Source organism: Piliocolobus tephrosceles, chromosome 1 (assembly GCF_002776525.5).
Source record: "Piliocolobus tephrosceles isolate RC106 chromosome 1, ASM277652v3, whole genome shotgun sequence".
Taxonomy (NCBI): domain Eukaryota; kingdom Metazoa; phylum Chordata; class Mammalia; order Primates; family Cercopithecidae; genus Piliocolobus; species Piliocolobus tephrosceles.
In genome coordinates this window covers 202,139,880-202,210,766 of record NC_045434.1, presented here as the reverse complement: position 1 = coordinate 202,210,766, position 70,887 = coordinate 202,139,880, and the positions used below count along the sequence as shown (strand labels likewise).

The 70,887-nt window shown below is 48.7% G+C and overlaps 2 protein-coding genes and 1 pseudogene across 2 annotated transcripts; 1 reads left to right on the top strand and 2 right to left on the bottom strand.

Moving 5' to 3' along the window:
- Positions 1-17,168: 17,168 nt before the first annotated feature.
- On the bottom strand, positions 17,169-20,956 carry CAMK2N1 (calcium/calmodulin dependent protein kinase II inhibitor 1). Its single transcript, XM_023219776.3, has 2 exons — positions 19,962-20,956; positions 17,169-18,498 (listed from the first exon to the last, which is right to left on the bottom strand). Exons 1-2 carry the CDS (start codon positions 20,125-20,127, stop codon positions 18,428-18,430), a joined length of 237 nt encoding a protein of 78 aa, XP_023075544.1. The 5' UTR covers positions 20,128-20,956; the 3' UTR covers positions 17,169-18,427.
- A 12,916-nt stretch (positions 20,957-33,872) lies between these two features.
- Positions 33,873-42,847, bottom strand: MUL1 (mitochondrial E3 ubiquitin protein ligase 1). Its single transcript, XM_023219775.3, has 4 exons — positions 42,572-42,847; positions 37,608-37,695; positions 36,457-36,577; positions 33,873-35,827 (listed from the first exon to the last, which is right to left on the bottom strand). The coding sequence occupies exons 1-4, from the start codon at positions 42,689-42,691 to the stop codon at positions 35,098-35,100; spliced, it is 1,059 nt and encodes a 352-aa protein (XP_023075543.1). The 5' UTR covers positions 42,692-42,847; the 3' UTR covers positions 33,873-35,097.
- Positions 42,848-57,162: 14,315 nt separating this feature from the next.
- Positions 57,163-61,625, top strand: LOC116418909 (annotated as a pseudogene).
- The last annotated feature ends 9,262 nt before the right edge of the window (positions 61,626-70,887 follow it).

The window sequence follows — 70,887 nt, the reverse complement described above, 5'->3', positions numbered from 1 at the left end:
CTCTTCTCTCTGTCCTGCCCATCAAGAGGACACTTCAAAGTTCTTGGGGAGCTCCAGATCCCTCTGTCTTCCCACTTCCCTCCTCCCTCCTCTTGTCACCTCCTTTTCCCTCTTGCCTTGCCTCTCTGGCCGCCAAGCTCTGCAGGGGTGGCAAGCGTAGGAGGCTGGCACCAGGGAGGCTGCAGGTTGGAAATAAATTCTAATCAAACAGAATCATTCCATCTTCTCCCTCTGCTCTGAGGACAGCATTTTTGCCAGGTATTACTCATATGTGTGGAGAGAAATCTTCTGAGACTTCTCAGAGCCAGAGGGGAACTTGCAGGGTTGGGAGGATAAAAATCTCTTTTCCCCCCAGGCTGGTTCTTGCTTTTATTATCTTCTCTCTCTGCCTCTCATTACGGCAGGACTTTGAGGAAATAGATTCCATTTGGACCTTCTCTCCTCATCCTAGAGGCACAGGAGCTTGGGGTGCTGACTGCTGGCAGGATCCCAAAAGAAGGGGACAGCCAAGGGTCTAGAGAGTGGAGGAGGGGATGTCATGGGGGCCAGCCTTGAATGTCAGAGGGGAAGGGATGGATTCTCATAACCATTGAGCACAGGGGCCACTAGCAAGAAAGCCACTAGAGAAGGGATGGGTTTTCCCATAAGCAAGGATCAAAGGAGCTCAGGGTAACTCTGTTATTCTTAAGGACCTTAATACCTCTCTATCCTTCATCACACAAACCCGCCTCAATCCAATCTCTATCCCCAAAGTGAATCCAAAATCCAATCACCTCTCTCTCCTCATAGCTACCACATGCATTCTAGCGGCCACCATCTCTTTAGACCACTGTAATAGTGCCCCCCAAAATGTGGGCCCCCTCGATTCCAGCCTCTTCCACTCCCACAGTCCCTCATCCACCCCGCAGCACAAGTGAGCTTTCAAAAGCTTAGATCATGCCACGTCCCTGCCCTGCTTAGAACTCTTCCCACTGCAAGCAGAGTCAGATCCAATGCCGCCCCCCATGGCCAGTGAGGTGCAACCCCCTGTAGCTCCTGCTGCCTGGCCGGCTTCATCTCCTCTTCTCCCCCGCGTCTCCCACCTCTGTGCCCCAGCCACCTGCCCTTCTTCCTGTCCCTGGAACTTGCCCAACTATAGCTTCCAGGCTCTTGTTGCAAATGCCACATCCTCCAAGGGGCTTTCCCCACCCACCTGAGCTAAAGCAACACTCCAACCCTGTCACTCAGGACCACGTTGCCTACTGCGTCAGCACAGCTAACACAGTGCAACTAACTAAGCTGGTATGACGGCTCCCGAAATACCCTTCCCTGGATGGTGCTGGGGTGGTGTGGGGAGCAAGAGACATCTTGCATGCGACTCGGAAGGTGGGAGTGAAGCAGCAGCAGCTATGTGTTTGGAATATGCTCTGAAGGTCGGGGCAGGGTGCACCATTGTCACTGTCGTGGCCCATCTTTTGATGAGGGGCAGCTCCTGGGACTGCAGGAGCATCACTCCACAAGACCCCCCACTTCCACCTCTCCAAGTCCGGGGCCAAGTGTGTGTGCAGCTCCATGGTGAAGGGTGCCAGCCCCTGTGGCAGCTCACCCCAGCAGCATCGACGTTGGAGGTCACCAGAGACAGACACGGGTTCCAGTTTGCCCTCACGCTGACTCCATCCAGCTGTTCCTCCTGAAGTCCAGTTGGCTGACCTATAGTGACTCAGGCCTAATCCCAGATGCAGAGACAGCGGCCTGCACAGACCGCCCATATGTTCCCACTGCTGAACAAGGTCTAACCCCTATAATGAAGCCTTGGTTCTTCACCATCAGTAGCAGTGCAGCTTCTCCTGCTGAAGCCGGATGGATTAGTCTCAGGCTTAGCCCTCACTGGTACCCAGCCTTCTTAGTACTGGCTCATGCCATTTCTCACCACATGACATGGGAAGAGCCTCGATGGCAAGGACCCTGTCTGTCTTTTCTCAGCAGCATCCCCAGAACGCAAAGCAGAATCTGGTATTCCAGCAGGTGCCCAGAGCTGACTAGTATGATGAACTGGCAAGATTTGGTGACCAAGAAGTCACTGGAGATATGAAAAAGTGACCAATCAACGTATACTGTGTACATACCTAGTATATGGGCAGGACCAAAGGCCCTTTCCTTCTGCCTCCAACTGCATCCTTCCCATAGCTGTCTCCAGTCCCAAGAGCACCCTCTCCTTCCCATGTCCCACCTCCTCCAAAGAATGGCCAAGGCCCTCATCTCCTTCTAATCCCTACATTCTGGTTTCTGCTTCATGGTCACAGAGGAGGCCATGTTAAGGTCACCAATGCCCAGCCGGCCCCCAGCCCTGGGTCTCCTTGGACTCTGCTGACCCCTGCCTTTTCTGAAGCACTCTCCTCCCACCCAGTGTTCCTCCCATCTCTCAGAACGCACCTCCTCTGGCCTCCCCATCTTTAACTGGTTGTTCCCAGAGGTCCTCCCTCATCCCATCCTCTCTGCTTCTCTTCCTCTCACTTCTCCCTATATATTCCCCATTCCCCACCCTCAGTCCAGGCAATAACACACACCCCCATCATTTGACCCACTACCTACAAATTTAGAATCTCAGATCTATCTCCAGTCCCAACAACTCTCCTGATTCCCCCATTTCCAACAGTCTGAGAGAGTTGTGACGTTTTGACACTTTTTAGAAACAGAAGCATCAAGGTGGGTGTGCCCAATTGTAAGTTTAGGCTTTTTATTATCAAGGACCACTTTCAACCCCATCGCTCAGCCTGAGCCCGTTGCATCATGCGAGCAGACCCTTGGGAAGGGCAGGCGAGTGTCTGAGACCACTTGTCAGAGACTCTTCCAAAGCTCAGCACCAGTCACACACAATACCCTGTTTCACATGCAGGGCTCAGCACATGGTAAGACTTAACACGTGTTTGCTGAGTGCATGCGTGAGTGAATTTGTGTATGAGGGATGAGGTCTCTCCAGAGGAATCTCACAGGAGAACCATCCTTTTTGCCAATTCAAAATCGAAGGAAGGATGTGGGAGGCCAAAGCACTCTTGCTCTGCAGGCAAGGAACGCAGAGGTCCAGGCAGTGGAAGACAAGGATCCCCAGGGGAGCAGGTAAGGGAGAGCACCCAGCAATGGTGCCAGAGATCCCAGAGGACACTGGCATGGGAGAAATCTTGTAAGACTTCCGGCAAGGACCTGCAAAATCAGGCCCAGGAGAGGACAATCAGATGCCAATCACTTAGGCCACCCTGTGGTGATGCCACATCCCTGGAAACTGGTCACAGCCAGCCCAGTCTACATCCCTAGGGGACTCAACCTGCTCCAAAAGCCCCCTGCATCGCCAGCCACCTGGGTCTCTGCCTCTGTAGGAGGAGCATCTGTCCAGCACATAAAGCTCCTGGGATGACTCTCACACTAACATGGTGCTTGACGGTTTGCAAAGACCCTTTACACATTGTCCAGTAACCCTCCCCACCGCCCTGCCAGGTAGGTACAGTATTACTGTCTCAGAGGCTCAGAGATGGTAAGTGACTTGTCCGTGGACATAAAGCTAGCAAGAGGTTTGGTGAGATTTCAACCCAGGCCTGTCTGACTGGGATCTCACCTCTCCACTCCAGCATGCTGTCTTTTGAAGAAAGTTAAAGCCTAGACCCGACTGAAATTCATAGTTAAAGGTACACATTTTGTGTTCAATGATGCAGTCAATGCACACAGTCAATGCTCAAAATACTTAAAAATTGCACACAAACAGTGCTGGGTAATGCACAATGTTCAGAGTAGGCGGTTTCACTATGCACAGTAAATGCGCTTACTAGGTACGTGGCAGTGATAGTGCTGGGAGGAGGACGCACGCCAGGGACAAGGCTGAGGCTCTCAGGCCAGTTTTGCGAACGATTGCACTTGATCTTGGCCCCACCATGGGTCAAAGAAATCCCCCTGATGATAATAATGGTGACAATGGGTCCCCCTCCAGCAGCCTCCTCTGAGGTTCCAACTGGATGTCAGGCCCCTCTTCTCTGCACCCACTCACCCTGAACTTGCCCTGTGGCCTCATTGTCTGTTTATCTGTCTGCCTCTCACACCAGAAAAGATTTTAAACCGACAGTCTAGCTTTAGAGTCTAATTATTTATCCACCATTATACTATTTCACCATGGATGCACAGATAGAATGGACGGTTGCGTGGTGGCTCAGTTTGTTTTTGCTGCTGTAACAGAACACCTGAGACTGGGTAATTTATAAAGAACAGAGATTTATTTCTTACAGTTCTGGAGTCTGGGAAGTCCAAGGTTTGAGAGACTGGCATCTGGCAGGGGCCTTCTTGCTGCACCATTATCCCATGGCACAAGGTGGAAGGGCAAGAGGGCACAAGAGGAGGCCAAACTCACTTTTATAACAAACTCGCTCCCTTGATAATGGCATTAATCCATTCATGGGGGCAGAACCTTTGTGTCTTAATCACCTCTTAAAGGTCCCACCTCTCAATACTGTTGCATTTGGGCTTAAGTCTCCAACACATGAGCTTTAGGGGACATATTCAAACCATAACAGATGGAGCAAATGGATGGATAGATGGACAGATGGATGGATGGATGGATGGATGGATGGATGGATGGATGGAATGGATGGAAGGTTGGATGGATGGTTGGATGGATGGACAGACGGACGGACAGATGGATGGATAAGTGGGTGGATAAATGGATGGATGGATGGACGGACGGACGGATGGATGGATGGATGGATGGATGGATGGATGGATGAAAAATAGGGGAATGGAAAAATGAGAGACAGTAAGCTCTTGACAATGATAGTTGGTACGGTCATTTAAACCCATATCCCAAGAAGGTTCAGGAAAAAAATTAAGTCAAGATCTAACGTAGACCCCTAGCCCAGAAACCACCATTCCAAAAGCCTAGAACTCATGAAACTCTCAGTAAAAAGGTCTGAAAAGATCTATTGGTCTTTGCTCCTTAAAGGTGAAGACCATCCTCCAGCATCTTCCTGTCCTTGCCATGACATGCACACACTGCCCAGGATACAGTTGCACACATTGGCCAGAACTAACAAAATTCTCATCAGATGGGATAGGAGGTTACTGAACACCTACTATGTGCTTGGCACAGTCATTTGCTGAGCAGCTGGCTGGCCAGCTGGCTTTCTCTGGCAGGCTGCCAGCCTGGCCAGCTGACTGACAGGGCCCATATCAGCTCACACAGCAGCTGGCATTTCCTTCACTGTAAATGCCCTTATCTCACTGGATAGAGGGAGAATGTGATGATGACACGGCTGGTCAGAATGATTTAGTTTCATTTCTGATGTGCCCTGCCTAGGGAATTCTCATTGTCATCAGGTGGTGACAGTTTATGGCTATGGGTATTTAAACAGCTTGGTTATTCGTTTCAATGGCATCATATAAAATTATTAAACAGGCAGAGGAGATGGGAGGCATAGCCTGATGTGTTTGGAGAAAGGTTACCTGGGAGCAGACCTTCCAGGCAAAGAAATATTGACACGGATATGATCTCAGGGTGTCCCAGGTGTTAATTATGGAGGCGACTCCCTGCAGTCACCCCCTTATGTCCAAAAGGAAAGTGCTGCTGCATTTATCTCCAGTTGTCCGGGGGAAAATAAAGTTTATTCTTTCATGATCATAAAAGTAAAACATCCCCATTGTAAAATATTTAGAGAATTCAGGGAAGTAGAAAAAAAGAAAGCAAAAGCCATCTGTTAACCCACATCCCAAAGAAAACACTGAACATTCTCCTCCATCTTTTCAATTTTTCTTATACAGGTTTGACATAGCTGAGATGACAATAATGATTAATAATAGTAACTAAACCTTAACAGTATATGTGAGGCAATGTTTTAAGTGTTTTCTAAGTATTAATTCATTTAATTCTACCAATGGCTCTCTGAGGCAGGACTATTATTTTGTCTATTTTACAGGTGAGGAAACTGAGGCACAGAGAAGTTAGTTAGCTTTCCTGAGTTCACAGCCAGTAAGTGGCAGAGCTGGGATGCAAACCACTCCATGACACCGTCTCTCCTACCATCACACAATTTATATTTTCCTTTCTGCCTTAAGCTTCATGCAGACACATGTGCACTTTCCTTTGTCCTTGCATGAGCTGCAGAAATATTATTATTATTATTAAGATGGAGTTTCACTCTTGTTGGCCAAACTGGAGTACAATGGCATGACCTCGGCTCACTGCAACCTCCACCTCCTGGGTTCAAGTGATTCTCCTGCCTCAGCCTCCTGAGTAGCTGGGATTACAGGCACATGCCGCCATGCCTGGACAATTTTTCATATTTTTAGTAGAGATGGGGTTTCACCATGTTGCCCAGGCTGGTCTCGAACTCCTAACCTCAGGCGTTCCACCTGCCTCAGCCGCCCAAAGTGCTGGGATTACAGGCATGAGCCACCGTGCCTTGCAGAAACATTATTAATGGCCATCAAATATTGTAAGTTTCTGGACTACAATTTACTTAGTCATTCCTCTGTTTGGGATTTTTTTTCCCTGAATTTTCAGTATTCTGTACCATCAATAGCATAGTGGTGAACAAATCTTCACAGAAGAAAACCACTGCCTCCTATAGTTTCCTCTCCCAAGAATATAACCACCCTATCACCACCACACAAAGCTGGCCCCAGTTCTTCACTAGGCCTTAAAAGCAACAAACTCTGGCCCCCTACTCTTCACTGGCCCCCAGGCGGGATCAGAACTCTGAAGCGACTCCCACTGTGGACCAGATATCTCTCAAATGCATCCAGGCCTGCTCAGGCAAGACCATGTGGGCATCGCGCCTGTGCCACCAGCCACCTGGCACCGCACCTCATTTCTTCCAGCCTCAGGTTCTTCCCTTTAAAATGAAAACACCAATTCAAACCCTTCCTACCTTAAATGACGAGTTTTCTGTGAGACTCAGATGACACAGTTGTGTAAAAAAGGCTTTTGAAACTGGAAAAGAGCTCTGTTTATGCTAGACATTGTTATTATCATAACATTAATTCACTAACATTCCCTGAGGAGCTGCTGTGTGCCAGGCATTTGTGCAAAGCCCTGGGGATGTGGAGACCAAGGAGGGAGCTCCAGCGCCTGCCTAAGAGGGAGCATGGTCTGATGGAGGAGGCCCAATCAGCAATGGCACATGGGGCTTGGACAGAAGGAAGCATCGGTACTGCAGGAGCCTAAGTGAGGGAGCTCATCCCGTTCAGGTAGAAGGGTGTCAGGGAAGGCTTCCTGGAGAAGGTGACATCTCAGTTGAAACCTAGAGGATTTAGCTAAATGGAAAGGGTAAGAGGCTAAAAGAAGAGCATGTGCAAAAGTGCAGAGGCATAACAAGCATGGCACTCTGGAAACAACAGAGTGGCCAGGGCATTGAAGTGGGCTTATGGAGAAGTGGAGGAAGATGAGGCTTGCAGTGTATACCACACCCCATCTGCTCTTTTAACTGCCAGTGATCCCCAGAACTGTTTAGAGAATGGGAAAGGTGCTGCGCAATCCATCCCCAGAAAAACAGCCTCCCCGGGCTCACCTGTGGGTGACGGGGCAGCATGGCCCACTGTATAGCCTAAGGGCAGCACAGCATCATGGGAAGGGACCCACCCAGACAGTCAGGACCCTGCTTCATAGAGCGGGGCAGAGCAGTCATTAGAGAACTTCTCCTTCCTTCTGCCGCCCCTGGGCCCCCCTTTCTCTAATATCAACTCCACAGCAGCGCCTCCCCAAGGACTGCTCCAAAGCTCAGACCTGAGGATGGGGCCCCAGGAGGCTCAGGGAAAGAATCTGCTATTTATTGAGCACCTACTAGGTGCTGGGTAATAGATCATTTTATCACCTTTCCAGCAATCCTCTGAGGCCTTGATACGTGGCCCCATTTCACAGATGAGGGTCAGAGAAGTAAAGGAATCGTGTGCTGAGCATTCAGGTTAACGTAGCCATCAGAGAGACCAGGCTGAATCATTGGTCTGCAGCTTCCCCCTTGGTGCCGTTGGACAAAATTACCGCTTCTCCAGACCCCGATGGGATAACAACAGTGCTGTTGCTTCTGCGGGCAGCTGTGGGGCCTCGCCGAGATGGGTGCTCAGAGGATGACGCATGCGTATGCAGACCACACAGCAGCTTGCAAAGGCTGGCTTAGACTACGCCCACCTCTCCCATGTGCCCTGCAGAGTCCCCCTTTCCTGAGGTCAAGACCAGGATTGAGTTAAATCTGAAATCTCTCCGCATTCATCCAGGGAGTGGACCAGTCCAGTCCCAGGCACTAGTGACGTTGTTGTGCTCTCTTAACTCCTCAGTTTGGTCACTTCAAGATGCTAATGCTTTCCACCTCGGCTAGGACTGCGGGGAAATCCAGGGCCCACCCCCCACCCCCCACCCCCACCCTCTGGCCATCTCAGAAATGCCCACACACACATCAGCTTCTCTCTGCCAGTGATAGGAACACAGCCAGGCTCCAGTGGACCAAAGAAACCTCCCAGGAGCTTTCCCAAGACCTCCTCCCGAAAGCAAGGGGAGAAGACCCTGCTGTGCGACTCCAGTCAAGACCCTCAAGCTTTCTGTGCCCCAGTTTCTTCTCAGCTCCCCGAGATTGGTGGGCCCACTGAAGTCCATGGAGGGTTTATTTCCTTCTTGACAAATATTTATTTAGACACTGTTCTAGAGAGAGTAGCGAGCAAGGCATTGCCCTTAGGAAGCTTCTGGCCTTTTGTGCCTGTTTCCCCATCTGTTAAATGGAGATTATAATAGTGCCTACCTCATAGAGTTGTTGTGAAGATTAAATAAATTAATATGTATAAGAGCTTAGTGCAGTGCTGCATGTGGTGGCTCACACCTGTGACCCCAGCACTTGTGGGAGGTCGTGGCAAGAGGACTGATTGAGTCCAGGAGTTGGAGACCAGGCTGGGCAACATAGTGAGACCCCTTTCTACATAAATATTTTAAAAATTAACTAGGTGTGGTGGTGTGCACCTGTAGTCCCAGCTACTTGGGAGGCTGAAGTGGAAGGATTGCTTGAGCCTAGGAAGTTGAGGCTACAGTGAACTGTGATCATACCAATAAACTCCAGCCTGGGCAACACAGCGAGACCCTGACTCTCAAAAAAAAAGAGCTTAGTGCAGGGCCTGGCACTTCATAAGTGCCCACAGAGACTTGGTAGTGGTGGCAGTAGCAGCATTCCTCGGTGGACTGTAAGGACTGGATGAGATAATACACATAAAGCATTTCGGGTTGTAACTGGCACACAGTACACGTGAAATATATGACAGTGATTTCCTTAAATGTTAACTGTTACATCAGCCCATTTTAGAGAGGAGAGAACTGAGGTATGATAAGTTAAGTGACTTGCCCTAAATCTCACTTTAAAGGCTCTTAAACAGGCTCTAAACTAGTATTTGCTAATCTCAGCACATTGCTGTTTGAGGCTGGATCATTCTTTCTGGTGGGGCTGTGCTGTGCACTGTGGGATGTTTAGCAGCACCCCTGGCCTCCACTCGCCAGATGCCGGTAGCGCTAGCCCTCTCCCCAGCACCGTGACAACCAAAAATGTCTCCAGACGTTGCCAAAGCCCCCGGGGGGGCCGAATCGGCCCCAGCTGAGAAGCACTGCTGTAAACTGACCCTTGAGCTCCTTCGTCAAAAACCTCCTGATCTAGCCCTAACCTCCTTTCCCCCAATCCCAATACCACTACAAATGCCTTGTTCCAAGCAGACCCTAAAGGACTGCCCTTTCTCAAGCAAACCCCAGACTTACCAACATCTGTCCCTCCACTCAAGAGTGCCCTTGCCACCCCTACCCGCTTCTCCAAGGCCCCACTGAAATCCCGCCCACTCATTAAATGGTCTCCTCACCCCCTAGAACACATTATTTGTCTGTTCCCAGCCCTCATCATGATGGGCATTTCATTTTGTATCATATCTGATCGTGAACATGTCCGTGCTTCCCTGTTCCCTGTCCCTGACACCCACCCCCAACTCCAGGGGAGGGCAGTGCCTGACTCACCCCTGGTGTCCCTGGCACCCTGCATGGGGCCAGGCACACAGACTGAGTCATCACTCTGTGCAGATGGCTGTCATAGATAAGACTGGTGCCCAAGCAGCCTCTTGGGTGCTGGTGAAGGGTCCCCAGGTTCGAAGGCAACGTGGCATGAAATTTAGCAGTGGTTAAGAGTTCAGAGTGGGCCAGGCACGGTGGCTCATGCCTGCAATCCCAGCACTTTGGGAGGTCGAGGTGGGCGGATCACCTGAGGTCAGGAGTTCAAGACCACCCTGGCCAACATGGTGAAACCCCATCTCTACTAAAAATACAAAAATTAGCTGGGTGTGGTGGCAGTCGCCTGTAATCCCAGCTACTTGGGAGGCTGAGGCAGGAGAATTGCTTGAACTCGTGAGGCGGAAGTTCGTTTCATTGCACTCCAGCCTGGGGCACAAGAGCAAGACTTCATCTCAAAAGAAAAAAAACAAAAAACAAAAAAGAGTTCAGAACGGAAGCCAGACTCAGACTCAGTTTCCACTCCTGGCTCCTTCCTGACTGAGGACAGGTCACCCAAACCCTCTGGGCCTCAGTTTCTTTGTATGTGAAATGGGCATGATATATAGTTGTAACCGGCACACACAATAAACATGATTCCTATGGCTGCTGTAAGAATTAAATAAGAAAATGTACACGGAACACTTAGCACTGTGGCACATGATAAGAAGGCTATTAAGAAAATTAAAATGATGGAAAAAATTCAAATGCTGATACTGATAACTGTGCACTCATACAATGCCTTGGCTGCAGAGATCAGTCCCCCACATTACCTTGTGGGGTTTGATCAGCGGTTCTGGAAGCACCTAGGGCAGGAATCACCCCCCCAGGGTCACAGATGAGACTGCTGAGGTTCACAGGGGAACCCAGCAGAGCAGCAGGTACCCTGGCTCCCAACTCAGTCAGGGCTCTCTGGTTCGGGAAAAGAATTCTAGGTGAAGGCGGGAGGGGGTGGGAAGGTCCTTTCCCCTAGGTGCCCCTGAGGTCTAACTCTGGAACTCCTTGGATAATGAGAAAAGGGGGCCTTCGGAACCCTGGACGTCGGTTCCACATCCTGCGGGGGCAGGGAGGCCGCCTGGGAGTCCGCCAGACGCAGTAAATAATACACACAGATGAACTGGAGATAAGGGCGGCTTCGTGGAGGATCGAGTTCAGGTCGGAGGAGGCTCAGACGGCTGGGGGGACTTGTGGTCTCCCCTGTCTGAGAGGGGAAAATTCGTGGGACTCTGGCTGCCAGGAAAACACAGTCCCCAGGTGCCGGCTCGGTGCCACTCCCTGCCATTGGCGGGAGGGAGCTCCCCGGAACTGCCCCGCGGGGCAACATGCCTGGCCAGCCGCCTCCGCCCAGCCGTCCCCATGGCAACCGGCTGGCCTGGTCCAGGGTTCACGGCCAACCGGATCCTCGGTCTCCCCTCCCCCACGGGAGGCTGGGCGTCTTAGACTCCCAACTCTGTTCTCTGGGAGCTTCCAGCTGCAGGAGCCTACAGAATCATCCTGTCTGACCCCTTCGTTTTATGGGAGGTCCGTCGAGACCACGGACTCTGGGGGCCTGCCCGTCCTGGTTGCAAGCCTCACTCCACCATTTTCCAGCTGTGGGATTCTAGGAGGGGGACTTGGCCACCCTGCGCCTCGTGTTCATTATCTGTAAAATGGGGATGATAACAATAGTGGCTATCTTATAGGGTTGTGAAAATTGAATGGACTAAATGCAAAGAGGGCAGAGGGGTTACTGGTCTGTAGCCAGCACTGAGGAAGCTTTATTTTCCATGTTGGGAAACGGAGTCTCAAAGGAGCAAAATACTTGCCCAAGGTGACGGTCACACAGCATGCTACTGGCAGATTTGGAATTGGAATGCAGTTGTCATTCTTCCTAAAACACCCAGGGTGGACACACTGGGATTCCCCAAGGGTTACCTGTGCTTCCTGCAGGCCCACCCAAGCCCCCTCTCTAACCTCTTGACAGTCACAGTCATTGAATTGTCCTTGACCAGGCAGTCAGGCCCCTGAACCAGAAAAGGTCCTGCTTTAGCCAGCCCGTTCTCCCCACTGCCAAGCACAAACCCGCTTCCTGCACCTCTGCTTTCCACCCCGTGCCTGGCAGAGGAGCTATCGAATGAATATAGATTTAATTAATTAATTAGTTCATCTCTTCTACCCAAACACCCTCCCAGAGCAAGCTCCCAAAGCCCCTGGCCACCCAGCTCTCTGCCTTACAGGTCACCTCTTACCCTGACCACTTCCTGTCATCAACCCCCACTCCACCCCACTGCCATTACCATGCTGTTTGGATTTCCCATGGCACATTGCCTGGGTCCTCCTCCTCCCTTCAGCTTGCCCTCCCTGACTTCCCTCCCCGCTTAGTGACCCTTTGTCCTCAAAATGGCTGTTTTGGGGTCAAGGACCCTCCTCCAAGTCCAGAGGTGTTCCTTTCCCCTGTGTTAAGGACAAACCCTCCAATGTGAGAGGCAACAAAGTAAACCGTCCTCATCCCCGATCCTGGGGGAAATAGATGGGGACCTGGTACTGCCACGGCGTGGGTAGGGGCAATCCAGCGGCTTTCTGGGACTCTCACTCCCACCTCCCCACTAGGGAGGTGGCAGGGGCTTTGGGACGCAGAATCTCTGTCCTTAGGGGCCACCCCACAAGCTCCAGCCCAGCTGCCAGGTTTCCTCGGATACAGCCCAGTCGCCTCTGATTTATTTTTGCATATGGTTTGGGAGAATCTCTGTTGCTGGAATAACGACAACCTTTTTTTTTCTCTTTTCCTTCCCTCCAATAGGCAGACTTTATAAACCAGAGCAGCTGCCTGAAGGTTTCCAAGAAAAAATTCTGCACAGTTTCTAACCAGGGTGACAGTTCCCCTCCACAGGAAGTTCTTTTATTAATTTTTTTATCTCTTCTTTTGTAAGACTATCTCTCGGTCATCAGGGAGCACCTGTGGGCATTTTTTTGTTTCCCCCTACTGCTCCCATTTGCCTGGAATTCATTATTAAATCTAAACCACAGTGGCCTTGCCCAACACGGGCGAAGTTCGAACTACTGAAAAATGGGTCACTCAAATCGCCTGTGCAGAAGAATCCCAAATAATTTATGGAGATACTCCTTCTTCAAGGAGGTGAAACATAAATCCCTGTCCCTGAAGTGTGGGCTGTGCATAATGATTTCCTTCTATGGAGTATAGTATGGAAAGCAGGGAGAAAGAGTAATTTTGCAGGACAGAAACCTGACAAACACTAGCTCAGCCAGATAGCCAAGGTCAACATCAGCAGCGATCAGTCGTGTCTATAGCATGGACACTTGATATGATGTGATGAGAACAGCACATCACTCCCAAACCCATAACCACAGTTGAACCACAAGAAAAACAGCAGACAGACCCCACTTGAGGGACAGTCTACAAAGCAGCTGACCAACAGTCTATCAAAAACAAGGAAAGTCTGAGAAACTACCACAGCCGAGAGCAGCCTAGGGAAATATGATGGCTACATGCAATGTGGGAGACCCTGTGGAACAGAAAAAGGATGCTGGGTAAAAACTAATAAAATCCAAATAAACTACAGAGTTTAGTTAACAGTAACATACCAGTGTTGTGGAAAATGTACCGCAGTAATGTCAGGTGTTAACAGTAGGAGAAACGGGGTCGGGGTATGTGGCAATTCTGTAACATCTGCATAACTTTCCGTAAATCTAAAACTATTCTAAAAGTTTACTTTTTAAACAGCGAGCCATCTGTCTGGGCTTCAGGTAATCCTCAAAACCTAGCTATCTTTGATATTTTTTGCCATTTATGAAGGATTTGAGCTTCTGATGTGGGGAGTATCCAAGCCCCTAGATCCCAACCTCATTTCCATAGGAACAATCATCATTTTCAAGCCCAGGAAAAACATCCATTTTGTTCACCATTTTATACGCAGATAGCCTAGCACAGTGCCAAGCACATAGTAGGAGCTAAATTGATATCTGTCAAATGAAAGAAACTTGAGGAGGTCTTCATGAAGGAAGTGATCCAAGCAGAAGGCCAAGATCTTCCCTTTCCAGCGCAAGAAGTCAGTACCTCTTAGTCTGCATCCAGAGAAGGAAGACTTCTGGCAGTCTGGTTAGAAGTGGGTAGAGACTCCTCTTGACTCTGCCTTTGGAAGGCAAGCATGTGGATTTACTTAGGATTGTATTTATTGGGGCATTTTGGGAGCTGGATGAAGATCATGAGAGGCAGGTTGATCCCCCAAAACCACTCCCCACCTCCTCACCCAAGGCCCCACCCTTCAAACCCCCAAGATGCCTCCACTGACTCTCAGGGCAACTGCCAAAACTATAGGCAAAGAAGCTTCATGCAACAAAAACGGTTGGCTAGATCTTAAAAGTTCATTTCCTGGCACGTGGTAGTCACTTCATATATGTTCTTATTGATGGCTGCCATTTGTTACGCACCAGGCCATGTGCCAGGGAGAAGGGAGGGGTTCCCATCTAATGATAGGTGAGAATTGTCATTATCCCTGTTTAATAGAAGGCAAAACAGAGGCCCAAAGAACCTGAGAAATGCCCAAGTCACAGCTAGCAAGTATAGAAGAGAGGTTTCAAATCCAAGACATCTGTGTCCCAAGCCCATGCACCAGCCACCCTAATGTCTGACCCCTCCCTCTAGGCCAGAGCTTCCCACCAGGCTCCCAGACCCTAGGAATTCCCTCTCGGCTCTCTGCAGAGGCACCCCTTACTCATTCCTTCATCTGTGGCTTCTAGACAGTAGTAATTTTCAAGTCTCTTTCTTTCAAAACTTAATTTGCCAATTTCCCCCTTAGAGGTGCTTTTTGATATTCCTTCAGGCTGTCAGCCTGGACAGGCCACGGAAGCAGAATCCAGGGAGATGGATGCTTATTACAACCATTCAATTAATTAAGTTTGAATAATGCAGTGCTGGCATGCTCCCATCGATGCGTGGAGGCCTATAGACCTCCCCCACCTTAGACTTTTAATAGCCTTTTCCATATTTATTGCTACCTAACCGGACACTTCAAACATATCCTGCACTCGTTATAATTTGATATCTGCCCAGTCCCCAAAGTGCCCTCTCGACAAATGTTTACCTGATGCTATACTATATTTAAAAGATTTCTATTCCTTTTTGCTGAATGGAGTCCTTGGGAAAGGAGGACTCTGTCTTCCCAAGCAGAGGATCTGGCATTCGCTGGCGGGGTGGCCTCCAGCAGGAATGTTTTAATACATCACTTATTAAAATGGACCTGGAGCCTTGGCCGAGGGCTCCCATACTCCCTGCTTCCCAACAGAGGACAGCCCCAAGGCCTTAGCTGACCACATCCAAGCCCTGCCCCCTTCTAAACCCTTACACAGTGACTATCAGAGCCAACAGGGCCTCAAACCAACAAAGGACCTTTAAGGCTGAAGGACAGTGACTATAGCTGGGACTGAGCCTGGGCCTGGGGTCAGAGGACCCTGCATCCTCCTCCTGAAGCGTGGGCCCTGGGTTCCGGTCCTCTCTCCATGACTTTACTAGCTGAGTCACCTTATACAAGTTACTTCACCCTTCTGAGCCCCAGTTTCTCCTGTACAATCAGGATAATAATCGTGTCTATTTCATATGGCTTTGTGAGCCTGGTATACAGTAAGAGCTCAATTAATGCAGAAGCTGTGCAATCCTTTTGGCCTCTCTGGGGCCTCGATTTCCTTACCTACTGAAGAGAGCAACTCGTGGGTTTCCTGGGGTGCTGGGATGATTGCACGGGAAAACAGGAGAGAAAACAGGTTGTAATTACACAGTGCTTTGATCACGTCAGTGGCAATTACTCCTGGGTGCGGACACAAACCGTGCCTTCCGAAAGAATCTTTTCACATGGCTTCTGCCCCTCAGCAGATTGATGCCTTGCCCCCCTCAGTCTATCAGAGGGAAAGCACAGGGAATGGCTGAGCTCCACGGTGCCCATCAGCTCCGAGGTGCTGGGAGTCCCCGGGTGAGCAGGGAGGAGAACAGGTTCTGGAGGAGGGTCAGGCACCTGGGAAAATTAATCTGGCATTTGCACTCCTGCTGGCCCCACCAGCCCCAGCTTGCTCTCCGCTCCCAGTAATAACTGCTTGCATGGAGAGCTCTCTGCTGGGACCTCCTGAGCCCTTGGGCCTCCACTGCCTGGGAAGGAGGTTGAGACATCACCCGCTCTGGGCCCTCTGGAGCCCCTCTTGCTCCTGCCCACCCCCCCTCCCCTAGCCTCTTACCTGATGTCTGAGTCACACTTAGGCTCTTGTCACCGTGAGGTGTGTTGTGACGCCTGGCTGACAGCTTTCCCACAAACACATTAAAACCTCCCAGCACTTCTGGGTGTGTGATAGCCCAGGAGAAAAAAACCTCGCCCAGTTTTTCTTCAGCCAAAATCCTTCTCCCAAACCCTCCTCCCCCGGGGCCCTGCTCCCCCAAGCCTAACAAGGGGCTGACATTTGTCTACCTATCAAGCCTTCCTAACTGATGATTAGAGGAAGGCTAGTAAGTGCAGGTGCCTGAGATCTCTCAGGCCATGCACCCCCAGGAGCAGCGCATCCCTCCACCTGTGAGCCCCGGAAGGTGAAGATGCAGAGAACACAACTCCTCTTCAGCCCTGCCTCTGAGGACAGGGGGCCCTTGGCGAGGTATGAAATGTGATACTGAGTGTTCCCACATGCTGGCATTGTGTTCATCCTCCTGATAACCCTATGAGGCAGGGGCTAAGTTATCCTCACTTTACAGATTAGGAAATTGAGGCTTAAAGAAGTTCAGGCTCAAGTCCAAAGACCTAGGAAGTCGGGGAGCTGGGACTTGCATCCAACTCTGCCAGCCTGCAAAGTCGCTCTTAACAAGATTGGCTGCTTCCCTGCACCACAGTATCCCTTTCTCCCCTCACCCCACCAGAGATGGCAGAAATCTCAGGGATGCAGTGAAAGCTCAAACTGCAAATCCAAAATGGAATAAATTCACCTTAGGGGGATGGCCTTGCCAGTCCAGCCCATCTTCCCTCTCATCTGAGCCCACCCATAGGGGCCCCCAACATTGCCATTTTGCCTCGCAGACCAAAGCCACCATCCCTCCTTCCTGTCTGCGGCCAGCCCACAAACAGCAAGTCATGTCCCCCCCCGCCCACCTCACCCCCTAGCCAAAACAGAGGAAAGAGAGGAGTGAGACACAGGAACAATTCTTTTATTGTACATTGGAGAAATAGCCCTGTGTGCTGGTTCAAGGTGCAACATACAGAATATTGAATTAAGAAAAGAGGGAACGGGGAAGGGAAGGGAAACCTCTTGAGGTCCAAAGTTGCAAACAAAAAATGGTAAAAGATTTCCTCACGCAAGAGGCATTTTTGCAAATACCATGCAAAACAGGCAGCTGGTGTGCCTTAAGAGAATCCCTATAAATAACAGAAAAGACACTCCAAGCATTCCTGTACGTGGACTCAGAGCACAGAGAAAAGAAACTAAAATGCCTTTTGGCATTTCAAGATATTTGGCACTCTTGTGATTACATTTTTTTACAGTCCATTAAAGAGAATAAACTGACATAATATTAGAGAAATAAACAGGCTGCTCACACAACAGACTGCAAGGGGAGGTTAGAAAAAGCTCAAGCATTTTTTTCTTTGTTTTTCGTGTGTGTGTGTGTGTGTGTGCGTGTGTGTGTGTTTCTGACATAAAAAATGTGTCCATTTGCATTAACTTGGGCAAATAGCTTGCAGCAACAAAGAAACACAAGCTTTACAACTCATTTTAAAATAAAACAAGGATCGTTTCTATGTATCATTCCTTAGAAAAGTTCTCTTCTTGTTTTAAACACATTCCTGATAACTTCTAAAGATGACCAAAATAAAACAGAATATCTACAGAGATCATTTTCTGAATTTTTTGTACATCCAAGGATAACAACATAAAAAAAATAAAACTGGACAGCATTTCACATCCAAGTGCACAGAACCATTTTTGCAAGATTAAATAATGTAAACATTGGGAACAGCCAAATCAGCGAAGAATGCCAACACCTCAAAATACCTGGTGTTGCCGCTTCATTAAGTGGTTCAAAATCCAGATCTATAATTGCGCAATATTCACCGTATATAAAAAGAAATGGATATTAATTTTGACAAATAGCTGCAACTGAGACTTCTTTTTATTTCTTTATATGTGTGTATATAGTGATTTTTTGTTATTTTTAAAATTTTATTTATTTATTTATTTTTATTTTTGCAGAGAAGCCCAGAGCCTTCTCCTCCTCCTCCTTCTCACGCCTCATCTGTCTCCCGGCCTGATACCAGATACAGGTTGTTGATTTCATCGTGGGTAGCAAGCTAGTAATAAATTTCAAAGTGCTTTCTGTTTTCATGCTTTTTGCCAATAACTGTTATCGCCGTTCTTATTCTCTCCCTTAACTCATTGTCTTTGGGGGAGTTAGACACCAGGAGGTGCCTTGTCGGTCATATTTTTCAGCACGTCATCAATCCTATCATCTTCAATAACAACTGCAAAAAAAGGGGGGAAAAGAGAGGTGAGCGCGCTTGGGCCTAGCCAGAGGTCTCTGACATTTCCCGTTTTGCCCAGAGTGGGAGGTCGGGAGAGGAGAGGGCGAGGGAGCAGGGCTCACTGCGCGGTGAAACAGCTCCATCCTCCTCCGCCCCTGCCAGGAGTCCCTTCCCTGCTTTCCTCTGAACCACCCCACCATCCCCTATCCTCCAGCCTGCGTCCCAGCTCCATTCTGGGAAAAGGAAACAGAGAGGGCGCCAACCCAGCCGCTCCTGCTGCAGCCGGGGCGCGCACTGGCCGAGTCCTCCCAGCACCAGGTGTACTAATTTAGACAGAAATGTCTGGAGCTGTGATAGGAGAGGGAGCCGAAGTCTTTGGGTCTCGGGACCCCCGGGGAGTCCCGAGCGCAGCACCGGTGGGCAAGGCTAGGTGTGGAGTTGCGCGGAGCCTGGAGGGGCCGCCAAAGCCGGTTCCCACGACGCGCAGCGGGTGGGAGTTAGGGCCTGGCCTGGGCGGGAGCCCCCTCCTGCGCGCCCTCTCCAAATCGCGGGCCGATGGACTCCGCCGCCCGCGCTCCCCGCTGCGGCAGGGACACTCGCGGTAACTTCCGCCTCTCTCACCGTCTCGACCTAGCCTCGTCTTTCTCAGTCCCTCCATCAGTCCCTCGGCGCGACAGCCGCCGATCGAGGTGTCTGGGTCTCCCTGTCTAAGGCGTCGGTCGCCCTTATTGTTTCGGCGGCTTCTCCGTTCTCCCCATACGTGCGTCCTCGGCTCTGTCTCTCCCGTTTCAGCTCCCCCCTCGAGAGCTTTGTCTCGGTTTCTGCCACCCTCGGTCTCCCGCGTACCCCCTCCCCTCCATCCCTGCGTCTCAGTCTCTCTTGGCAGCCGTCGGTCCCCCTCATTGTCCCCGCGCCTCTGGAGCTCCTCTCGGAGCCTCTCTGCCTCTCCGCCTCTCGGGGGCTTTTCCAGCTCTCGCGCGGATCGCCCAGGCCTGGCAAACCCCCTCCCAGGCCAAGTAACAATGAAAACCCCGTGAGACCCGAACGCCCTAGCCTTCCCTGCAGGAATGGGATCCTCCCCACGCAGGTCCCCACGCCGTCCCCTGGGGGACCCTGGGACCCCCTCCCCCCAGGGTTGTGGAGCGAGCGCAGCTGCGACTACACTGCGCAAAAGGCGGGGGTTGGGGGCGCAAATCAAAAAGCAAACTTTGCCGCGGGTGGGGACCCCCAGCTGCAGCTAGAAGCCGCCACGCCCCCGGGGTGACCCAGCCAGGGATCGGGCTTAGGAGGACGCGTTCCTGGGACCTGCTTCAGCCGGACCCGCAGTGCGGGATCCCCCAATTCTGCAGGAGGACATTCCGTTGGGTCTGAACCGGCTCCAGCGGGTGGGAGACCTCCGCAACCCGTGTTCAGGCCGCCGCGCGGGAAAAAGGGGATGTCAGGGAAGGGGGCCGCGAACTCACCCCGCTTGCTCCGGCCGATCTGGCCCAGCTTGGGCGGCCGCTTGTTCTGCCCGGCGCCGAAGAAGTTGTTGGTGTCCTGCAGGCGGCAGGAGAAGATCTGGCCCACGTCGCCGCCGTCGCCGTAGGGGCTCAGCTTCTCGTCGCCGTAGGGCAGCACCTCCGACATGGTCGCGTCCGGGGGCTCCGCCGCGGCGCCTCCTCCGCCCGCGTCCCCGCCCGCGGCGGACAGGGTCAGCGGCGCTGGGGCCGGGGGCGGCCGGCCGGGGACGGCCCGCGGGCTGCTGCGGCAGTGGCGCCGGCGAGAGGCCGGGGGACGCCGCTAGGGCAAGAGCGCGGCACCCGCGCGAGCGGCCCGGAGAGCGCCCGCGGCTGCGCTGCGCTGCGCTCCGGCTCCGCGCGCGAGTGGCTGCTGCTCCGCCAGAGGCGAGCAGGACTCACATCCTCGGCGCGCTGGGGCTCTGGGCGGGGGCCGGGCCGGGCGGGGCCGCGAGCCGGGAGGGAGGAGGCGTCCCTGCGAGCCCGGAGGGCGCGGGACCGAGGAGGCTGCACCCCGGGAGCCGGGCGGGCCGGTCCTGCGGCGAGTGCGGGCGGCGGCGCCGGTTCGGGGAGGCAGACTGGGAGCTGCGAGCCGCGGGGCTGCGAGGGGCGGAGGGGGAGGGGAGGGAGAGAGGAGGGAGGGCACCGGGGGAGGAAACCCGGAGGGAGGGTGGGGGAGAGAAACCGAGAGGGAGACGGGGAGAAAAACAGGGACTGAAAGACAGGGAGGCAGGGGAAACGGTGGAAGGAGACAGAGGAGAGGGGGAGAGGAAGGAGAGGAGGAGAAAGAAGAAAAGGGGGGGGGGGACGAGCTAGAACGGAGAGACAGGGGAAAGATGAGAGGAGGAGGGAAAGGATCGGGAGGGAGAGGAAGAGGGTCGGAGAGGGAAGGAAGGGAGAAAGACAGAGGGGGGAGAGGGAGGCAGGGATAGAGGAGGCAGCGAGCTGCGAGGAGAAATGCCGGCCGCGGCGCCGAGGCGAGGCGCGGGGAGGAGGGCGGGAGGAGGCGGGGAGGAGGGGACCCGCGGGCCTCGGGGAGAGATCCCTGCGAGCGGAGCGACGTCACGGGGCCGCGCCGGCCGGCCCGGGCCGCCGCTAGCTTCCTGCCCCCGCCCCCAGCCCCCGCCGTCCCGCTCGCGGGTGTTTACGGGGCCCGGAGCTGGTGCGCGCCCGCCCCGCAACCGGCTCTGCATCCTGAGGGGACCTCGGGGGGAGTGGGGGTTCCGGGAGCCGGAAGGGGAGCGGACCGACGACGCACACGCGGGGAAGGGCGGAAGCATGCTGACCTCCCTGGGGGCAGATGCTGCGGGGCAAAGATCGGAGGGCTCCGGGGCGACCCGCGAACACAGCCTCCCCCGCCAGCTGCAAACCGGGGAGCCCCTCCTCCCCACCGCACTTGCTCCCCAATTCAGACCCTGAGGGCCCAGCCACTGGGGCCTCACACTCTCCTCCCGCCCTGGCTCAGTCCGACCTGGAAGGCCTCACTCCCCACCGCCCCCGCCCAACGGCGCTGGACTCCGGCTCCCGCGGGGCCTCCAGGAGGGGGAGGGGGAGAGAGAAGGGGCAGCCCCGCCTCCCGCAGGAGAAGGGAGCGCCTCATTACGCCGGGCTCGCCCGGGATGCCTGGCTCCCGGCGTCCTCTGCCTCCGCTGGGGACGTCCCAAGCCTGCCGCCCTCTGCCCTCGGGGGCCTCCCTTCCAGCAACAGCCGTGCGCCCTGTGGAGAGACTACGGCCTCTGAGATGAGGAGCGGGCTTCTCGATGCCGGGAGGGAGACTGGGGCAGCCCCAGAGGCCTGGGAGGCGCATCTGCCAAGCAGATGGTAACTCCGAGGGGGCAAGGTGCATGAGGAGCGCTCATTATCCTCGCCGGAGCCAACAGCACCTGCCCTCCGCTGGAGACCTTTACTTAGCAGAGCCGCCTGACCACGGGGAGGGGCAGTGACCCCAAGGTCATGCCAGCTGCTGGAGGCAGGACTGGGAAACACATCCAGGTGGCCCAGGTGTGTCTCACCTGGCTCATCCTGCTGCCCTGCAAGGGGTCCCATCAACAGTGAAAGGAGCTCTCCCCTCCCATCTAGAACTCTGGTGGGTGGGAGCTGGAGGCAGAAGGGGGAGGTTTTTTCCTGGTATAACATCTGGTGGAGGGGGGAGTCAGTCCAGCCCCCTCTCCAAACTGTGTAAAAGGATTGGCTGGCCTCGGGAAGCCAGATCCCATGCGGGGAGGAGGAAGGGAGCAGAGAAAACGGAGACTGAAGCTATGTGGCAGGTGGAATAAACACGTCCCTTGGATTTAGGTCTGGGTTTGAATCCCAGCCCCGTGGTTTGCTGACTGTGTGACCCTGAGCGGGTCATCTCCCTTCTCTGAGCTTCCATGGTCTCAGCTGTCCAATGGGTATATGGCTAGCTACTACCTGTGTACCCTGAAGGACAGTTATGAAAACAAAAATAAAATCAGGCTCTGATGCCTGGCTGAGAGTGGATGTGCAATAGACTTTTGAGAGATGACTTAATGAGTGAGAAAGAACGATAGCACTTCATTAGCTTCCATTTCAGGACCACAGGAGCTGGAAGAATCCTTAGAGATGAGCGGGGCCTATCCCTCATTTCCATATGGGGAAACGGAAGCCCAGAGGGCCAGGGGCTAACCCCAAATCCCACAGCTTGTCTATGACAGAAGCCTCAGGTCCCCAGACTGACCTTGTTCCTCTCCACAAGCCACCTGGCTCATTCATTAGGGCTTTCCCGAGTGCCTGCTTTGAGGTTAGCGCCAAGGCCAAGTGCTAAGAGAGAAAACAAGAGCATAACAAGCAGGATGATAAAGTTCCAAGAAGCACTGACATTTGTCTCCTGCTTTCTTATTTTCCCCCAAAGCATTTTCACATCTATTATTGACCTTGCTTCTCAAAATAAATACCTTTTGAGGTAGAAAGAGGAGACGTTGCATCCCTGTTTAACTGACATAGCAGAAAGAGGGTAAGTGACTTGCCCAAGGTCACAGCCTAGCGATAGAGCCAGGAGAAGCCACTGATTCCGGCCAGCCTGCTGGAGGCAGCCCTGTTTCCGTAGGGGACCCCCTGCAGTGCAGGGCTGGGACCACCCCATTTCTCTCACATCCACCTGGCTCCTTCCTTGCTGCTGAGAAGCACAAAGCAATTTACACGCTGAGCACCTACGACAGTCCCACTGCACAGAAGGTAAGCAGAAAGACTCAGTGAGGGCTGACGAATCCCTGCACGCACAGCAAGTGAGAGCAAGAAGAGAAGTCCCTTTTCCACCCCATCTGTTTTTATGTTTACCTTGCCTTGTTCCAAATAAGGTTAAAGGCGACAGCATCCCACTTTCCCAACTCAGCACCCACCCTCTTCAGGAAGCACATGCGCCTCCCAACACATGGTACTTGACAGCTTGAAAAGCATCTCCATGACTATTCGCTCATTAATCACCAAGCTTCAGAAGCCAAGAGGTTGGCTCTGAACCAGAGGCCCAGAGCTGTTTTGAAGAGGCCAGACCCAGGTGACGGAACCTAATGAGGCAGGAATGAAGGCTTCTCTCCCCACGCCCCACAAGGAAGCCTAACAGTACATGGTCTGGGGCAGTAGTCTAGGATGAAGAGCCCACCGAGGCAGTCAAGTTCAAAGCCCTGGTTGGGCGCGGTGGCTCACACCTATAATCCCTCCTACTTTGGGAGGCTGAGGCAGTCGGATCACTTGAGTCTAGGAGTTTGAGACCAGCCTGGGCAACATAGCAAGACCCTCATCTCTACAAAAAATTTAAAAATGAATGGACATGGTGGGGCACGCTTGTGGTCCCACCTACTTTGAAGGCTGATCGGAGAGGATTGTTTGAGCCAGGGATGTTGAGGCTGCAGTGAACCATGATTGCACCACTGCATCCCAGCATGGGCAACACAGTGAGACTGTCTCAAAAAAAAAAAAAAAAAAGTTCAAACCCCTGCTCTGTCATTTCCTAGGTCTGTGATCCTCTCACTCTCTGTGCCTAAGTTTTTTCGTCTGTCAAATGGGCATAAGAATCATTATTACTTGGTGGTTATTGGGGGAAAGAGAGCATGCACACACCATGCCTAGCACAGGGTCCGTCCTCAATAAAGGTGGTTGTTATTATTTGCTATGGGCTCTCTTTGTGGCTTTGAAAAAGCTGCCTCTGACTCTATATCACCCAATGGGAAACCTGGAGAAGATCACATCTTTTCAGTGGCAAAACCAGTTTTCCCAAGTCCAAAGTAGATAAAACCTGATTGAAGCAAAGTGGGGGGCGTCCCAGGGCCTTACTCCAACCTCCCCCTGAAACTTCATCTGAAACTCCTTCAGCAAACCCCGGGACTCTAGAAATAAGAACCACAGGACCAGGCCATTTCCATGGGGCCTTTCAGCACAGACATTCCAGGATTGAAAATACGTATTTGATAGTCCAGACTGGGCACCAAGCCCCACACTCAAGCAGGTGGGATAAGAAAGGGGAAGGTCAGCCCCAGCAGCGTCCAGCACAGAAGAGAGGCTCAGCACACATCACTTTCCCCTTGATCTAGTCTTCTCCCTCCAATCCAGACAGGGAAACTGAAGCACAGGCAGCGACATCAGACAGTGATGGCAAGACGTAGGGAAGAACATGGCTGTGGTACAGCCCAGTCCAGGCCTCTGTGCCTGCCTTCTGGGGTCCGTTCCTTCACCTGGGCATTGGAGGGCAGGCCAAGCCCAGGCTCCTGTGGAGAAGGGGTGCTGGGAATGCTGAGGTTTGCCAGGGTCGGCTCAGACCCTACACAGTCAGGAAGAGAGGCCAGGGGACAATGCCCTGTCAATAGCCAGGTGGTCACCCCGGGAGAGGTTAAGTGACCACCCAGCAGGGAATCACCACTCAGAGCCAGAGGTGGATAAAAATCCAAGTCCCCACTAACCCTCTCAGCTCAGTGACTGGAGCCTGGGTTGCAGCAACTTCCCTTCCCTCCCCTCCTTGAAAGGCAGGACCTCTGCCCCCCTCCCCGCCTCGTGACCACACACACACACACACACACACATGCACACACGCACGGTGAGAGACAAGCACACGGACTGACTGGAGGTGGCTTAGATCCAGAATCAAGGAACGTTAAGAGAAGAATTCATTCATTCAGCAAACACTTGTTGAGGACTTCTGTGGCAGACACAACCCTGTCCCCAATACAACTCAAAGGGTGTTAACTTATTTGTCTGTCTAATCACTAAGACCCCTTCTCCAAATAATGTCTTACAAGGAAATTCAGTAGATGAAACTTAGACAAAGGGTAAGCTGATGGGGTCACAGGGGTCGGAACTCCACCTTCTGGGCTCTCCATCCTCCAGCTGGTCTCCAACAGTCTCCAAAGAGCACCCAAAGCCCTGCCAGGCTCGGTGTGAAACCACCCCTAGAGCTCATCTAGTCTAACTCCTCACACGACAGCTGGGGAAACTGAGGCCCAGCCAGGGAACGGTAAAACACAGGTTTCCCCACTACATTTCACATTCCTGCCACCCTGACACGACATGTGTCACACTTGGAGTCACAAAAGGGAGGGAAATTCCAGCAATGAGCAATCAGTCACAATATAAAAGCTCATTTTTTCTGACAATGAAGTTTGGGGTGTTTCTTTAAAATAAAATACAAAGATCACAGGGTCATTGTTTAAAGTTTTTATTGCACCAACAACCCACAGAATGAGAGTCTCATGGGCTCTTCAGGAAATTGTAAAAAACCATGAGGAGAGCTTGGAGGGGTTTAGGAGCCAAGCCTCACCAGGGATGGGAGGGGGTAGGCCACCTAGGTGCCCGATCCTGCCCCCTGCCTGTCCGCCCCATCCATCCCCATCATTCTATATCAGCAGTGCATGAGGACTGGGTGAGGACCAAGGACGTGGGGCCAGGCAGGGGACTCTGGGCTTGGAGCTCTGAGGGAGAAATTCTGTCTACAACTCCCAGCCCAGACCGAGCTGGTGGGAGGTGCTGGGGCTCCAGGCGCCCTGGAAAACTCTCGCTGCCTCTCAAGCCAGGACAGGGAGGAGAGAACAGCAGACAGACCTGGCACAATCAGACTTTTACAACCACAGGAGTGTATCCTCAAGACCCTGGGGGGCAGGCAAGGGCAGGTACGACTTTAGCCCCAATGGACAGATGGTGAAACTGAGGCTCAGGAGGTTTGGAAACATGGCCTGGCTCCAAAGTCCAGGCTCTGAAAACGTCAGATGGCCTACCAGGTTTCTCCTGCCCAGGGGTCCCAAGAGGCTAGAAGTCCCCCTAACTAAGCAGCCCCTGACTTCTGCAGAGCAATGAACTGAGCCAAACTGTGGCTACTAAAGGGGGCTAAGGAGGAGCTGATCCTACCCCAGTTCAGAAGGGGCAGCCACTGCCCTCTGATCCCAAATTCAATACCCACTCCCAGTCATTACTGAGAGCTTGCCATAGAAGGTGGCTTGTGACTGTCACATCTATACCACGAAGGAGGGCTTCGAGGCCAGAAAAGTTCACAGATTAGCCCAAAACCACACAACCAATGGAAGGCAGCAGGTTGGACGCCAGAGGCCAGGCTCGCCACTGTTGGGTGGCGCTGCCTCCCTGAGCAGGCCTGGGGCCAGGAAGGCCCGGCAAACCTCTTCTAGTCCCTACACCTCAGCCTAGCCACAGAAATAGAGTGGGCATAGATTAGAGTCCAAAGCTCTCACAGGCTGAGGACCCCTTTGGGAATCTGATGAAAGACACAATTCTCTTTCCCAGAGGCAGAACATTGCGGAAACAATTTCCAGGGGATCGCTGAACCTCAAAGACCCCTCATGAAAAAGTCAGGGCTAGATCCTCAAGTGGCATTACAGGATTCCCCACCAGTGTTCTGTGACGACAGAAGAGCTTTTTACTCCTTCAGCTAAGAGGAGCCAGGACTGACTGAGGAGGCCCCCAGATCTGGGTCAGACGTGTGATGGCTCCATTCTGATCAGAGGGATGCGGCCCCTCACTGCTGAGCCCAGGATCCCACCAAGAAGCCTGGCTGTGCAGGTCTCTGGACCCTCAGTTCCCAAGCACTGCATTCAGGCACTTTCGCACTCGATGAACGTGAGGTATTTAATGTCCATGATAGCCCTGTAAAGTGGGCAAGACACAGCAAGGATACTTTCCCTTTGTGTGGTGGGAAAAGTGAGTCCCACATAAGGAAGATGAACTGCTCAACTGTAGACAGAGTCACCAGCACTGAGACCAGGTCTCCCAAGAACCAATGCAGCACCCTGCTCACTGAATCCCAGGAAAAGCCTGTTAAATGAGGGTAGACCCAGAAGCCTGGGTTCAATCCCAGCTCCACCCCCTCCAACCTGTGTGGTCTTGAGGCAGTTACTCCACTCTCTGAGCCAGAATGCCTCTGTACCATAAAATGAGGGGGAAAAGATCAGCCTCAAAGGGAGATTGTGTGGCTCAAATGAGGCATTAAGGTGAGAGCAAGGGACAGCTCCAGCAGTGAGTCCCACGGCCCAGAGCCTCCTACAGCCTTCAGGGGAGGAGAAAAAGGTCTCTTCTTCCTAGGAAGTGACTTCCTACGTAATAGGGAAAATAGGATACTACAGAGCCACCAATGCGTGGTCACAGAAGTCCTCCCCATCCAGCCCTGTCAGGCCCTGGGCTGGACATGGCAGAGGACAATCTGATTGGGGAGGCAGGTGCTAGGGACAGATGAAAACGAGACTCGCAGAGAGTGGCAGAAAAAGAATCCAAGAGACTATAAACAACCTCAGAGAAGCAGACAGATCCCCACACAGAGGAAGAAACTCTTCCACAGGCTCAGAGGCAGGAGACAAACTGGGCAGACAAGAAGCAGAACTTCCAAGTAAAGTAGAGGACAGAGGAAGAGAGGAAGCAGAAGATGGGGAAGTGAGGAGGCAGAGAGAGAAGCCGGAAGCACAGGAGAAAGCACAAGGCAGTGAGGAGAGCTGGCCAGCCTGGAGAAGCAGAATTTCTCCACGGAGGAAAATCTTCTGGGGAGAAAAATCAAAATCTGTGCCATATAATTTTTTTTTAAGCATCCTCTCCCAGTGTGAAGTCATTTGCATATTTTAAGAACATGCAATGCATTATGCATATCTCGTTTTTGTTTAAAGAAATTATGGTTAGTACATTTAAAGACGTGAATGCCTGGGAAATTACAGAGGGAGAAATGTGGGATTTTTGGTCCCCCTGAATTTTCTGGGTTTCTCAAAACTTTCACATCTGCAGCCAGCTCCCTGAAACTGAAGAGACTGCTTCGCCCTATCCAGGCTGTTCCCAGTTGGCCCTGGGATCAGGAGGCCAGCGTCCTCCTCAGATTCTGCTGACTTCCAAGGCCTGTTCCCCACCCCTTGGGGAAGGGAAAACTGCACAGGCCTTTGGAAGCACAACCTCAGTTTGTCCTCCAAGTCCTCCAAGTCCTCCTCGACCATAGAGACATAGCGCCACCTGGAGGGCATTGTGGAGACTGCAGCATTAGGAGGGGCTGGGGAAGGAAGGAAATGAGGAAATGAAGATGAGCGATTTGTTGCAAGCACGTGTGGAGCACAGCCCAATAACTAGGAATGCAGGAATCACCTTTAATAGCTAGGGAAGACCGTGAGGGGATGGAAGCCTGCAATTATGGTCATCTGGACATTAGCATTAGTATCACCTCGTTTGTACCCGCCCCCCCCCCCAGGCCTAGGGAGCATTCAGGTTACAGATGCAAGGTGCCTGGCCCACTTAAGTGCTTAATAAATGTTTGTTGAGTTCGGCTGTGTCCCCCCAGAGTCAAGGCCCAATGGCAGCAGCAGCAGCATGTGGTCACAAAATGTGGATGTGAGGTCCCTAATGAGGAGCAATGGCTCCAGCAGGGACTAAGGGTTAAGAGCGGGAGATGAGGGTACTCACCCAGACCGGCTCAGCGCCCCCTGCCCCACACCAGTGGCACTGGCTCAGCCTCACGTGCTCCAGTCTCAGGGAAGGGAAATGCCAAGTCCCTTGCTGGCATCTGGAAAACAATAAGGCAGCTGCAGGGGAAGTGACTAATGAGCACTTCAGGGAGCAATTCGGGACAGCACACATGGAAACTGATCTCATTCAAAATTGATCAGTTAACACTATCTAATTAGAGAGAAAATGTGCTGAGCACCCGGCTTTCTGGGAGCACGGTCTGGAGGCTGCGGCACCCAGCTAGCCTGTAGAAGAACCACATCTCATCTCTCAGACCAGCCCCAGGACTGCCCTCCCTAGTCCCTCACCCATGCTGCATCTCATAGACAAGCAAAATAGAGCTGAACGGAGGAGAGCTTCTAATCCAGCTTGCTCCTTTCATAGACAGAACTAAGGCCCAGAGAGGTTAAATCACTTGATCAAGATCACACAGCAATGGAGCAGAACCAGAGAGAAAGCCAGACTTTGGGCTCCCAGTCAAGACCATTTATCTCCATCCGGTGACACTGTCCTGACTTTCCTGGGTGGAGTCCTCAAAGCTCTGGACAGGTCACTGGACATAGCATTCTTCCTGTACAATTCATCCATCCTGGCTCCCAGGTCCTAAAAGGGGGGCTGTCCTCACTCCTTACAATCACCACTTTCATCTATGGTCCAAAAACCAGCTCCTCTAGGCAGTCTTCCAGGATTGTTTCGCCCACACCTACTATTTCATTCATGGGTTGACTCATTCATTCCACGTACACTCTGTAGTTAAGAGCTTGGGCTCTGGAGTCAGACTGCCTGGGTTTAAGTCCCATCCCTCTTGTGCACTTGGGCAAGACACTTGACCTCTCTGGGCCTGTTTCCTTTTGTTTAATAATAATACAAACACATTCGTCCATACCTCTCAAATGAGGACCGGAAGGGTTCATTAGGTACTGCACTTCTCAGGGTACCTAGCAAATAGTGGGCCCTGATGTGAGTTCTAATTAGTCTGCACTGACAACCCAGAATTTGTGGAGAAGGAAAAGAAATGAGACAGTCCCCGCCCAAGACATGGACAATATGGCTAAGAGCAGGATTCAAGATTTGAGACTCTTACCATGGAATCTCAGAGGAGGGATACCTAGCCCAGCCTAGGTGGGGAGGCACAGGGAAGATTTTCCCTGGAGGACACACCTAAAAAGGGTGAATCAGTGTTAGCAAGGTGAAGAAAGGACCAGCATTCCAGAGACAGGAATTCATGTGAGCAAAGACAGACAACGGCATGGCATGGGCTTCTGTTTTTGTTTTTCGTTGTTTTTTGGAGTTGGGGTCTCACTCTGTTGCCCAGGCTGGAGTGTTGTGGCACGATCACAGCTCACTGCAGCCTCAATCTCCTGGGCTCAAGCCATCCTCCCATCTCAGTCTCCTGAGTGGCTGGGAGTACAGGTGTGCACCACCATGGTCAGCTTTTTTAGTTTTTATTTTTTGTACAGAAAGTGTCCTGCTATGTTGTCCAGGCTCATCTCAAATTCTACTTCCTGGCCTCAAGTGATCCTCCTGCCTTGGCCTCCCAAAGTGCTGGGATTACAGGCATGAGCCACTGCCTGGCCAGCATGGCATGTTTAAGGAAACTCAACAGTTCAGTGTTGTTGGAGTCACAAGTAGGAGACTGAAAGGGACGTGGACAACCGTGGAGAGGTGGCCAGGGACGGGGTCATGCAGGGTTTCTCATGCCATGGAAGAGCCAGGACATGATGTTGCAAGTGGCAGAGAACCTGGAGGTGAACTTGAAGCAGAGGCGGGACGTGGCGAGGTTGGTGGTTTAAACAGATCATCCTCCACTCTGTGGGGTATGTTTTCTCTGCTTCCCTTCAGCAGTGATACCACCCTTGATTGGTTGATCTCTAATGGTCATAGAATGTGCTCTAACCAGGCCTGTCACAAAGGCTCCTTTCAAGTCCTATATTCTATGAACCACAAATGTTCCCAACAACTGAGTCACCATACCTGCTGATATGGTTTGGATCTGAGTCACCATACCTGCTGATACGGTTTGGATCTCATGTCGAATTGTAATCCCCGGTGTCAGAGCTGGGGCCTGGTATGAGGTGATGGGATAGTGGGGGCAAAGTTCTCATGAGTGGGTTAGCACCACCCCCTCAGTGCTGTTCTCATGATAGTGAGTGATGTGACCGCCGGTTGTTTCAGAGCGTAGCATCTCCCTCCACTTCCTCCTGCTCTGGCCATACGAAGTGCTTCTACCCCTTGCCTTCTGCCATGACTGAAAGCTCCCTGAGGCTTCCCCAGAAGCGGAGCAACAGCTGCTATGCTTCCTGTACAGCCTGCAGAACCATGAACCAATTAAAGCTCTTTTCTTTATGAATTACCCAGTCTCAGGTATTTCTTTCTAGCAGTGTGAGAAGGGAGTAATACACCTGTCAAACAGGGTTTACTCCTGTTTACACCTGTCAAACAGGGTTTACTCCTGTTCAGTTACGATCCTTTGAAACAACTCTGAGCCCTTTGCGGGCAGTGACTGTCTTAATCATCTTGTATTTCCAGGCACAAAATACACATTCAGCAAATGTTTGTTGGGTGAATAAATGCCCATCCATGAGCAGGCCGCGGTGAGGCATGCCTGTAATCCCAGCACTTTGAGAGGCTGAGGCGGGCGGATCACAAGGTCAGGAGTTCGAGACCAGATGACCAACATGGTGAAACCCCGTCTCTACTAAATACAAAAAATTAGCCAGGCAGGGTGGTGCATGCCTGTAATCCTAGCTACTTGGGAAGCTGAGGCAGGAGAATTGCTTGAACCTGGAGGTGGAGGTTGCAGTGAGCCGAGATCATGCCATTGCACTCCACCCTGGGCAACAAGAGTGAAACTCCATGTCAAAAAATAAATGCCCATCCCTAATACCAACTTTGAGCATTCCAGAGGCCCTGTGGGACCATCAGCATCCATCCCCCAACTGGAGCTGTCACGGCCTACGATCAGGGCTGCAGAGGGTGTCAGGGAGTGGCTACTTTGTCATGTTACTGTTTGCTTTTTAATTTTCCCACAGGTTGTTCCTTTTTAGATTTTCCATTAGAATTCTGAATGAATTGGATTCCAAAGACTGCCTTCCAGCCCCCATCCACTAGATCCGCTGGGGATGTGACTGGTTCTTCCCGAGGTGCTGCTCGGCTTGTAAAATGCTGTGTATTTATGATAACACTCAGTTGTCTCATGGACAACTTCTCTTTTTAGCCTCCTAGGCCTCATGTGATAAAAAGCAAAGATTGCAGGTTTTATAGTCAGACTGTGGTAGCCCTGAACAAATCACACAACCTGTAAAAGGGTGATGTAGCCTCCCTTGCTGGTTTGCTGTATTAGAAACAATACCTGTGAAGAGCCTGACATTGCTGGGCTTGTGATTACGTGTGGATGCAGGCAAACTGTAACCCCACTGAGCCCCACTAATTGGAGGTAACAATATCCATTGCATAGGGCCACATTAACGCAAATGAAGTGCCTGGCGCAGACAGTCAGAACACCAGCAGCAATTATTCAAGATTCCTGCCCAATACTGGCTGCCTGGGAGTAAAGAGACTGAGCACAGGGCTGATTTAGGGGACAGTCAAAATTCATCATCATCCCATGGTCCGTTCAGAACTGACTTCCTGCTTCCTCTTTTCCCTGTCATCCTTCCTGCTAGCCTTGGTTCCACACATCCATTTAGGACCCATGCAACTCTCCTGGAGATCAGGCTCCTAAAATAGGTGGGAATGGCCAATGATAGCTGAAGTAGAGTATGGGACAGTTTCAGTCCCCAGCAGGCTAGGACCAAGCAGGGCCCTCGCACCCAGGGGGTCCAGGCACAAGCCAGCTTCCTGAGGCAGGGGCTGTGTGCCGGTCCTGGGTCTCCCACAACAGGGAGCTCAGCTGGGAAGCTCAGTGGGAAAGAACACTCGGGATGAAGAAATGGAGTCTGTCCAACATTGAGGTAGGCTGGGGTACTAGCCTGCCTGCTCCTTTTTAATCTCTTCGATCACATTTACCCATGAAAGCTATGCCAAGGGCTGAACTCAGATAGCTTACCATGCAAATTCCCCTGGGCCAGTTCACTCACCTTCCATTACAAGCTAAGTGCCAGAGGGATGATGAAAAGGGGACGGAGACTGCACAAAGAGGCCATTCCCGTCAGGGGCCTTTCACCCTGCCCCACCCTCCAGCACCTTGTGTAAAACCAGGGTCTTCGTACTTCACTGGACAGACTCCAATATTGGTAAGTGGATTCTTACCCCAACTTTCACCTGCTGCTCTAGTGTGGCCACCAGTTCTCCTCTATGGACTTGGGGAACACGTCTCTTGTGAGTGTTCCTGTTAGCACTGAGGAATTTACTGGCCGCACATTTAGTGAGCAGGAAGACGAGGACTTTAGAAACAGCTTGGGGTTTAAATTCAGACCCGTGACTTGCTATATCTGTGCCTTCAGCCCAGTGAAATGTACCCTCTCCAGGCCTACTTCCTCACCCGTACAGCAGAGACACCAGGACTCGGCCTGCAGGGGTTTTGTGAGGATGAACTCACTCTGAAATGAGTGTGAAACAGCACGCGACACAGGACCTCGTGCACAGCGGTATTGCTAAATGCTCATGTCCTCTCTGCTGTCCCCCAGTGCCCCATGTCCATCCCATTCTCCCAGCAGGTGAAATCTCACTGCCCTGGTTTGTAGCCTGTTGGGACAGACATCAAAGACGGTCAGCAAGTCCAGCTATAACCTGCGGGCGGGCTGTCCAGATTCCTCCCCAGGGGGCAGGCATCCCTGCCTCCGCGTCACACCATCTGGGGGAGGCCCAAACCACTACAGCCAAGGAGAAGGACACAGAGGCCTCCAACTCCCCACCTTTCACTCCATTGCGGCGGGGATTCAATCCCATCCTGAGGACGCTTAGCCTTAGCCATTTAACTCTTTTTAACAAGCAACAGGCTAGCACTTGGTTGCAACATGTTTAATTTGTGCAATTCACACTGGACATTGCATCATACTAGTGTAGGCCCCTGACGGCACCGCTTCCTCACCTGCACAAAGGAGGACGAGATATGAATATTCAAAGGCAGAAAAGGGCTATAAAAAAGATCTGTGTATGTGACCTCCGACTACTCAGAGGCGGGGGGAGACAGCCCCATTTGTCTTGTACTCAAAGGCTCACCAAGGGCAGGTGAGGGGCAAATGGTAATACAGGGAGGGGGTAACAAAAGGAGAAGTGACATGAGTACACCAAGATGTCAACACTGCAACAGGCTGGATGAGGGAGCCCTGAAAGGCCGTACGCTCAGGGTGCCAACCGGCTGCTTTCCTTGTGACAGCCTTGCAAGGAAGCTGTGACGCCAGGACACTAGGCCAGCGGCGTCCACACTGTGTCCTTCGGGAGGCGAAGCCTCTGCGCCTCATTCTCCAGGAGGGAAGACCAGGAACCACCCCTGAGCTCTCCCAAGTGGTAGCAGTTCAAATCAGGGCCAGCGGCAAAACCAAGAGGGCTGCCTGACCAACTGCCCTTCACACCATCTCTCTCCAATCTGTTGCCCGGGGCCCCAACCATTTGGGCAGAAGCATATGTGCTGACTTCATTTTCTTTTGTCCTCTACACACATGTGCAGACATTTAGGAGGCAAGCCGGTGAGGGAAAAGGAACACAAGTTGACCCGCCCAGCCTGACAATTCTGAAGAAAGACTATCTCCCGGGGCATGAGGAAAAAGAAGAAAAGCTGCGGCAGAATCTCTTTGGAGGCAGCCCCCAAGGCATCCGTTGTACTCAGGGCCCAGCCTTTCCTCCCCTCTGACTGAGTCCGCCACCAAGTCCACAGCAAGCAACAATTCACCAGAAAAAAAACAGAAGACACAGGAATAGAAGGGCTGCTGATCATTGACTTTGGTGCTTAAACGATGAGGTGTTTTCAGTCACACTTGCACTGATCTGGCTCCTGGGAGGAGACGCCACGGCAGCCTCCCAGGGCGAGGCTCTGATCCTCAGGCCCCACGTGGACAGGGTCCCCATTCAGGCGGGAAAGGCAGCATCTTGCCACTGGAGGCATGGGTCCCTCAATCATACCTGGAGGTGACAGCTACCTCCGTCACTGCTCCTCCAAAGGCCTTGAGATAAAAATCCCTGAAAAGGGGGCAGGGGAGCTACCATGCCAAGCTGTGCGGCTTCCAAACCATTAGCTGTTGTACAGGGGGATCACCCGGGTGATCGCCTGTCTGCAGATGGGGCACTTCTTGGGCTCTGGCAAGGCGCGGTAGCACTCGGTGCAGGAACAAACGTGCCCACACTCCAGAAAGACGCAGGACTTGAAGTTGCTCAGACACACGACACAGGCGCTCTTCAGACTCTCCCTGTCCTCAGGCTTGGCCCGGCTCAGCAGCTGGGCCTCATGCTCCTGGAACTCCTCCTGCATCTGCTTGAGGCGCAGGCGCTCCTGCCGCTGCAGATACTGCTTCCGGAGGATGAAGAAGAGGGTGGCACATGTGGCAAAGCCAAAAACCAGCGCCAACACCTTCCAGAGCCTGACGCTCGACTCCTGCCTCTGCAGCAGGCTGTCGAAGTCCTGGCTGCTTAGATAGTACTGCATGCCTTGTTTGGGCGGCTGCAGGCGGACAGAGTTGTTGTCCAGGACCAGTTCGCCAACCCCTGTGAGGGTGGCCCCCACCTTCAGCATCTCCTCGGTCTCCTGGATGCCTTTGGGCCGCTCACCACTGATGTAGTGGCCGATGACATCGGTGAAGGACTGAATCGAGGGGTGGAACTTCTCATACACAGTCTCTAGGCCCAGATCCACTGAGTCCAGGGGCTTCAGCACTCGCACGGCCACATCCACACCATCCTCGTGGGGCACCAGGTCAAAGGGCACTGTGTTGGTCCTCTGATGAATGATCTTTGAGCAATCATTCCTAGAAGAATAAGAGAACTAAAGATACAGGGTAGCAAACAGCAAACACCCAGGCAGAGCTGGAGATCAACTAAATGCAGAAGACAGCATAGAGTCTGAAGTAACCAGAAGAAGACAGTAAGATCACTATCTCCAGGTGCCTCCTAACAAGGAGGCTCCATTTTTAGGTCCTGGGGCGATCTCAGTGGGCAACAAATACCGCCATAGACTACGGAAACCATTCATTTCCCTTTCCACTGTAAAACAAACAACTAAAACAGAACCCACTAGGACCAGTTGGAAAACTGGTATTTCATGTGATGGCACAAAAGCATTTTAGGAAATACTGAAATCACTGATTCAGTGGTTCTCAAACTTCAGTGTAACTAACAACAGATTCCAGGTCCCTGATCCTGGAAATTCTGGTTGGATAAGTCTGGAAGGGAGCCCAGAAATCTGCATTTCAACAAGATGCCTAGGTGATTCTGATGTAGGAGGCCCACAGGCTATACACAAGAATATGACCTGCATTACGAGACTGGTCTTCAACCTGTCTCAGGAGAAGCTGAAGACAAGGCAACAGCTCCCAGGACCCCGGCATTTGAATGGACCAACTGCAAGGGTTTTGGCCAGTGAAGAAGTGATACATACCAAAGGTGGGTGGTTCGATTCCACACCATCTTGTGCTCCTGAAGTGTCAGGCGCTGAATTACCCCCTTGCAGTTTTCCACAAACTGGCTGTTAAGCGTTTCTTTAACAGACCGTACAGCTCCTAAGTGGACACAAATTCTATTATTTCTAAAGAATTTTTCTGCCCTCTCCTTTCAGATAGTTTAAAATGTGTTTTCTGGTCTGGCACAGTAGCTCACAACTACAATCCCAACACTTTGGGAAGCCAAGGCAGAAGGATCACTTGGGGCCACGAGTTTGAGACCAGCCTGGTCAACACAGTGAGATTCCATCTTTACAAAAAATTAAAAAGTTAGCAGGGCGTGTGCCTGTAGTCCCAGGTACTTGGGAGGCTGAGGCAGGAGAATCACTTGAGCTCAGGAGTTTGAGGCTGCAGTGAGCTATGATCACACCACCATACTACAGCTACCTGCGTGACAGAGTCAAGACTCTATTTGAAATGGACTCTCACTCTGTCACCCAGGCTGGAGTGCAGTGGCGCAATCTTGGCTCACTGCAACCACCCCCCGGGTTCAAGCAATTCTCCTGCCTCACCTCCCAAGTAGCTGGGATTACGGGTACGTGCCATGACACCACATCCAGTTGATTTTTGTATTTTTAGTAGAGACGGGGTTTCACCATGTTGGCCAGGCTGGTCTCAAACTCCTGAGCTCAAGTGATCAGCCCACCTCAGCTTCCCAAAGTGCTGGGATTACAGGCATGAGCTACCACGACTGGCCTCAAAAAAGAAAAAAGATTTTTTTTAATTTAAAAAATGTTAAAAATTAAATGTTTTCAGTTGACTTTTGCTAATTAATCAAAACAATGACATTCTGATCACCGTAAGTCACATTTTAGAAGCACTCTCCCAAGCACTTTGCATGGATCACATAATTTGTCTTATAACAACACTATAAAGGTTAAGTATTATTTTCGAGATCAGGCAACAGTGGTTCAGGGAGGTCTGGTAATCTTAGCGATTACAAAGCAATAACCCACGTCTTTCTGACCCCAAAGTATGTTCTGGACCATGGACCCAACACCACAAAAGGCACTTAACATGAGCCAAGATGATCTTTATCAATCTTTTGGAAAAAGGAAGTTGTTTTCCATTGCCCTATAAGCAAACATACCTTCTATAACAGCATAAGGCACACATTTTCCTGGCGCTTCTGAAAGAATACTCTTTAAATCTTCACCCAAGTGAACTTTTTTAGCTCCCTAAATACAAAAAAAAATTAAATAAATTGGCCATTGAACACTGACACGCTCAGTCAAACTTACAGGCAAAAAAAGAAAAAGATTCTATTTTTTTCATGTCAAGAGAATACGGAAATTGGACAGGAAGGTGACTACAGAGAATCAGATCTCAAAGCTGTGTACATCAACAGGAACGGTGCCATGCCTGTGCCCTCTTCCATCACTGCAGAATGGGGGTGCCACATACATTCTTTTTCCAGTTAACCAAAACCTACACTCCTTTTCATGTTAAGACTTTTTAGTGAAAATATAAAAGGTACTAGTCAATTTACATACCAGAGACTGAACATCATTCAATCTCTTCTTGACAACACAGAGCTATGGTCCAAAGGATTCAGGTATAAAGTACCTAACCTACTGCCTAGTACATGGTAGTGGTTTGAGAACTGGTAGGTGTTGTTATTAACATTACTACATCTTTACGAACCAATGTTCTGCATTGTATGTAATTAAAAAAACAAAGTAGGGGGGTTGCCTTTGCTTCAACAGGGCAAGACTGTTAACTGGTGCCAAATGCCATTTTACATTTATTTATTTATTTATTTATTTATTTATGAGCTGGGGTCTCACTGTTATACCCAGGCTGGAGTGTAGTAGTGCAATCACGGCTCACTGCAGCCTCAACCTCCCAGGTTCAAGTGATCCTCCCACCTCAGGTCCCCAAGTTGCTGAGACCACAGGCATGCACCACCACACCTGGCTAATTTTTTTATTTTGCAGAGACAGGGTCTCCCAATGTTGCCTAGGCTGGTCTTGAGCTCCTGGGCTCAAGTGATCCTCCTGCCTTGGTCTCCCAAAGTGCTGAGATTACAGGTGTGAGCCACTGCACCCAGTCTGTTCTACTTTTTGCCTTTTTCACGGTCATAATTAAGTGAGCACGGTTCCTTCTGCTGTTGTCTTCCTCTAACAATCCCTAATTCTCCTCTGCCTTCCGACTCAGAGCGTCCAACCCACTGCATTTGGGAAACCAATCCTGTTACTGCTGTTTCAAAAATAAGAGAAAAGGAATAAAATCAACAATCATTTCCTGAGCATCTATGTGCCGGGCACTGTGCTGGGTGTCAGAGATTCAGGGATGAATAAATGACCACCTCTGCTTTCAGGGTATACCCAAAAACAGCTCTTAAGGATGCCAGATTCAGTAACCTCTAAAGATGAGATACCAGATGTATATGAAGGTCACTCGAAGTTTTAGCTACTGCTACACAGTAAATGACAGGAGCAAGGTCAGTCAAAATTTCTTAGCCACTTACACTGTGAAGATCCGAAATGACAGCAATAACAACTAACAACGTACTCATTTATTATCTGTCTCCTTCCACTAGAATGTTAAACCCTAGGAGCGCTTGGACATGGTTTGTCTCGTTCACTGCTATCCCCCTAGTGCTGAGAACTGTGCCTGACACACAGCAAGCATTTAATACATTATTTGATGAATAAATTAATGAATAAATAAGCATTTTAAATATACTGTGTACCAGGCAATATGCTAGGCACTTTAAATGCATAAACCACTTAATGCCCACACCATCCCTTTACAGCAGACATTATTATCACCAATTAGAGATAAGGAAACAGGCTCAGAGAGGTGAAGTGATTTGCCCAAAGTGAGACAGCTAGCAAAGTATCCATCACAGGATGGCCAATTCGAATTTTAAAGGGGGAAGAGGGAGAATATGATCAGAAAGACCTGGAGTTTAATCAAGCTCCAATGCATCCACTGTGGCTTGGGACAACTTCATTTATCTGAGTCTCAGGTTCCAAAACTGTAAAGGACAGGGAAAATGCAATTTCACAGGATTTTTATGTGGGTTAAATGAACTTTAAGGTGTGAAAGAATCCAGTCCAGGGGCTGGCACATAGGAGGCACGCAATAAATATGCATTCTCCTATAAGAGATATACAGGATAGGACACAAGCCCCACTCTGGAAGTTTTGTCATCTGATCAAGAAAATAAAATCTAGGACGGGTATGGTAGCTCACACCTGTAATCCCAGCACTTTGGGAGTCCAAAGTGGGATGGCTGCTTGAGGCCAGCAGTGCAAAACTAGCATGGGCAACTTGTAAGACGTCATCTCTATGAAAAATTAAAAATTAGCTGGACGTGGTGGTGTGCACCTGTGGTCCAAGCTACTTAGGAGGCCGAGGCAGGAAACTGGCTTGGGCCTGGGAGCTCGAGGCTGCAATGAGCTATGTTTGTGCCACTGCACTCCAGCCTGGGCAACACAGTAAGACCATGTCTCAAAAAAAACAGAGCAAAAAAGAAGAAAGAAATGAAGGACAGGAAGGCAGGCCAAGGAGAAAGAAAACGAAGGAAAGGAGGGAGAAAGAGAGGGAGGAAATAGAAAATAGAATATAAGATGTTAAGAGTCCCAACTCTTTTTCCAGGAAGGGGCTATTTCATTCTCATTTAGGAACTGGTTGGCAAAGGTTGTTGTGTTTTTGTTTTTTTGAGAAGGAGTCTCACTCTGTCGCCCAGGTTGGAGTGCAATGGCACAATCTTGGCTCACTGCAACCTCCACCTCCCAGGTTCACACTCCTCCTGAGTAGCTGGGACTACAGGCGTCTGCCATTACACCCGGCTAATTTTTTTTTTTTTTTTTTTTTTTGTATTTTTAGTAGAGACAGGGCTTCACGTGTTAGGCAAGATGGTCTTGAACTCCTGGCCTTGTGATCCGCCCACCTCAGCCTCCCAAAGCGCTGGGATTACAGGCGTGAGCCACCACGCCCGGCCCGGCAAAGGTTTTACGGTCACCCAAAGATGGGACCTAAAGAGTTCACCGCTTCAAAAAATCCCACTACCAGCCAACTTGAGGCCAAAGTGATCTGGAGTCAGAAAGTGAAGTATCAGTTACACAGAGCTAATCACTTCAGGATTAACTTGATTATTTAATCAGGTGACACACAGGGCAGCTGGAATCTCACTATAATGCCACTGCACAGCAAATCCAATTGTCTCCTAACTTGGTTCTTTCCAGATTCCAAAACTCCCTTCATAGCAGGGATTTCACACATTGGTTTCTTTTTTTTCTGAGATGGAGTCTTGCTCTTGTCACCCAGGCTGGAGTAGCCTGGCCCACCCATTAGTTTCTAAACCCTTACTGAAAACAATCTGATAATGAAGTTAGTCAGGTTTAGGAATCCATCTTTCATATAAACATCAAATTAGGTTAGGCCCTTAGCTCTCGTATTGTGAAACTTCAGCCAAAAAGAACCCACAAACATTTACTGAGCATCTACCACTTGTCAAGTACTGTGTCAGAAGCTAGAGGAAAGAGAATGGATGAATAAGAGCCTGTCTCTGACCTAAAGAGGCCCATCTCTCTGGACCAGTCAGAGAGTCACAATAAAGCAATGTCAATCAGATTAAAACCCTACCCTTGGAAACAAAATACCTAAATTTAAGTTTCAAGCTGACTAGTTGCATGGCCTTTCCTCCGGATCTCAATTTTCTGATTTGCAATGCAGTGGTAACTGCCATTTTATCTACTTCAAAAAATTATTGTGGGCCGGGGGCGGTGGCTCACGCCTGTAATCCCAGCACTTTGGGAGGCTGAGGCAGAGGGATCACCTGAGGTCAGGAGTTGGAGACCAGCTTGGCCAACATGGCAAAATACCATCTCTACTAAAAATACAAAAATTAGCCGGGCGTGGTGGCAGGCGCCTGTAATCCCAGCTACTCAGGAGGGTGAGGCAGGAGAATCACTTGAACCCGGGAGGCTGAGGTTGCAGTGAGCCAAGATCGTGCCATTGCACTCCAGCCTGGGCAACAGAGGGAGACTCCGTCTGAAAAAAAAGAAAGAAAGGAAAAAATATATATATTGTGAAGAAAAAAATAAAATCAAGATGAAAATGTGGCTGGGCGCAGTGGCTCACGCCTGTAATCCGAACACTTCGGAGAGCCAAGGCGGGGAGATCACCCGAGGTCAGGAGCTGGAGATCAGTCTCGCCAACACGGTGAAACCCTGTCTACTAAAAATACAAAAAAAAAAAAAAAAAAAAAAAAAAAAAAAATTAGCTGGGTGTAGTAATCCCAGCTACTCAGGAGGCTGAAGCAGGAGAATCACTTGAACCCGGGAGGTGGGGGCTGCAGCGAGCCCAGATCGCGCCACTGCACTCCAGCCTGGGTGACAGAGCAAGACTCTGTCTCAAAAAAATAAAAAATAAAAATAAATGCAAATGTGTTGTGTAAATCGTAAAGCACAGTTCAAAAAAGAGCACCATTTACTAAAAAAAAAATAGTTGTAATATAAAAAGGAAGCGTCTGTAAATCAAGGAGTGCAGGAGTTCAGTAAATGGATGTCTGCACTTGCCATTCCCTCCATCTCCCTCTAGATATCCGCATGACTTTCCTCATCTCTTCCTGGGATCTGCTCAAATGTCACCTTATTTAAGATAGGAGATCCCCCTTTTTCCAGCATTCCATGTCCTCTCCCCTACCTTACTCTAAAGCATTGCTCACCAGCTGTTACACTACCTGATTTACATGTTTGCTGTCTAGCCGTATTAAAACGGAATCTCCACGAGGGGAGGGACTTTCATCTGTTCTACGCACTGCCTGGCGCATCGCAGGTGTTCAATAAATACTTTTCGAGTAAAGTAATGAAGTCAAAATTCATTCTGAGTCATAAGAGGGACTTGGGAAAAAAGGAGCGGAGCAACCGTTATCCCGAGCCCGAATCCTGCCCCTCGCTCCTCCATTTACTGGCTGGATGACACCCTTCAGAGGCTGTTTCCTTTTCTGGACAGTTTCCGACGGTGCGGCGGCCAAGGTAGGCTCCCCAGGACCTGGGACAGAGATGACCCGGCTGAGGCCAGGCCGGCTCCAGCACTGACCTTGAGCTCTTGGGAGACCCGGGCCTTCTGCCTGTACACGGAGTACAGGGCGGCGGTGACCACAGAGGTGGTACCCAGGAGGATGAACTGGCACAGTGAGGGCCGCCCTCCGCTCTCCATGACGGCGCCAAGCCCCGGTGGCCGACTGTGACGCAGAGGATATGCCTGGTGACCCCCAACTCTCCACCTCCTTCCGACCAGGACCGTATCCCCTGGACAAACCTGACCGAAAACTCGAAATCAGTCGCCCAGCGATGACGCAGACGCCGGAACCGGAAGCGGGAGCCAGGGGGGTGTTGTAGAGCGAACCGGAAGGTGGGGTTGCCCGGGTGACAGTCAAGCTGCTGCGGCCTACGATGAGATCCTGTCTCCCCAGCCGGGTGTGGGAGAGCGATTAGGGAGCTGAGCGACCACCCACCGCTCCATGGCCATCCCCTTCGAAACGCGGCGCACTGGCCACAGCTGACTCGCCCATTGCCCTGGTCTCCGTCCCTCTGGTTTCCTGTGGTTACTGGACTGTTTGATGGGTTATTCCATGTCTTCGCCATTAGATTGGCAGGAAATAAAATAATTGTGTATTAAACTCTTATGAGTAGTGTACGTTTAACTTTCAGAGCAAACTCTTAAGACTTGGAATTTATTCTGGCCACTTTATCAGATAAGAAAACTGAGGCCATAGAGGTTAGGGAATGAGGTGCTCAAAGTCTAGTGAGTGCTAGAGAGGAATTTACGCAACTGCAAAGCCCTCAACTCTACCCCAAGAGGGCAGATTATATCACCAAAGTAGCCCCTTAATCTGCCATCACCACTTAGAACAACATATTTATTAAATAATAATTACAACTATGTTGAGTGCCTGTTATGTGTCAGGTTTGGGGAGGGGTGGGAAGTTTTGCAGGCACCATCCCATTGAACCTTTACAACACAACTATAATGCAGATTACAGATGAGGAAACTGAGGCTCAGGTAAGTAACTTGCTCAAGGTTATACAGCTAAAAGCAATAGGGATGGGCGTCAAACCCAGGGGATCCTTCTTCAGAGACTGTTCCCTGATCTCTGTAATGCATCTCCTTTCTAAAATTATCAGAGATAACCCAAATCCTTCTTGTAAACATCAGCATTCATTGAGCTATCTCCTACAGGTTATGCTTTAATTTTTTTATTTGTTTGAGACAGGGTCTCGCTCTGTCGCCCAGGCTGGAGTACGGTGGTGCAATCACAGCTCTCTGCAGCCTCCCACCCCAGGATCCTCCCACCTCAGCGTCCCCAGTAGTTAGGACTAGACATGCACGCCACACCCAGCTAATTTTTTTAAAAAATTTTTGTAAAGTCAAGGTTTCACTACGTTGTCCATGCTGGTCTGGAACTCCTGGGTTCACGTGATCCTCCTGACTTGCCCTCCCAAAGTGCTGGGATTACAGGTGTGAGTCACCACGCCAAGCCTAAATTCTTGTATTTTCATGTTTACATGTATGAGTATTTATGTAGGGAGAATTTCTAGAGGTAGAATTGCTAGGTCAATGGGTGTAGGCACTGTTAATCTTGATCAACATTGTCTAATTTTTCTCCATAATGTCCAATTTTACATTTATGAGCAATATGTGGGAATTTCTTTTCTTTTTTTCTGGAGACAGAGTCTTGCTCTGTAGCCCAGGCTGGAGTGTAGTGGAATGATCTCAACTCACTGCAACCTCCGCCTCCTGAGTTAAGTGATTCTCGTGCTTCTGCCTCCCAAGTAGCAGGCATGCATGACCACGCCCAGCTAATTTTTATATTTTTAGTAGAGAGAAGATTTCACTATACTGGCCAGACTGGTCTTGAACTCCTGATCTCAAGTGATCCGCCTGCCTTGGCCTCCCAAAGTATTGGGATTACAGGCGAAGCCACTGTGCCTAGCTGGGAATCTCTTTTCACCCACACTTTTGCTAACAAACTTTTTGACAAGTTCTATTAAAAATTTAAGGTTAGACCTCATTTTAAGTTTGTGTGTGTGTATTTACCAAATTCATGATCATCCCTTGGGTTGAAAATCATCAAAGATATCTCAGGGTGTTAATAATCTAACAATTCCAACCCTATGCTTATAAAAAGTAATTCTTATTTGACCCCAATTGTATTTAAGGAATGGAGTTTAAAAAAACTGTTATATATAACAGGCTGATTTAATAAAGATATTTTACTTTTGTGGAGCAATCTACAGTTTTTAGACACATCATCTGCAGTTTTTAAACACATCTTACCTACTGGCCTGATTCAATGTATGTAAAATGTGTCCCGCCAGGCCCAACATTGTTTTTAATAACAAAATAATGAAAGTAACCTAAATGTTATCAATAGTAAATTGGCTGAATAATTTTTTTAAATATGTGTATGTGTGCATAGTCAGGTGAAAAAGCAAACAGCAAAACTAAGGAGGAACCCCGTTTATTTTTAAAAGGAGAGAGAAGAGTATACTATATATATTGCATGTCTCCAGAAGGATTCACAAAAAGCTGATAATAATTGGTTCTTTCCATAGAAGGGAATGAGGTGGCTAGAGAACAGAGAAGGTGACTTTTCACTCTGTTGTATTTTTGAGTGTGAATGTACAGCATATTTTGAATTAATAAAACTAGAATTAAAAAAAAAAAAAAGCGACCAGGTGAGGTGGCTCACGCCTGTAATCCCAGCACTTTGGGAGGCCAAGGCGGATGGATCACCTGAGGTCAGGAGTTCGAGACCAGCCTGTCCAACATGGTGGAACCCTATCTCTACTAAAAATACAAAAAATTAGCCGGGCGTGGCCAAGCGCTGTGGCTCACGCCTATAATCCCAGCACTTTGGGAGGCCCAGGTGGGCAGATTGCCTGAAGTTGGTAAGTCGGGAGTTCGAGACCAGTCTGACCAACATAGAGAAACCCTGTCTCTATTAAAAATACAAAATTAGCTGGGCGTGGTGGCACATGCCTATAATCCCAGTTACTCAGGAGGCTGAGGCAGGAGAATCACTTGAACCCGGGAGGCGCAGTTTGTGGTGAGCCGAGATCGCTCCATTGCACTCCAACCTGGGTGACAGAGTGAGACTCCACCTCAGAAAAAAAAAAAAAAAAAAGAATATGCTATTTACTTCACAACCAACAATTACAGAGAGCCTCCTGCATCCAAGGTTCTAGGTTGGGCATTAGGAGGTACACCTTATATGGCCAGCCTCTTCCCTCTGGTTGGTTGGGGCCTTGTGAGGAGGTTACAGATTGTCTGATCCAATGAAATTAGGACAACCAAAGTGCCACCAGCTGCCTGCAGTAGGGAGGCGCTGTTTATTTCCATCAGGGAAGGAATTGGAGTTCTGTTAACAGAATGGAGGGTGGAGTGGCTGGGATTGAAGTAGGAAAGCCTTTCATGAAGAGGGGGAAAAAGACAGCAAAGGTACAAAGCTAGCAAGAGTTGGCCCAGTATAGCTGGAGCCCAGGATATGCGACAGAGAGCAAGGAGCAAGTAATTGAAAAGGAGGGTTGAGGCCAGATCCTGTAGGTCCCTAAATGCCAAACCGAAACTTTAAACTTCATCATTTTGGGGACGGTATCCAGTAAAGCTTTTTGAGGATCAGCAAGGGTGCAATCTAACCTGTTTTTTAAATATATATATATATAATCAAAATTCTTGCATCCTTAGGTTACAGCAAGGAAGAGAACAAAAAGGGGTCCTTAAAAGAAAACGGGCCGAGTGCTCCACTGCGATAAGTTAGGGGTCTTTGCTTACAGGTTCTGACTATTTTGGGCCTCCTTGTTTTATTCTCCAGGCCCTTTTATGAGTTCCTTGGGAGCTCATTAAAGCCATCACTCTTAAATGACACAGTGTGGTTTTAAATAACCCTTCCATTTTTTTGCCAAAGGCTGAAATCCTTCATTAGCTATGCTGAGCACAGTCCTATTGGGACAATCTGAAATTTACATCATGTGGACCTTGTTAGGAGCGATGAGAGATGGGCAATTTCAGCTGCAGCCAGATGTCCCGAGGGAACCATTCCCAGCCTGGAAGGCTGTCCTCACTGAATCACAAGTTAAAGATGAGCCTCTGACTTCAAGAAAGGGAGGTAAATTCCTAAGACAGGAGGCAGAGCTTCCTGGGAGAAACAGAGTTACTAAGGACAATGCCACTGGAGGCATTTCACTTTAGATTTAATTCAGATTTCCCTTCGGAGGAGCAAAAATTCCCTGTGAGTCACTGGGTAAATGCCTCTTAGGCATTCGCCAAGGTCCAGGGACCAAATAGGTATGAGAGTGGCATCTTAGCACCTGCACTGACATTGCCCCAGATGCCACAGGAAACAGGAAATGAAAAAGATGTTAATAATAGCATCAGGTGGTCACTCAGTTTCCTTCCAGAACGTTCTCTTGGGAGAGTCCCTGACATAAGAATTATCCAATACAGTGAGCATGTTTTTAGTGAGCATTTATCCTATGCAATGTACTCCCCCGGATGCATGGCGGGACTCAGGGGTAATGTGCAGGACATGCTCCCTGGCCTCGTGGAAGGTACAGGGGAGACTCTTTTATGATTTAATCCCCACCTATTTGTGAAAAAAATCTGAGATAACTTCATTAAGTGGAACACATCATAAGATAGATGTATTAAAAATAAATAGGGCCAGGCGCAGTGGCTCACGCCTGTAATCCCAGCACTTTGGGAGGCCAAGGCAGGCGGATCACTTGAGGCCAGGAGTTCAAGACCAGCCTGGCCAACATGGCGAAACCCCGTCTCTACTAAAAATACAAAAAAAAAAAAAAAATTAGCCAGGCATGGTGGCACATGCCTGTAATCCCAGCTACTCAGCAGGTTGAGGTGGAAGAATTGCTTAAACCTGGGAGGCAGAGGTTGCAGTGAGCTGAGATCGCACCACTGCACTCTAGCCTGGGCGACAGAGCAAGACTCTGTCTCAAAAAATACATACATACATACATATAGGGCCGGGTGCAGTGGTTCCCGCCTGTAATCCCAGCATTTTGGGAGGCCTAAGCTGGTGGATCACTTGGGGTCAGGAGTTTAAGACCAGCCTGACTAACATGGTAAAAACCCATCTCTACTAAAAAAATGCCAAATCAGCCAGGCATGATGGCACAAGCCTGTAATCCCGGCTACTTGGAAGGCTGAGGCAGGAGAATCGTTTGAACCCAGGAGGCAGAGGTTGCAGGGAGGCGGAGGTTGCAGTGAGCTGAGATTGCGCCATTGGGCAACAAGAGCAAAACTCTGAAGAAAGACAGAGAGAGAGAGACCAGGCAGTGGCAGAGAGAGAGAGACCAGGCACAATGCCTCACACCTGTAATCCCAGCACTTTGGGAAACTGAAGCGGGAGGGTCACATGAGCCCTTTTAAGGTATAGTAAGCTATGGCAGCACTATTAGATTTCTCACTAGAAATAAAAGTTGCTAAGAGTTAACATTGTAACATGTAGTTGAGACCACTGGAGAAACAGTTTTATACACAAGGTGTGTAGGGAATGTGTTTTTGGTAAAAGATCAGGATGGGTGTGGTGGCTCATGCCTGTAATCCCAGCACTTTGGGAGGCTAAGACCGGTGGATCACTTGAGGCCAAGAATTCGAGACCAGCCTGCATGGTGAAACCCCGTCTCTACTAAAAATACAAAAATTAGCCAGGTGTAGTGGCATGCACCTGAAGTCCCAGCTACTGGGGAGACTGAGGCAGGAGAATCGCTTGAACCCGGGAAGCAGTGAGCCAAGATTGTGCTACTGCACTCCAGCCTGGGTGACACAGCAAGACTCCGTCAAAGAAGAAGAAAGAAGAAGAAGGAGAAGGAGAAGGAGAGGAAGAAGACGGCATGGGAATATGGCTTTTGTTAAAGGGAATGTAATTTTGTCTAGTTCAGAGGTTTTAAAAAAAAAAAGATTGTCTTAACTTCAAAGACTAACAGAACAAAACTGAAGGTTTAAGCAAAGTGAAAAGGGTTCGTAAAGGGTTGATCTTGTAAAAATTCTATGAGTATACAGGCCGGACACGGTGGCTCACACTTGTAATCCCAGCACTTTGGGAGGCCAAGGCAGGCGGAATACCTGAGGTCAGGAATTTGAGACCAGCCTGGCCAACATGGTGAAACCCAATCTCTACTAAAAATACAAAAAATAGCCGGGCATGTTGACATGCACCTATAATCCCAGCTACTTGGGAGGCTGAGGCAGGCGAATTGCTTGAACCAAGGAGGCAGATGTTGCAATGAGCTGACATTGATTGTGTCATTGCATTCCTGCCTGGGAGACAAGTGCGAGACTCCACCTCAAAAAAAAAAAAATTCTTGGGCCAGGCGTGGTGGCTCACGCCTGTAATCCCAGCACTTTGGGAGGCCAAGGAAGGTGGATCACCTGAGGTCAGGAGTTCAAGACCAGCCTGGCCAACATGGTGAAACCCCATCTCTACTAAAAATATATAAATCAGCTGGGTGTGGTGGCGCACATCTGCAATCCCAGCTGCTTGGGAGGCTGAGGCAGGCGAATTGCTTGAACCCAGAAGGTGGAGGTTGCAGTGAGCCAAGATTGTGCCACTGGACTCCAGCCTGGGCAATAGAGACTCCATCTCAAAAAAAAAAAGAAAAAAAATTCTTTGGGTACAAACACATTGGCAAAAATTTGAAAGAAATTATTTAGCTTTTTTCCTTAGGTAAAAACATTAAAATCATACCAACGTGGGGCCAGATTCTGGGCCCATCTGTCCGAATAACAGGGTTTTCTTAGAAACTGATCTACTGTTTGATGGAAAATTGTAAAGGGTTCTAAAAAGTTCATGAAAATCTTACCTTATGGTCAAACTAATGAAAACTGGATAGAGATATAAAGTTTTATTGTAAAAACTAGCTTTAACATTAAAGATGCATTAATGCAGACATGAAATTTGGTTTTGTCTTTTGAAGATGATTTTTATGTAATGTTAAAAGATAATGAAAGAGTTTTGTTTTCTCCTTTGGGTAAATGGCAGGAAAAAGAAGGGAGGAGAGAGAAAAGAGACAGATTCAGTTGGCTTCATGCTGTCTTCATTGGGTCTTGTTTGGAAAGCTAAGTCTCCTCTATCAGAGTAAAGTTTTTTTAGTTTTAATTTTTTTTGGAGTTATCATTTTGGCCAAATGATTGACTTATGGTGACCTGGGATTCTATTTTGTGATATCCAGTGTTTTAAACCTTTGATATTTGACTATCCAAAATCAAGTTATAAATTATATCTCTTTCTTATCTAATATTTTAGATATAGGCCCAAAAATAACATTTGCTTATTTGGTACAAAACTCATACAGGAAGCATTGTCAAATATGAAATGGTGTTTGGCTTTCTTTGATCTGTATTTGTGTAAATGTTTTATTGTTATATGTTCCAAAATTATGTAAAACTCCTAAAATTATAATATGACTTAGTATATGTTATCAGTAATAATTATAATTATTATTTTAACAGACTATGTGCCACAGAGGTGACAAATTTCCTTGTCAATTATGTCTTTAACTGTGGCTGCCCTAAAATGGTACTGTCATCCACAGACAGTTGTTGTCTTGCTTTGGTCCTCTTTAAAAGAAGGTTTTTTTTTTTTTTTTTTTTTTTTTTTTTGAGACGGAGTCTCGCTTTGTCGCCCAGGCTGGAGTGCAGTGGCCGGATCGCAGCTTACTGCGAGCTCCGCCTCCCGGGTTTACGCCATTCTCCTGCCTCAGCCTCCCGAGTAGCTGGGACTACAGGCGCCCGCCACCTCGCCCGGCTAGTTTTTTTTTCTGTATTTTTAGTAGAGACGGGGTTTCACCGTGTTAGCCAGGATGGTCTCGATCTCCTGACCTCGTGATCCACCCGTCTCGGCCTCCCAAAATGCTGGGATTACAGGCTTGAGCCACCGCGCCCAGCCTAAAAGAAGGTTTTATAATCAGCTATAAAATTTAACAGGTGCTCTTAAATGCAGGATTCTGATTAATAACGCTGGAGATTGTGACATTAGAATAGAGGAAAATCTTTCAAATAGAAGAGTGAATGGTGTTTGGTGTACTTTGGACTGTATTTCTGTAAACATGTTATTAATATGTGCTCCAAAATTATGGGAAACTTCTATAATGTTGATATAATTTAGTGTACATTATTAATAATTATAATTGTTATGTAAAATTGCTGCATGCCACAGAAGTAACCAAAATTCCTACCCAATTGTAGCTTTAATAGTGACTGTAGACTTTTGTCATCTACATTTTGTCTCACTTTGGTCATTTTCAAAAGGCAGTTTTTAATCAGATATAGGACTCTAAGTGCAGGTCTCAGACAACTTTAAAAATTGTGCTATTGGAATAGAGGAAAAAATCAAACTTCTAAGATGCTCATGGAGAACTAATGTGTTAAACATTGTCAAACCTTTTGTTTTTAGAGTCAAGAGAATTTATTTCTTTAGAGCTATTTGCAACTTTTAAGAAGTGAGTAAAATATACTCCTGTGAACAAAATTTGTAGCATGTTTGTTCCTCTCTACCTGATTTCTCCAGAATTTGGAAATTATTTGAATATTCTCAATTTATGGCAGTATAGTTAATTGCATAAGTGCAATAAGAATCTATTTTCTGGCTGGGTGCAGTGGCTCACACCTGTAATCCCAGCACTTTGGGAGGCCAAGGCAGGCAGATCACGAGGTCAGGAGATTGAGACCATCCTGGCTAACATGGTGAAACCCCATCTCTACTAAAAATACAAAAAAATTACCCAGGCATGGTGGTAGGCACTTGCAGTCCCAGCTACTTGAGAGGCTGAGGCAGGAGAATGGCATGAACCCGGGAGGCAGAGCTTGCAGTGAGCCGAGATTGCACCACTGCACTCCAGCCTGGATGACAGAGCAAGACTCCGTCTAAAAAAAAAAAAAAAAGAAGAAAAAAAAAAGAATCTGTTTTCTTTTGTAATAGGACACAATTGGAGAAATTGGTTATTTCACCAAGGCTTTGACTGGAATGACATGCTTCCTTTAAAGAATCAAAGTTGACTTATAGAGCCAATTAAAGCCTATTGGGGAATCTGGCCTCATATCTTGTCCACACAGAGTCCCTGTACAAGGTTCCTGACCTGTGGTAAGTAAAGATTTTCACTTTCTAACAGGCCCAGAGACCCCAAGTTATCTTGGGACCTCAAGAGGAGAGGAATTTGCCCAACTCATAAGTATTTAAGTATAAAAACCCATGGCTGGGCTTGGCTTTTAAAAAGACTTATCTGAGATTTTTCATGGAACAGAGGTTTGGTTTTTGTTTGGTTGGTTGGTTTTGTTTTGTTTTGTTTTCTGAGACAGAGTTTCGCTCTTATTGCCCAGGCTGGAGTGCAATGGCGTAATCTTGGCTCACCACAACCTCCGCCTCCTGGATTCAAGCAATTCTCTTGCCTTAGCTTCCCAAGTTGTTGGGATTACAGGTATGTGCCACCACGCCCGGCTAATTTTGTATTTTTAGTAGAGATTGGGTTTCTCCATGTTGGTCAGGCTGGTCTCGAACTCCCGACCTCAGGTGATCCACCCTCCTCGGGGAACAGAGTTCTATCAAAGCCAATTTAAAAAGCCTAAGTGAAAAATAATTATTCTTTCTGCACTTTATGCAAATAATCAGGCCAAGTACAGTAAAACTAATACTTTGTAAACAAATCAGTTCCATCATGATTTGTTTTTAATAAAAATGAGGACTGGAGAGAAATAAATTATGCTTCAAAAGAAAAACTATAGTACACTGTTGTTAGCTGTTCTTGAGTTTTTTTCTGCAGTTTAGACTAAATTCTACATTCTTTGTGGGTTAGAAGTCCCCAAACTAATGCTTTCAAAGCTTTGCTTTTAAAACTGGGAATTGTACTCCTAATCCTAGGACTCGTTACACTGTAGTAAAACTATGGATGAAATACGAATGTTTTTGCCACGCAAGCCTTGAAAGCCCATTCAGGCCTGCAGGAGTCACTCAGTGGCAAGGCAGTTCCATTCTTCTCACCTTGGGGTTCACTCCCATTCCCACTATGTCCGTCCGTACCCTGTCAGCAGGAAGAAGCCAGAGAGATTGACGGCCTTTTCCCATCTTCATAGCCTACACCTTAAGATTAAGGTGTTATGGAACCCAAAGGGAGGGACTGAAACTGCCTTTGCAAAATTATGACTGAGACAGTGAAAGCAATGTAACTTAACTGCCTCCATCTTGCCTCCAACCTCCAGGCTGCCCTTGTTCATTCCTGGGTGTAGGCTGAAGTAACTTTGGGAGAAACTTAGTTTATAGTTGAAACAGACGGTAACAGCCCTTTCCCAAAGCAGACTTCCTTCTTGCTGGGAAACTAGATTGCCTTTGTAGGACTAACATTAACCACAAGATTAGAAATTATGGTTTAGGAGTCACACAGCTGGAGGCTGCAAGATTTTGACCCTCCCTAAACTGCTCCTAAGATCAGTGCTTGAGATATTTGGCAGACCCTGCACTTGATGGATCAGCTGGCCTCACCCAGATCAATAAACTGGCTCGTCTGATCTATCTGATCTTGTGGCCGCCGCCCAGGAACTGACTGAGCACAAGAAGACAGCCCCGACTCCCTATGATTTCATCTCTGACCAATCAGCACTCCTGGCTCACTGGCTTCCCCCCCACCCACCAAGTTATCCTTTAAAACTCTGCTCTCCGAATGCTCAGAGAGACTGATTTGTGTAATGATTAAAACTCTGGTCTCCTGAAAAGAAAAGAAAGACTAATTTGACAAATGAGTGTCAACTTCTTATTCTCTTAAATTGTCTTTTTGAAGAGCAGAAGTTCTTCATTTTTATATAGTCCAATTTATCCATTTTTTTCTTTTATGGATCATTCTTTTGGTGTTGCATCTAAGAAATCTTTGCCTAACCTAAGGTCACAAAGATTTTTTTTTTCCTATGTTTTCTTCCAAAAGTTTTATAGTTTTAGGTTTTACATTTAGGTCTAAGATTCATCTTGGAGTGAATGTTTCCATCCGGTGTGCAGGCACTATTTTCCATGAACCATTTCATGCCATTCTCACATCATTCATCAAAGATATCAGGTATTATTTTTGCTCCCATTTTACAGATGAGGAAACTGAGGCTTTGTGAGGTGAAGTTGCAGGGTATAACCAACTCCTTCTTTCTCCAGAGCTATATGCTTAAGGACAAAACTATATTCGCTTTTATTTAGTTCATGTTATTGTCCCTAAAATCAACTTGATTGATGAAGTTGAGTCCACAGATTGATTGATTGATTGATTGATCAGATCATTTCCTTCCTTAAATTACACATCACTCCTATTCAAATACTTAGGCAGTGACCGCCCATTTGGAGAACTTGTCTGGAAACCAGGGTTCCTGGGTTCTCACCTGGGCTCAGATCAGTATCGCCACTGGGAAAAAACGCAAATTATTTCCAAAATCATCTCTAAGGGTCCCTCAGTCTCAGCATCCTAAGATCTCTGGGATTTTCCTGGGAATTTATAGTCAGTCATTGATGCAGTTGACATTTTTAGCCACAAGGAGGCACCAGGAGCACAGGATGCAGAAGGCGAAGCAAAGCGCCCTGAAGGAGGATCTGGAACCCAGGAATGGGAGGTGAAGGCGGAAGGGTGAAGGAGGTCTGGAGATTGAAGGGAAACAGGCTAACTGTGGCCGGGTTGTGTCCAGGCGCCCAGTTCAGCCTCAGGCTTGCTATTTGCCAGCAGGCCCTGGGCCCGTCACCTGTAACTACCTTCACCTCCAGCCTCATCTGAAAACCACAGGAACACCGTCTTTATCAAGGAGCCCGCTGGTCACCTGAAAGCTGCCGGTACCCTGTGGATTGGGAAAGGGTGAACTAGGACAGGCTTGGGAGTCAGGCACCGGAGTCTGGGATCCGCGCTGCCATTTACCCGCCATGTTCTCTCCGGCAAGTGCCCTGAGGTCCCTGAGTCTCTTTCCCATCTGCAAAATGGGGAGATGGAAATAGATGATTCCTCGGGTGTCTTTCAGCTGGGATACTTCTTTTTTTTTTTTTTTTTTTTTTTTTTTCTTGAGACAGAGTCTCACTCTGTTGTCCAGGCTGGAGTGCAGTGGCACGATCTCAGCTCACTGCAACCTCCGCCTCCTAGCTTCAAGCAGTTCTCCTGCCTCAGCCTCCTGAGTAGCTGGGACTACAGGCGCCCGCCACCACGCCCGGCTAATTTTTGTATTTTCAGTAGAGACGGGGTTTCACCATGTTGGCGAACTCCTTGACCTCAGGTGATCCGCCTGCCTCACCTCTCAAAGCACTGGGATTACAGGCATGAGCCACCATGTCCGGCCGCAGCTGGGATTCTATTCGAACGACCTGAAAACTAGAGAAAGGAATGCATCCTCCTCTCTGTGTACTGGGCAGACCATCCCAACATTAAGAGTCTTAGTTTCCACCACAGCTAGAAAAAGGGAGTAATAGCTCTGCCTTCTGCACAGCACTGCCCTAGGCCCAGATAAGCTAATGTGTGGGAAATTGCTGTAGGCAGGTTAGGAATTCTCCTTTTCATTATTATTTATGTTCTTGGCTTGTGAAATGCAGGCATATTCTCAGTGTTGAGATAGTACCTGGTGCTCAATAAGTATTTGCTGAATACATGAATGAATGAACAAATCCAGTCCAAACTCACTCCCAATAGATGAAGTCCTTCTATAATGATTCAGAGAGGGCCATCCAGACTTTGCTTGAACACTTCCCTTGGTGGAGAGCTCACTACCTCTCAAGGAGTTTATTGTCAGCCATCTTGAATCTGTAACACTTCACCTCCTTGGTCTTGGTTCTGCCACCCAGAGCCTTTGCCTATCCTGAACATAGAGCCTTTCCGCACACCTCAGAAACTTCCTGTGAGTTCTGCCAACCATGGGTCCACCTAACTCTGATGGAAGGAAGTAGAGAAATATTATGGTGGCTGGAAAGGGCACAAGGTCATATGAAGAGCTTTTCCTCAAAATGGGAGGAAGTTGTCTGGGTGGTAGGGGATGGAACCTGAAGAGCAAGCAGAATGAAGATGCAGGAGAGGAATGCATAAATATATGTCCCTCTATGGGACCTAAGCCATAAGGAGGTGGATCTTGGCCTCAGTCCCAGCCGAACATGGTGGTCCCATCCTCCTTGCCTGGGACTGGCTTAGGAATGAGCATGTGATTCAGTTATGTCCAATGAGATGTGAAGGGAAGTCAGTCTGCTGAGGGGCTTCTCTTAAGCAGCACAAGCTGGAAGGGACAGCCCCTTTTCTGCCTCTGGTTGATGAATCTGAATGTGTTGCAACTGCTTAAGTCATGTTGCTGCCACCAAGACCAATACATGGAGCAGGGCATAACTAAGAGAATCACAGAGAAGTGGAGCAGGAGCTTTGATCAAACTGTGCCTGAAGGTGTTCTATGCCTGATTTCCTGTAAGTGAGATCATAAACCTTATTGTGTAATCCCAGTGAACTGGCCATTGGCAAGTACCACCACCACGAGCATCCTAACAGATATGCAGATTTTAAAAATGGACTGTATTAATGTGGGCTCTTTAGTGACAAGTGCAAAAGCCCAATTCTGGCTCACTTCAGCAAAACAAACAAACTAACAGAACAGAATTTGTTGGCTCAAATAACTGAAAAGTACAGAGTTGGTTACATCCAGGGATTCAGAAAATCAGGACTCATCTTTCTGTCTCTGCTCCACCAGCTCCATTCTTAGGCTGTCACTCCCAGATCATTAAAAAGGCCACTGGACCCACAGTCTCACAGCTTTGCAGCCCCAGAAGAAGAGGACTGTTCTTTCCCAATAGTTTCAACACAAGTCTTGGCACTTAAGTCTCATAGGCTGCTTCAGGTCACATGTCCACCCATGAACTAAGCATCAAAGCCAGAGGAGGAAAAGCATCAACTGGCCAAGAACGAGTGATGCCCCATTGTTAGATGTGTCTAGGGTGAGGCGTGACCAGATCAGTTCAATTCAACACATATGTGTTGAGTGCCTTCTATGTGACAAGCACTATCCCAGGTACTGCTGCCCAAAGAAGGGGACATGAATTCTGTATCTATTCCACCAACCATAAGACAAGTCAGAAAGACAGGAGCTCTGAGAAAGTGACAACTGACATCCAACTGAGTTATAACCAACACACACCACGTTCCCTAATGAATCGCTGGTGCTGGAGCCACGTCAGTTGCTGGCAATTGTGAAATGGGCCACATCTACTTTCTTAGCCTCTGTAGAAACCCACTGACTTTGACCCAGTTGTCTGTGGGCCTGTGTTCTTCAGGATATGTTCATTTAATTTTTTTTTAGATGGAATTTCACTCTTGTTGCCCAGGCTGGAGTGCAGTGGTGCAATCTCAGCTCACTGCAACCTCTGCCTTCCAGAGTCAAGCAATTCTCCAGCCTTAGCCTCCCGAGTAGCTGTGATTACAGGCAATCACCACCACACCCAGCTAATTTTTTGTATTTTTAGTAGAGACAGGGTTTCACCATGTTGGCCAGGCTAGTCTCAAATTCCTGACCTCAGGTGATCCACCCCTCAGCCTCCCAAAATGCTGGGATCACAGGCGTGAGGTACCACGCCTGGCCTGTTCATTGAATCTTTAGGGGAGAAAGGTGAACTTCTTTCCATGCCTAAGGTAGCCATGGCTTATGGTCCCAAGAAGCATCTGAAGTGGTAGCAGCTCAAAGCAATGGATGCTGGGGACACTGACTGGTGTGTTTGCTCCTCATCCATCCACCAGTCCCACAAGCTGAGAGTGTGTCTCCCCCTCATCATTTTTCCTAAGAAACAGAATTAAGTATGCCCTGACTGGAGATGAACTAAAGATTTGGATGCTGCGGCTCATTAAGATTGACGACAAGGTCCAAACTGATAGAACCTACCGTGCTGGATTCACAGATGTCATCACCATCGACAAGACCAGAGAGAATTTCCGTCTGATCTGTAACATCAGGATCACTTTGCCATTTACCATATTACAGCTGAGGAGGCCAAGTGCAAATTGTGCAAAGTGAGAAAAATCTTGTGGGTACAAAAGGAATCCCTCATCTAGTGACCGATGATGCTGGCACCATCCACTACCCTGGTCCCCTCATCAAGGTGAATGACACCATTCAAGTTGATTTGGAGACTGGCAAGAGTACTGATGTCATCAAGTTCGACACTGGTAACCTGTGGATGGTGACTGGAGGTGAGAACCCAGGAAGAATTAGTGTGATCACCAACAGAGAGAGGCACCTGCATCTTTTGATGTGGTTCATGTGAAAGATGCCAACAGCAACAGCTTTGCCACCTGGCTTTCCAGCATTTTTGTTATTGGCAAGGGCAACAAAGCATGGATTTCTCTCCCGAGGAAAGGGTATCACCTCACCACTGCTGAAGAGGCAGACAAGAGACTAGCAGCCTACAAAAAGCAGTGGGTGAAATGGTGTCTAGGTGATATGTTAATAAGATCTTTGTACCCAATTTAAAATAATGCAGCCTAAAAAAATTGGGGTGTATTTGACCAACTGGATCAACTAATACAATGTTTTTAACTTGCAATTTGAAAATAACAAGTAGAGCTTATATTAGCCAAGAATTCGTTATTTATTGAAAATAACAAGTAGAGCTTATATTAGCCAAGAATTTGTTTGGTTACAAGTTATTAAAACGCAACTCAAAGTCAAGACTAAGAGGAGGCCAGTGAGGAGCTCAGGGTGAGAAATGTAGGACGGTGCTCACGGTCAGGTTTGTAAGGATGCCTCCTCCAATTCTGCTCCTCAAGTGCCTCATTTGACTTGCTCTGTTCCCACTTCTGATCCAACTCAAACTAGCTTAAGCCAAAAAGGAAAAATTACAGGCTCAATAGCCGAACTAGAAAAGGCACAGTGATGAAGCTGGCCCAGAGTACACATGGATCCAGGGTTCAAATGCACCCATATTTATTTACTCCTCTCCCGCCACCTCCTCCTGTCTCCCTCCTCATTCTCTCCTCTGCTTTTCTCTGCCAGTTTGCTTCAGTCTCTCCAGTCTCTCCTGAGAAAGACCACCATTAGTCTTTCTCCTTACAATTAGTTCATAGTCATATATAGCACCAGGCTAAGCTCTTTATCTTGCAAGCAGAACTAGGGGGAGGCAGAGGACTAGGAGAAAGACTTCCCATTGGCTATCTTGGGCCAGTGTGCATGCCTGGACCAATCACTGTGGTGATAATATATTTGCCCATGTTGGACAGAACTCACCCGCGTGGTCTAGGGGCTGGAGGCTGAGACCACAAGACAGGAGGGTCTGATGGGCAGACCAAGACAACTGTTAGTATTTCAAGTCTGAAATACTCTAGCCTTTATTTTTATCTTCCTATTGAAACAATTATTTTTAAATCACAGTTTGATAATCTGAGGTTTCTTTTAAAATGTAACTATATTTGTTCCAGTAATAAAAATAAGAGAAAAAAAAAAAAAAAGCGACCGGGCGCGGTGGCTCACGCCTGTAATCCCAGTACTTTGGGAGGCTGAGGTGGGCTGACCATCTGACGTCAGGAGTTCAGGACCAGCCTTACCAACATGGAGAAACCACATCTCTACTAAAAATACAAAAATTAGCCAGGCGTGGTGGTGCATGCCTGTAATCCCAGCTACTTAGGAAGCTGAGACAAGAGGACCACTTGAACCCGGGAGGCGGAGATTGCAGTGAGCCAAGATCCCACCACTGCACTGCAGCCTGGGCGACAAAGTGAGACTCTGTCTCAAAAAAAAAAAAAGAAAAGAAAAAAAAAATGCAGCTATTGAATTACAGAATAGATTCCACTCAGGGGCAGGAAGAGGCAATGGGGAAAGAGATAAATTAGAAAGGAGAAATTAGAACCAGCTCATAGAGGCCCTTGAGTTCATTATTTTAATACATTTGCATTAAATGCCTATTCAGTGCCAGGAATGGTAAAGTTTGGATTCTATTCTGTAAGCAGCAAGGATTGTTTCGGGCAGAGGCATGTCAGAGTAAGAGAAACTGCTCTGAAAAGCCAACAAACCATGGGTGATCCTGGAAGAGAGAGAACAAGCCCACCTGCTGGAGAGGTAGTCCCAGGCCCAGAAATCAGCGGGCAGCACTTGCGGAGCACAGCCTCAATGCCCCACCAGCCACAGTGCCCGCTGGGGGATGGTTTCTAGGATCTCGATGCCCACAGGATAGGATCTGCCACCTTTCAAGTAGCCACGGGTTGGTCCCTAAGACCCTTGAGCCTCCATTTTCCTCATCTGCTCACTGTTTACCAAGAACACGTACATTGAGAAAACGTTGTGTCAAAAGACAACTAATGTTTATCAAATGCTTATTCTGTGCTAAATCCTTTGCATGCATCATCTGATCAAATCTTTGTGCTAACCTGTGCAGAGACAGCTAATTTTGCCCCATATTTGTTCTATCCATTGTTACCTGGTTTAAAAAAAAAAAAAAATCTCTACTCTTTGGCTGGGCACTTAAAAACTGCCTTTCTCAGCCCTCCTTGCAGAGGTATAACCACGTGACTAAGTTCTGGCCAAGGGAAAAGAAAGTAAAGTGTCACATCAAACTTCTAGGGAATGTTTTTTGTTCTGTTTTGTTTTGTTTTTTGAGATGGAATTTCGCTCTTGTTACCCAGGCTGAAGTGCAATGGCGCAATCTCAGCTTACTGCAACCTCCACCTCCCGGGTTCAAATGATTCTCCTGCCTCAGCCTCCCAAGTAGCTGGGATTGCAGCCATGCGCAACCACACCCAGCTAATTTTGTATTTTTAGTAGAGATGGGGTTTCTCCATGTTGGTCAGGCTGGTCTCCAACTCCTGACTCAGGTGATCCACTTGCCTCAACCTCCCACAGTACTGGGATTACAGGCGTGAGCCACCGTGCCCGGCCTTCTACGGAATGTTCTTAAAGGGAAAGAGGCACATTCTTTCTTTCTCTCTGTTGACTGGAATGTAGTCAAGATAGTTGGAGCTCCAGCATCCATCTTTGACCACGAGGTAGTAGCTAGGTATTGAGGATGACAAGGCAAGAAGATAAAAGACACTTGGGTCCCCAGTGGCTGTAAAGCCACCCTGGACTTCTCATATTTATTATAGCAAAGTGAACCTTTGTCTTTTTTGAGCCACTGTTGTTTGGTTTTTTTGTTACTCCCAACCAAACCTAATCCTAACTGCTATTCGTAACTCCCTTGCACTGGCTGTCCCTACCCCCTTCCCTGCTTTCATTTTTCTCCAGAGCACTTATTACCAGCTAATGTATTACATTTGAGTAATCTGCACATTTACCATTGGTCTTCTCCAATAGAATGTAAGCTCACAAGGGCAGGAATTTTGTGCGGTTTGTCCACTTTCACATTTCCACCTTTTCCATAGTTCTTGAACACAGTAGACACTCAGTACATATGTGTTGAATTGATTAATTGAAGGATAATTAACACTAAAGGTAAGTAATCTTACAATCTTATAGATGAGGATGCTGAGGCTCAGAGAGGGACACAAATTAGAAAGGGATGGCTCCTGGAAATTCACCAAGGCAATCTGGCTGCAAAATGCATGCTCCTCAATACTAACTCAACTGCCAACAAATGCACAAAAGTCCCTCAAAAGCCTTCTAGCTGAAACCATACACTGTCTTTAATGGGGAAAGCTACACTTCTTCAGGGAGGAAATGTGAGCAGAAGTCCAAGGCCAAGAAGATTCTCTGAGGACTCAGGCTTAGTTACTAATGAATATTGGGAGTAAAAACGGGAAATCTCAAATATCCTTGATTCTAGGACACCATTGATTGTAAGACACACCACCAATTTAATTGGGGATAGGAAAAGAAACACTTCATTAAATATACACATCAGTCACGAGAAACATTGTGATTTCAGAAACATTATAATGGAGAGAATCTGCATCTTCAATTGAAGGGATGGGATAATCAAAGATGCCTCCGGGAAACTTGTTAAAGGACTTTTCTTAAATCTTCCTGGAAGGAATACAGTTTGACCAATCTTTTCTGTAAGAGAACCTAAAACAAGGCTAAATTCTTTGATTTCCACCCACCACCCACATCTCTGCTACAGTTAATCACTCCCTTCCTTCCCGTGCACGCCTCTTTCAGTGAAGCTGTTGAGTAATGAATGTGTTATTATCTCTTCTGTAATACGGGGCTGGAGAGTGAGAATCACATCCTTAATCATGCCCTGTTTGCTTCCAAGTCTCCAGCACAGAGCTAGATACGTAGTAGGCACTTAATGAATATTTACTAAGAGAAGGCACGAATGAATCAATGAGCAAATACATAGGAGAATGGATGAATGGTGATGCCCGCACCTGTCAGATTCTCAGTGCACAGGGTGTGTGTGTGTGTGTATCTGTTATCATGTGTGTTCCTGGTAGACTCCAAGAATGTCTCCAGGGATTTGAGCAGCATCAAAGAAGGCAAGAGCAGAAGAGAGACCTCCTTCCAAATAATTGGGGAAAGGCATTGATTATGTGACTTTGTAGAAGAGAGCTGCTTTCACAGTGGGAGTCGGAGAGGGGTCCAGCCTCTAACTCCACTACCCAAAACCTCAGGGTCTCATCAATTCTAGAAGGAAACCTGGTGTTAACCTCACCTCCCCACTGCCCAACTCACAGGCAGGAGAAAGGCGAGGCACATTTTCTCCCCAAAATATGCAGAATGGCGGTTGCCATGAGCACTGGGATCCGCATGTTACTTGACATCCATTTTTTTAGAAGTCTGGTTGCTATGGTAACAAATACCATTTTCCAGACTAAAGATAAATCTCTGGTTCAAATCTGAGGGCGATGACGCTCTTTCTAGACATCTCCTGGAGTGGCAGGGTGGGACCACGCCTGTCACCTCAGGGCTCAGTAAACACAGAGGAATTCAATGGAATTGCACTGAAGCAGCCTAGGAAAAATGTCTGATGGAAGAGGAGTGGAGCTCCCATTTCAGCCTGCCCGGGTTGGGGCTGCCCAGTGCCCTCCTCCAAACCACCCCAGGCATTGTTGATACTGCCCATCACATAGGGAGCAAGTGCTTTCAAAGACCAGCAGTGTTGCTGGTTGGCACATATACCAAGAGCGGGCAGACACAGCCATAGCTAAAAAGCCAGATGTTCTTTCAAAAATAGATATTTATTGAGCACTTGCTATTAGCTATGCATTGTCCTAAGCACTGTGAATACAGATACAAATCATCCCTGAGGAGTCTACAACCTGCTCTTGAGAACACAGATGGGGCCAGGAGCGGTGGCTCATACCTGTAATTCCAGCACTTTGGGAGGTTGAGGTGGGAGAATTGGTTGAGCCCAAGATTTTGAGACAAGCCTGGGCAACATAGTGAGAGCCCTTTTTTTTTTTTTTTTTAAAGATGGTAGATGGTAAACAAAGAAGTATACTGTAGTTTATCAGCAGGTGTTACAGGCCGAGTAGTGAAACCCCCAAAGATGTCCACTTCCCAATCCCTGTTAATTATGTCAATACATTACCTTATGTAGCAAAAGGGATTGTGCAGATGTGATTAAGTTAAGGATCTTGACATCAGATTGTCCTGGATTCTCTGAGTGGGCCCAAGGTAATTGCAAGAGTCCTTATAAGGAGGAGGCAGAAGCTGGGTGTGGTGGCGCATGTCTATAATCCCAGTTACTCAGGAGGTTGAGGAAGGAGTTGGATCGTTCGAGGCCAGGAGTTCGAGTTCAGTCTGGGTAACAAAGCAAGACTTCATTGCTATCTCTCTATCTCTCCATCCATCTATTTATTCAAGACAGGGTCTCACTCTGTCACACAGGCTGGAGTGCAGTGGCGCAATCACAGCTCACTGCAGCCTCGAACTCCTGGGCTCCAGTGATCCTCCTGCCTCAGCCTCCCAAAATGCTGGGATTACAGTGTGAGCTACCTTGGCCTGAGACCCTATCTCTAAAAAGAGAGGCTGGAAATCAGAGAGAAAAGATGCTAAGCTGCTGGTTCTGAAGACAGGGGAAGAAACCATGAGCCCAGGAATGCAGGTGGCCTCTAGAAGCTGGAAAAGGCAGCTAGGGGAGAAACAGATTCTCCCTTAGAGCCTCCAGAAGGAACATAGCTGGCTGAGCACAGTGGCTCACACCTGTAATCCCAACACTTTGACAAGCCGAGGCAGGAGGGTTGTTTGAGGCCAGGAGTTCGAGACCAGCCCAAGCAACATAGTGAGATACCATCTCTTAAACAAAAACAGACAGACAAAACTCAGCCAAGCATGGTGATACATGCCTGTAGTTCCAGCTACTCAGGAGGCTGAGGCAGGAGAATCACTTGAGCCCGGGAGTCCGAGGCTGCAGTGAGCTAAGATCATGCCACTGCATTCCAATCTGGGTTACAGAGCAAGACCCTGTCACTAAAAAATAAGAATAAATTAGAAGGCCATGGCTCACACCTGTAATCCCAGCACTTTGGGAGGCCAAGGCGGGTGGACCACCTGCAGTCAGGAGTTCGAGACCAGCCTGGCCAACATGATGAAACCCCCATCTCTACTAAAAATACAAAAATTAACCAGGTATGATGGTGCATGCCTGTAATCCCAGCTACTCTGGAGGCTGAGGCAGGAGAATTGCTTGAACCCAGGAGGCAGAGGCTGCAGTGGGCCGAGATCATGCCACGGCACTCCAGCCTGGGTGACAGAGACTCCATCTCAAATAAATAAATAAATAAATAAATAAATAAATAAATAAATAAAATAAAAGGAACACAGCCTTGTGGCCCTGTTTTAGACATCTGATTTCAGAACTGTGAGATAATAAACTGTGTTGGTTTAAGCCACCGTTTGTGGCATTTGTTACAGGAACAATAGGAAACTAACACAGATGGTGAGGAGTGCTAGTAAAGACTACAGCAGAGATGCGAGCAGAGTGTGCTGGGGCAGAAGTGGGGAGGTGGAAGCTGAAAATGGTGTGACCGGCATGCTGCTCAGAGAAGGTGGCATTTGGGCCCAGATGAGAAGGGAGTGGTGAGGGAGCCCTCTGGGTGCCTGAAGAATATCCCTGGCCAAGGGAACAGCCCATATGAAGACTCCCAGGTGAGAGTGCCTGGCCTGTTGGGGTTAACAGCAAGGAAGTCAAAGTGGGGCAACACTCTGAGGGGTGGACTAGGGGATGAGGTCAGAGAGGCCACAGGGATGGCTGAGACAAGGCCTAGTTGGCCATGGGGAGCCATGAAGGATTTGGGGTAGGGGAGGGACATGATGAGACTCACTCAGTGGGCCGAGATCATGCGGTGGGAGGGTGGCACGGGTTCCCACTCTGTCACCCAGGCTGGAGTGCAGTGGCGCAATCTCGGCTCACTGCAAGCTCTGCCTCCCGGGTTCACGCCATTCTCCTGCCTCAGCCTCCCAAGTAGCTGGGACTACAGGCGCCCACCACCTCGCCTGGCTAATTTTTTTGTATTTTTAGTAGAGACGGGGTTTCACCATGTTAGTCAGACTGGTCTCAATCTCCTGACCTCGTGATCCACCCACCTTGGCCTCCCAAAGTGCTGGGATTACAGGTGTGAGCCACGGCGCCTGGCCAATGAGACTCACTCTCTAAGGATCTAGCTTAAAGTGTTTGATTAGCACTCTTTTGATACAAGATAGAGTCTTGCAATCCTAAAAGGGCCCCTCTGCTGAGAACAGATTGTACAAGATCCTGGGAAGAGACATGGAGGGCAGTGTGGGGGACCGGTCAGAGTGGTGGGACAAACTATAGGGAAAGGACGCAAACCTTCTGAAAGATCAGAAGGTTCTGCAGAGCCCTGGGGAAGAATAGCTGAAGGCAGCTGTTCTATAACCCTGAAGCAGAGGGCAGGGAGTAGGTACACAGGAGTATGGGAGAATTTATCTTAAACAGGCTTGTTTACTTATGTTGACCAGGAACTGACCTTTGATGATCTGTGCGCGTGTGGTTCCCTGAAAGGGGAACAATAAATCTTAATTACCTACAGGTTGTGTTTGCTCCAAGTTTTCGGCATTGTGCCCGCACTGAATAAAAGAAAGCAGCTTCATCCTCTTGGGGCTGCTCTCTGGCCATGAGAGCCAGGCAGTCCCTGAGCTGCTCTTATGCCGCAAGCCTGTATCTGAGTACTCATTTTATCCATCAGCTAGGGTCTGCGGTACAGACCCAGCCAGGTAGAGAGGAGGTTACTGCGCTGATCCAGATAATAGATGATGGTAGCTTGGACTGGGGTAGGAGCAGCAGACATGGTGAGAGCGAGTCAGATCCTGGGTGTAGCTGGAGATAGAGCTGACATGAATTGCCCAGACTGGTTAAAGGGTATGAAGGAAAGAGAAGAGCTGAGATTGATGCCAAAGTTCTTGACCTGAGCAACCATGGCTGACATTACCATCATTGGTTTATGTCATTTTATTTATTGATTGAGTGAGATAGGGTCTTGCTCTGTCACCCAGGCTGGAGTGCAGTGGCGCGATCATAGCTCATTGTAGCCTCAAACTCCTGGGTTCAAGTAATCCTCCTGCTTCGGCCCCCCAAAGTGCTGGGATTGTAGGCATGAGCCACTGCACCTGGCTGGTTTATGTCACTTTCACTTGGAGTGTATTTACCTCCAAGTGGAGGGCAGAAAAGAGTCTGGAACTGAGAGAGTCCCGACTACAGATATAACTTGGAGGTCATTAGCTTATAAAACAGTGTTTTATGCCAAGAGCCTGATGCACTCACCAGGGGAGCATGAGGCACTCCAGCATCTCAAGGTCAAGGAGATAAGAAATCAGCAAAGGAGCTTGAGATGGAGCTGCCACTAAATAAGAAGGAAACCAAGACAGGAGGTAAATAAAACATATTCAGGAGGAAGCAGTGATCAGCTGTATCAAATGCTGCTGAGAGCTCAGTAGGGGAATCGACCGCTGGATTTAGCAGTGTGGTGATTGTCAGTGACCTTCAGAAGCACTGTGGAAGACAAGGCCAGATAGGAGTGGATCCAAGAGAGAAGGAACTGGACCAACAGGCAGCATTTTTTTCAAGTTGTGCTGTAAAGAAAGACCGAGAAATAGGGCAGTGGCTGGAGAGGAGATGTAAGAACAACAGAGAGGTTTATTTACTTTTTTTTTTTTAGGTCTGTTTTGTATGATGGAAGAAATGATAAACGTTTGTATGCTGATGGAAAATAGTCCAAATGAGGCAAGGGGGTAACTGATAACACAGGAAAACGCAAGGGCTCGCTGGACTGGCCACCCTGGAGGCAGTGAGCAGGGATAGGCCCAGGCGTCAGGGGAGGGGCTGCCTTCAGGCTGGCGTTCAGCTGTTTAGCCACAGGACGGAGGGAAGGCCGTGCCTGAGCACAGATGCAGGTGGGCGCTGATGAGTCTGGGGAAGTTCTCTTCCAATTGCTCCAATTTTCTCTAGGAAGTAGGAATCAAGATTCAGCTGAGAATAAGAACAGGGAAGGAAATGTGGGGGCTTCAAGAGAGGAGGAGGTGTGAAATTAGCGTCTAGAAGCGAGGGAGTGTAAACGGATGAGGGAAATATAGTAGAATTGCCTGGCAGTCCTGGGAGTTTACTGCAGACAATTGAGGAAGATTCTCTTTCTCCACCGTGCTTAGCTGCTTGGGTGCTTAGCATGTTGGGTGCTTAGCTGCTTGCGTGCAGGCTTGGAGTAGGTGGACACTTGTTTTCAACGAGATTTGGGCTTTTGCTGAGGCCAGTACAATAAACAGAAGGGAAAAATAATGGCCCCTCAAAGATGTCCACCTTCTAATTCCTGGAATTTGAATATGTCAGGCGACATAGCAAAAGGAAATGAGAATTAAGGTTGCAGATGGATTAAAGTAGCTGATCAAGCCAGGTGCTGTAGTGCACACCTGCAGTACCAGCTACTTGGGAGGCTGAGGCAGGAGGATTGCTTGAGACCAGCCTGGGCAACATCACGAGACCCCGATCTTAAAATATTCTTTTTAAAGTAGCTAATCAGTTGACCATGAGATGGGGAGATTGGGCCCGGTATCATCACAGGAGTCCTCAGAAGAGGAAAAAAAGGTAGAAAAGAGAGAAGCAGAAAGATAGCATGGTGAGAAAGGTACAGCCAATGCTATGGACTTTGAAGGTGGAAGAAGAAGCAATGAGTCCAGGAACACAGATGGCCTCTAGGAAGTGGAAGAGGCAAGGAGATTTATTCTTCCTAGAGCTTCCAGTGGGAACCCAGCCCTGCCGACAGCTTAACGTTAGCCCAGTGAAACCCACTTTGGACTTCTGACCTCCAGAACGGTAAGATAATATATTTGTGTTGTCTTAAGCCATTAGGTTTGCAGAAATTTCTTACAGCAGCAACAGAGAACAAATACAGGGATACACAAGGAAGCAATGAGACTTAAGCTGAGTAAGGAGGGAAATGAACTATGCGAAGGAAAAGGTAGAAAGGTCAGTGAATTGGAGGCCCAGGTAAGGGGGTCAAAGAACTGGAGATATGGGGTACTACATTCTTGTACTGGGGGATGCTGTAAACTGATGTTGTGAAGGGGCTGCAGTTGTTGATAATGGCAGGGTCAAGAGTGTGACAGTGGGGCCGGGTGCGGTGGCTCATGCCTGTAATCCCAGCACTTTGGGAGGCTGAGGCAGGTGGATCACCTGAGGTCAGGAGTTCGGGACCAGCCTGGCCAACATGGTGAAGCACCATCTCTACTAAAAATGCAAAAATTAGCCAGGCATGGTGGCACACAACTGTAATCCCATCTACTCAGGAGACTGAGACACAATAATTGTTTGAACTGGGAGGCAGAGGTTGCAGTGAGCCACAATCATACCATTGCACTCCAGCCTGGGCAACAGAGGGAGACTCTGTCTCCAAAAATACAAAAATAAAAGATAATAATTTGTTTAATGTATATGTTCCACTGATACGGATTCCACTCCCAAACAAGACTGTAAGCTCCAGGAGGGCAGGAACATTTCCCTTGTTCTCCTGCCTACGCACCTGCCTCGCACAACGCCTGGCAGGTAAGTGTTCAGAAATTACTTGTTGAATGACTGCTGGGGTGAATGAATAGCATCTGTATGTGGTTAGATTTGGGGCTCAAGTGGATGGATTTGTGTTAATACCAGTTTCAGTACAAGATGTAGCCAACCTTGGCAGGGCATGGTGGCTCATGCCTATAATCCTAGTACTTTGGAAGGCTGAGGCAGGAGGATTACTTGAGTCTAGGATTTCAAAACCAGCCTGGGCAACATAGTAGGGCCCCATGTTTACAAAAGATAAACAAAGTGTAGTGGCATACACCTGAGGTGGGAGGATCACTTGAGCCCAGGAGGTCGAGGCTGCAGTGAGCAGAGATCATGCCACTGCACTCCAGCCTAGGCAACAGAGCAAGATCCTGTCTCAAAAAAAAAAAAGAAAGAAAGAAAGATGTAGCCAACCTCAAAATCCCCTTCTCTGGCCCTGTCTTCGATCCGTCTGTTCTGGCCCAGAGCCTGGTGAGCTGCAGGTGTCTCCTCATCTGCATTCCTGAGATCCAGCTGTATCCAGATACTGGCCTTTTTTTGGACTGTTCTGTTGTTTGTTATGCAAACATGATTCTGCTTTGAACTGGACTGTAATTTGATGGATGCGCCAAGAGCTTATCTCATGGGTACAGGTGCACTGCAGGTAACATTCGGATCCATCAGCTTTGCTCACTTCTTGCATCCATCCCATTCAGTACCTGAGCATCTGATTATAGACTAATGCTATTCTGAGGGCTACTTTATGATTAAAATCCTTCAGAATGGTTACTTTTGTCACATTCCTCTTTTTCCTTATTCTCTTAGTCACAAATACACATGTACAATTTTGCCAAAGATTTTGAGCATGCCATACAGATTTTAGTTATTGCTCTGCCACTTATTAGCTGTGTGACCTTGGGCAAATTATTGAACCTCTGAGCCTCAGTTCCCTCATCTGTCATATGAGGTTATAATAGTTCCTATCCTGCAAAAGTAACTGAAGATTGGCTATGATAAAGGAAACTGGTTTTGCATAATGCCTAAGTATTTACTAAGCTTTAAGTAAATATTGGTTTTGTCATATTAGAAATGAATATAGCTTCAAAGTCAATTACATCTTTAAACAGGTCTGCAGCAGAATTTAGGATATCCATGAGCATTCTAGAGCAAACAGACTCTTCTGAAGAATATGCATGCACATTTAGCACCAAAAGGTGTGCACACACACATACACACACACACCCCTGCCTACAGTGGAGATACATTCACATGGTCAATCACAGTTCATTTCTACTTATCACTTACATAATCATTTACAACCACCTAGATATTAAGAAAATTGTACTTCAAGAGCATTGAAAACCCTGCCAACACCTCTCTAAATAGTTCCCAGCCTTCGAATGAGGCATTGTACCAATCTCTATCAAGCAACCCAAGGTCACAAAGTGAGTCACTGTTGGAAGTGAACATTTCTAAAAAGTAATAAAAGTGTATGTGCTGTCCTTTAAGAATAACACTAACCTGGCCGGGCGCGGTGGCTCAAGCCTGTAATCCCAGCACTTTGGGAGGCCGAGGCGGGCAAATCATGAGGTCAGGAGATCGAGACCATCCTGGCTAACATGGTGAAACCCCGTCTCTACTAAAAATACAAAAAAAAACTAGCTGGACGAGGTGGCGGGCGCCCAGCTACTGTAGTCCCAGCTACTCGGGAGGCTGAGGCAGGAGAATGGCGTAAACCCAGGAGGCGGAGCTTGCAGTGAGCCGAGATCGCGCCACTGCACTCCAGCCTGGGTGACAGAGCAAGACTCTGTCTCAAAAAAAAAAAGGAATAACACTAACCTGCCGTCAATGAGGCGTTTGCTCTAAGCCAGGGGTATACAATCTTTTGGCTTCCCTGGGCCATTCTGGAAGAAGAACTGTCTTGGGCCACCAGTAAAATACACCAACACTAATGATAGATGAAGAGCTAAAAAATTTTTAAATGGCCAAAAAAATTCATGTTTTAAGAAAGTATGCATTTGTGCTAGGCCGCATTCATAGCCATCCTGGGCCGCATGCGGCCTCAGGCTGTGGCTTGGACAAGCTTGCTCTAAGCTGTTTTCTTACAGTGGAGGTGATGACAACAGAGGGCAGCTGGCAGAAGCAGGTCACATTCAGCTATTCAACCAACATCTTTTGAGTATCTACTGTGTTCCAGCTGCTGTCCAGGCCACTGTGGAGTTGGCAGTGTTGAAGATAGATGCATTCCCTGCCCTCTACGTGTTAGTCTTGGGAGCAGAGACAGAGAGGCACCAAATAAATGATTACACAAATAGTTAACTGATTATAATTCTGATAGATGCTTTGCAGGGTTTATGTTGAGGCGCAGGACCCATGGAAGTCAGGAGGGGTCAGGAAACTTTCCCTAGAGCAGTGACACTTAATCATTGGCTTGAAAGATGAATAGAAGAAGAGATGG

Coding starts and splice junctions, on each gene's coding strand:
- CAMK2N1 (XM_023219776.3), bottom strand. CDS start 20,127: ATGTCGGAGGTGCTGCCCTACGGCGACGAGAAGCTGAGCCCCTACGGC. Junction 18,499..19,961: donor GATCGGCCGGAGCAAGCGGG/GTGAGTTCGCGG, acceptor CTTTTTTTGCAG/TTGTTATTGAAGATGATAGG.
- MUL1 (XM_023219775.3), bottom strand. CDS start 42,691: ATGGAGAGCGGAGGGCGGCCCTCACTGTGCCAGTTCATCCTCCTGGGT. Junction 37,696..42,571: donor GGGTCTCCCAAGAGCTCAAG/GTCAGTGCTGGA, acceptor TTTTGTATTTAG/GGAGCTAAAAAAGTTCACTT. Junction 36,578..37,607: donor GCCTTATGCTGTTATAGAAG/GTATGTTTGCTT, acceptor GTGTCCACTTAG/GAGCTGTACGGTCTGTTAAA.